The sequence below is a fragment of the Eschrichtius robustus genome, chromosome 18 (genome assembly GCF_028021215.1).
Source record: "Eschrichtius robustus isolate mEscRob2 chromosome 18, mEscRob2.pri, whole genome shotgun sequence".
Lineage (NCBI taxonomy): Eukaryota > Metazoa > Chordata > Mammalia > Artiodactyla > Eschrichtiidae > Eschrichtius > Eschrichtius robustus.
The window spans coordinates 69,022,934-69,084,823 of NC_090841.1; the positions used below are offsets into that span (position 1 = coordinate 69,022,934).

At 38.9% G+C, this 61,890-nt stretch overlaps 1 protein-coding gene across 2 annotated transcripts; it reads left to right on the forward strand.

Annotated features, from left to right (window-relative positions):
* The first annotated feature begins 281 nt into the window (after positions 1-281).
* Positions 282-41,847, forward strand: RAP2A (RAP2A, member of RAS oncogene family). Of its 2 annotated transcripts, none has more exons than XM_068526766.1 (2): positions 282-685; positions 38,098-41,847. In XM_068526766.1, exons 1-2 carry the CDS (start codon positions 372-374, stop codon positions 38,333-38,335), a joined length of 552 nt encoding a protein of 183 aa, XP_068382867.1. In that variant the 5' UTR covers positions 282-371; the 3' UTR covers positions 38,336-41,847. The 2 variants fall into 2 exon arrangements, with proteins under 2 accessions (XP_068382867.1, XP_068382868.1); XM_068526767.1 differs by lacking the exon at positions 38,098-41,847 and adding an exon at positions 15,828-17,443.
* The last annotated feature ends 20,043 nt before the right edge of the window (positions 41,848-61,890 follow it).

Genomic DNA, 61,890 nt, shown 5'->3' on the forward strand with positions numbered 1-61,890 from the left:
TCGGGCGCGCGCTTCGGCGCCGGGAAGAGCGGCGGCGGCGGCGGGCGGGGAGCTGGGCGTGGAGGCGCGAGGGGCGGGGCCGCCGGCACTGCGGGCCCGCGGTTCGGGTGGCTCCGTCGGCTCCTTGGCTCACACTCCTTGCTCGCCCTCAGTGCCTGCCGGCGCCCGCGGTGCCGCGTTGCCGCCCGGCTCGGCCCATGCCCAGGGCTGCTGCTCCCTCCGCCGGCGCCCGGGGGGCCGCGGCGGCCGTGAGGTGGGGGCGGCCGCGGGAGGCGGCGGGATCGGTCGCCGGCGCAGGGTCCGGGCGCGCAGCGCGGCGGGCGTAGGTCTATGTCGCGGGCAGCGGCGGCGGCGGCGGCCGCGGAGGGACGATGCGCGAGTACAAAGTGGTGGTGCTGGGCTCGGGCGGGGTCGGCAAATCCGCCCTGACCGTGCAGTTCGTGACCGGCACCTTCATCGAGAAATACGACCCCACCATCGAGGACTTCTACCGCAAGGAGATCGAGGTGGACTCGTCGCCGTCGGTGCTGGAGATCCTGGACACGGCGGGCACCGAGCAGTTCGCGTCCATGCGGGACCTGTACATCAAGAACGGCCAGGGCTTCATCCTCGTCTACAGCCTCGTCAACCAGCAGAGCTTCCAGGACATCAAGCCCATGCGGGACCAGATCATCCGAGTGAAGCGGTGAGAGGGCCGGGGGCGCGGGCAGGGGGCTTCGCGGTGCGGCCGGCAGCCCCTGTCCCGGGGCCAGAACTCCCTCCCGCGCGCTCTGGGGTGGCCGTGGGCAGGAGGAGCTGTCTAGGGAGATGGCTCTGCGATCTTACGCTTTATGATTTTTTTTTTTTTTTCTTACCAGCATCCTCCTCCTTCTCATCTTGAATCTCAAATTTGCGTGCTTTGTTTCACAACTCAAATTTGGCATCCCGTGAACCCACAGCACAGCTCTTTGTCTCTTGGATATTACTAGTAGCGCTTGTGCAGAACCCCAAAGGAAACAAAGTTTAAAACTTGCAGGGGGGTGGGGGAGAGGGGCGGGTAGGTTTCTGCTGGGAAGAGGGCAGCTGTGCAAGTATAGTGGAGACATTTTCAGATTGAACAACAACAAAAAACCTACCTTTGCAGTATTTGACAGCAGAAATTGCCCACACGTACATGGTTAAAAATGTCAAGTCCAAAGGAAAGAGACCTTTCTCGTTTCATAAAAGATTGAATGGTGCCAGGGCGTTTTACAAAAATGAACTCTCCAATTAAGATGAAACTTTAAAGACAGATTATCAAATTATTTGAAGACATGGCTCAGTGGGATTGAGATAGTGTATAGGAGCGCAAGTATACCATTCACATTAAAGAATGCGACTTCACTTTTGTTTTCTTTTTAGTCTAGCTGCCTTACTCCCCTCAAAAACAAAAAAAAGAAAGAAAGAAAAGGGAGGGAAAAAGGCATTCCTGGAAATAAAACAAGTTTCTTCAAAGGTGTGGCTCAGATATTAGCTAATTTAAAGTTAATGCAAATAAGCTCTTTCCTGATATGAACTCTTTTTTCTAAAGTGTGCATTTAGGAAATATGGCTGGTAGCATAAATGGCTTATGATGTTTGTTTTCTCTTAAGTTGACTGAGTATATTTTTTCCTATAATTTCAAGCATCAGAAGTGTAATATCTCAGTTCAGAGTTTTAGCAAATTTTTCTAATTACTGTTTACGTGTTACTGCTTTGTCTGATTCTTATTATTAGTTAATAATTGCTAATAATTTTGATTCAGTGTAATTTTGCTTTTCTTACCCAATTCTACCTATAACCCTAAATTTGTAGACATTTGCTGAAAACTAGTTGTAAGTGTACTGTAGACGTAGTCTCATTTTTAGTCAGTTTGAGTCTACTCACTTTGAAAGAGCAAATACCAAGTCACATATACTCAGGGGTTGCTCAAAAATTCATTAGAAGAAGCATATTTTTAATGCCACGTATGAGATCAAAGGGGAGGCCCTCTCCTGAAGCTCTCCCCACTTAATTCACTGAATATGCACTTTAATAGCTAAACTAAAATTTGGTATGTTACTTCTTCCATTAAATTTCAAACTAGAATAAAGTGGATATTTTTATAGCCTCTCATGGTGTTCTGAGATCTGTGAATCTGATAGCTTCTTACTTCTTCAGTCTCATTTTCTTGAAAGTTAATTGTTATAGTTAACATAGGAGCACTTTTGGTGTTAAATTTACTGAGTATCTGATATTTAAGAGGCTACATTCAGGTGACTCAAATCTTTAATTCCCCCTTCATACTACTTAAAAAAAAAAACATACAAAACAGGGCAATCTAACACATTGTCACATGTCAATCTTAGGCCATATACATACATCAAATAATAAAGTAAATGCCCCAACTCCTCCACCCTTTATATTTAAACATATGCAGATAATACGTGCATTGACATGCCCAGGGTGAATTTCTTGACACAAGCCTAGGGGACAGAATATGGTAAAATGTCATTGGATAGTGTAGTCCATATGATTTTGTAGTTTCTTATGATTTAGTAGAGACTACTAATAATGAGTTAGTCTAAACGTAGTGTATTGGAACAATTTATTTGTTTGCACTGTGACCCAGGAAGAAAATAAAAGAGTAAAGTTCTATTTGCCCAGATGTCATTTACTCACTAGTCTCAGTTCCTGATGTAAAAGTTGAAAAGACCAGCTGAAGTGTAGTTCATAAACTCTTTCACTGGAATTCATCCATTGTGTCCTTAAGAACCACTTGGGCCCTTCTGTGTCCTGATATTTTTTACTTCACCTTAATCTCATCATCTGGCCTCCCAGCCTATAGCATATTATAAACAACGTTGAAAGAAAGAAGGAGGGCTTCCCTGGTGGCGCAGTGGTTGAGAATCTTCTTGCCAATGCAGGGGACACGGGTTCGAGCCCTGGTCTGGGAGGATCCCACATGCCGCGGAGCAACTAGGCCCGTGAGCCACAACTACTGAGCCTGCGCGTCTGGAGCTTGTGCTCCGCAGCAGGAGAGGCCGCGATAGTGAGAGGCCCCGCGCACCGCGATGAAGAGTGGCCCCCGCTTGCCGCAACTAGAGAAGACCCTTGCACAGAAACGAGGACCCAACACAGACAAAAATAAAATAAATAAATAAATAAATAATAAAAATAAAGGAATTCCTTAAAAAAAAAAAAAAAAGAAAGAAGGAATCTGTGTATACTATTTTACAATACAGTATATATTATGCACATATTATGCTAAAGCAGGCATTCAGTGTGTTGGTTCTTTAACTTTCCCACTTAAAGAGAATAAAATGTGATTTTCAAATAAGTGAATTTTCTACTCTTTTTGGGAATCAGTTTTTAAATTAATCAGTTGCTGTAGGAGGTATTCGTAGTTGTTCCCTCCCCTCTGCCAGTTACTGCTTTGCATATTATATGCAACAGTTGTTTGGGGATATTTAATATCACCATAATGCAGATGACATAAGTGAAGTGCAGAGAGGGTTGATATTTTGCCCAAAACTAGTCATTGGTGGAGAGGAGATTTAAACCAAGATCTGCATGAATCCACGTACTCTTCTTTTCTTCTATACCACGCTGACTTTGACCTTGATGTTTATTGGCAAATTCAGCAATCCAGCCTTTGGTCTAGGGTAGCGCTCTTCAATTCAAATATAGTTGTGGGCCATGTGTGTAATTTTGAAATGTCTACTAGCTGATTTCTTTTAAAAACTGTGAAACAGGTAAAATTAATTTTAATAATGTATTTTATTTAACCTACTCTATCTAAAATAGTCATTTCAATGTGTAATCAGTATTCAAAAATTGAGATATTTTAATAGTTTTTCATACTAAATTTTCAAACTCTGGTGTTCAGTTTACACTTACTGCACATCTCAGTTCAGACTAGCTGTATTTCAGTTGCTCAACAGCCGCATGTGGCTCCAGGCTACCATATTGGACAGTGTAGGTCTAAGGTATATATATTTTTGGGAAATGCTTGCTTCTCTGAGCTCCATCTTCCTTGTCTGTGAATTAAGAGTATAGCATGCACCTCTCAAGAGTCTTTGTTAGGATAAAATGAGATAATATATTTTAAGGTGTCCAACACAATACCTTGAACACAAAAATTGCTTCAAAACCCCAGCTGTTCTTTAACTTTGTCACCCTGTCTGCTTAAAATTTTATCCTTGATATAAATGTAATTTGAGAGGAAATAAATTTGATTGCATTTTGAAAGTCATTACCTAGTATAGACAAGATGATACTAAAAAAGCAGTGGTGACTAAAACAATCCTTGGAAAAATTTTGTTGGTATTCTCTTAAAATATTTTCTCTTATTAAAGATCTTATGGGAAAGGGCAAGAGAATGAACATTTAACTTTAACTGTAGCACCAGTGCACGGCTGACAGTGAAATGGAGCTTTTCGCTGGATTGTTCCTGTATGGAATGTTTTGCTTATAAAAGGTATAAAACAGGTCCCTACTCCCTTAAGTGTCTGTAGGTTCACGGACATCCATATACAGGTTCCCCCCTGCTATCTGAGAGTAGAGAGTTCCTATGAAACCTTTCCTAAGCCAAAATGGCATAAAGTGAGGAAGCAATTACTTTAGGACGTATCTTGCTTACAGATGCGCAAAAAAAAAAAAAAAAAATCTAGGTAAAGCGCAGATGCTCACAGACACAGTTCAAAGCTATGGCAGCTTAATGCTGAGGTGCTGAGTGTGGGTCCTGGGGAAGGAACTTGGAGGTGCCTCTCTCCCTGATGGGGTACGTGCCGCCTCTCAACTGCTCACAGCAAACCAAGAGCTGGATGCTATTTTCACTTTTTGCCTTTTTTCATAAAAGCGAAAATCATCTTCTGATTTCTTTTGGTTATCAAAAACAGGTACTAACGTAGGTCTTTCCTAAAAGTGAAGTGTCACGAAGCAACTTTTGAAAAGCACAGGATACCTGTACATACACAAGCTCCTGTCCAAGCCAAGCAGGCTAGCTAAAATGGTGGTTTTTATAAATTCATATGCTTTCTTTTTTTAAATTGAGTTTGGATGAGATCAGACACATAGGGAAGAGAGACAAGGATATAGAAAATGTTTCAATTGAAATAAAACTCAAATTCTTTCTAATTTCATAGTTGCTTCTCCCATTCCTCCCAGGGTAAGCTGTGGTCCTGACTTGAAGTACCTTGGAACATGCAACCCAATGCCTATTCTTAGGATAAAGCCCAGAAATCTTCAACATGACCTTCCCAGGCCCAGCAATGCTCTTATCCCTCCCTGCCTTTCCACCTTCACCTCTGGCAACCTTCCTCGCCCCTTGGATTCAGCACCCAGACCTTCTTTTAGTTCCATGAAAGTGCCTGTCTCTGGGCTTTCCTTCTACATGCAGAAATCACCCACCTTTTGCAGAGTTAATTCCTACTTTCTGGCCCCTGCTTAGAAGATTTCCTCCTCAGGGAAGCCTTCCCCGTCTTCCCACACTGACTTTACTCCATCCTGTCTTCCCACACTGTATTAACCTCATGCCTCACCCCTTCCCTCAGCCACTCATGTTTCAGACCTCAGTGGCACCCTGTGCTTCCCCTCCTCTGGTACTGCTCATCAGAGTGTAGTTATTTGGGTGATAATTTAAGTACAATCCGTCTTTCTTATTAAACTGTAATCCCATGTGGCTAGAATGGCTCCTGGCACGTAGGAATCAATCAAGAAAAATGTGTTGAAAAAAATTAGTGTTCAAAGAGAAAATTATTTTAGTGGCCTCAGTTTCCCCAAGCACTTGAATTTTACAGATGGAGGAGGTTACTCTTTAAAGCCCATTCTGCAGCTGGAGTAGACGATCTCCCTTCCACTCTAACATTCTGTGAGAGTACTTCTATCTACTAGGGGCGACCAGGGAAGAGGTAAAGTTTAATAGCAAACTTTAAGAATCAGAAGCATGGTGTCTTCCAGATGGAGGACATGGCATGGGAAATGCATAGGGTAGGTTCATTGGCTGTTAAATAGACCAGGTTGGCCAAACCAGGAATTTATATAGAAGTATGAGAAGAGGTAAAATACATAAAGCTAAATTACGGAAGGTTAAAGACTTTGGACTTGCTCTTGCAGTCAAGGACCACGATCAGAATTGTTATAAAAATAGTAATATGGTGGTGATATGATAGATGGCTTAGTGGTAATAGACCAGAGTCAGAAGAAAGAGTTGTATTGTCATAATCTCATTTCTACATGAAGTATAAAGATTCTGCATTAGCATGGAAAGAATGGATGCAAATAATGTCGTAAAGAATGAATTAATCAGACTTAGTGGACGAAGGAGAGGGAAAGGTCAAAAGTAACCTCGACATTTTGAACATGCGTGAATAGGATTAGAGAGGAATAGCTGGGGGAGATTATTTTGGCTTTGGAGATGGTAATCATCCAGGTAGATGCACCTAATAAGCAATTAGAATACTGGAGTAAAGCCTGAAAGTTCAGTTTATGTATGAGTGTAAAGACTCGAAATCATCTATATAATTCACATTTGGAGAGTAGATGAACCCTGCTGGGTAGTGTATAGAGTGGTAGAAGTGAATGGCCAGGAATAGAAATCAGAAATGAATATGGCCAAGGATAGAACTTGAGATGTGTAAGGTACCTAGAGGAGACTTTATACATTGCATTAGGCTAGAAGGCATGGTGCGTTTTATTTTTATTTTTTTAATTCTTTTATTTTTTCATTATTTCAAAGCCACCTTTTATTATTAATCACAGAGCAACAAAAGGCAAACAAGCAACAACAGCAGAAAAAACTATTTACAAAACTACTTCTAAAATACTCTTAAACACTTGTGACTTACTAATTATCTATGAAGAAGTTCTGCATCAGAAAAAGCATTGAAAACTTTAATACCTTAATCATTTAAAACCACCTTCGTTATCCAGGCTTTAGGAGCCAGTGTCCTTTAATGGACAACAGACTCTTGAATAGTCCTTTATTGGACGTTTTAAGAGTTATACAACAATAAATATTTTGGCTTCACAGACCCTGCACCATATCCACCTCATTAGCCTACCTTTGGGTCCTTTCTGATCTGGCATTTCTTTTCCCGCAACGTTCAGAAATACTGCACTAGATGGCCTTTTCATTTCGGGATAGCCATTTCATGACTTATTTTTATGTGGCATGGTGCATTTTAAGACTGAGAAGAAAAATGGGGAAAGGGTGGTTATTTGTACTACCCGAAGTGAATAAGTTATTATTATTATTTTATTACTATTATTATTTCATATTTCTGTATCATTTAAGCGATCACTTTCAAGAGACCCAGCTGATCGTTTGCACATCTTCTCCTCACAGTAAGTTGCCCTAAAAGCCCAATCTAAGGTAGAGGTAGATTGCCAATTGCTAACACATAGATCATGACCCACAACAGATTGGCACTGTGGAGCTGAAACCAGGAAATACATCCAATGATGTTTGTCCCAATAAGTGATGTCTGGAGTCTGCCACCAATTCCTTCTTCCCCAAACACCTCCTTCCCCAGTTTGATACCTTCAGAGACCATAATTGTAATTGAAAGCTCCTCCAAGGTACAGAGCCTAATAGCTGTGAGCCACTTTTTATAGCCCAGAGTTTTTTCCTGAAAAGGAAACTTGGTTTTGCTGCATTGTAAAGTTAGAGTATTACAGTAGAGTCATTTCCTTTTTACCATCCCAGGATTAGAATTTTTTAAGTTCAGTTTGTAGATGGAGTAGATGATCTCCCACCAGCCCTACATTCTGAGAATACTTCCATCTCATTGGCACAATAAGGGAAAAAGTAGTTTAGTATGAACCTTAAAGAATCAGCAGCCTGTGACCTGCCAATCTTATCTATTTAGGGGTTTGTGATAATTGTATCAATAAAATCTCTAATCAGAGGAATCATTACAATGTTGTTTTTTTTAAAAAGGTAGAGGGGCAGAAAGGATTTAAATAGCCAGCCAACAATTCCACTGCACACAGACAAAAGATACCAGCTATCCCTGAATATTGATAAATCCTCTGACAAATGGAACAGATGGATGATTTGAAAGGTGATTTGACTGGCCACTGAATGAGAAGTATTCAGGCCCCAGGCAGGTGGATGACATTGACTTTCTAACTCTCCTTCAGGAAAAAGTCAGATAATTAACAGATAAACACTAAGAAGGAGGAACTAATAAAATATGTCTGGATGACACAACCAACAGGAAGAGCCAACAAAGTTGGAATCTTTTTATTTGTTAAAATTTTCCAGTAACAGTACACTTGAGTGATTTAATTCTGTATGCCATCTTTTCAGAAATTATATATGGCACATTAAAATGCATAGATTATATATTTACACGTTTCTAAGCAGTGACCTTTACATAAAACTGTACACCATACACAATCTGTGATTTTAGACATCTGCATTTCAGTAAAGTATATAAGTAAAATATAAGTATATTGATAAAGTTTAAGTTTATCAAAATATATTAAAAGAGCATATTTCTAGTTGCTAAGATTTTGACATGGTATATACTAAATACTGTTTATGTACTTCTAAAAGATTGGAACCTCTTTGGAAATGTCGGGCCTAATATTTCAACTATTCACCTTTTATTCTTGTAGGAAAATTCTACTAAAAAACACATCATATTAGCCTGATTTTTAATAAATTTCAGTTTAAATTAAAGGTCACTGCTATGAAATAAGATTTTTTTCCAGCATGTGAGTCAGAATAAGGTTATTGGGTATCCGAATCAAATGTCAGCAGCATATTATATCGAAGGCATGGTTTGGGAAATCCAGTAATAAAGCAGCATTGGAATTCTTTGGAGTTTGATGCATTTTATTACTTAATGTTGGAAATGTACTTATCACACGCTAAAAGCTCTATCTGAATAAGCTATTTAAAATAGAGTACAGCATGTGAATAAAGTATACTTGTAAATTATACATTCTTTTTAATCAAACTACTGAAATATATTCACTGGTGGAATTGGATAGATTGTTGGTTTTCTTTTGTTCTTTTGTTTTGAAAACAAACCAAATTGATATTTTATGGAGAAATGTGGTGATTAATTATTTTGTGGGTTTTTAAAGTGCATTTTTATTGAGATGTAAGTGACATATAACATTGTAATAGTTTTACGGTTTTTTCACTCAGTAAAATTACGCAAGACAAACATTGTAAACCTTTACTTAAAACATTTAGGAGTTATTTCCCATAAAACATAATGATTTGATATAGGCATATATTGCAAAATGGTCACCACAGTAAGTTTAGTTAACGTCTGTCACCACACACATTTACAGTTGTGTGTGTGTGTGTGTGTGTGTGTGTGATGTCAGCGTTTATGACTTACTCCCTTGGCAGGTTTCCGACATCCAATACTGTATTGTTACCTGTAGGCGCCGTGCTGTACACCAGCCCCAGGACTTACTTATCATTTATCTTATAACTGGCAGTTGGTACCTTTTTACTGCCTTCACCCATTTCACCCCCCGCCCCATCTGTTCTCTGTATCTGTGAGTTCAGTTTTGTGGTTTGTTTGTTTTAAGGTTCCGTATATAAGTGAAATTATACAGTATTTGTCTTTTTTCTGTCTGACTTATTTCACTTAGCATAATGCCCTTAAGGTCCATCCAAATTGTCTCAAATGACAGGATTTCCTTTTTTTTTTTTATGGTTTAATAATATTCTGATCTATATATATATATAATATTTTCTTTATCAGTTCATCCATCAGCAGACACTTAGGTTGTTTCCATGTCCTGACTATTGCAAATAATGCCGCAGTGAACTTGAGGGTGCAGATATCTCTTCGAGATAGTGATTTTGTTTTCTTTGGGTAAATACAGAAGTGGCATTGCTAGATGTTCTATTTTTAATATTTTGAGGAACCTCCATACTGTTTTCCATGGTGGCTGCACCAATTTACATCCCTACCCACTGTGCACAGGGGTTTTCTTTTCTCCACATTCTCACCAACACTTGTTTATTTTTTGTCTTTTTGGTGATAGTCATTCTAACAGGTGATATCTCATTATGATTTTGATATGCATTTCCCTGATTATCAGTGTTGAGCACCTTTTCATGTACTTTTTGGCCACCTGTATGTCTCCTTTGGAAAAATGTCTGTTCAGATCCTCTGCCCATTTTTTAATTGGATTTTTTTTCTATTGAGTTGTATGAGTCCTTTTTATATTTCAGGTATTGATCCCTTATAAGATATATGATTTGCAAATATTTTCTTCCATTCTGTAGATTGCCTTTTCATTTGGTTGATGGTTTCCTTTGTTGTAGAGGAGTTTTTTAGTTTGATGTAGTCCCATTTGTTTTTATTGGCTTTTGTTGCCTTTGCTCTTTGTGTCAAATCCAAAAAATTATTACCAAGACCAGTGTCAAGGAACTTACTCCCTATGTTTTCTTCTAGGAGTTTTATGGTTTCAGGTCTTGTGTTCAAAGCTTTAGATCCATTTTGAGTTGATTTTTGTGTGTGGTATAAGGTAATATTCCAGTTCCATTTTTCTACATATGGCTGTTCAGTTTTCCCAGCACCAGTTACTGAAGAAACTATCCTTTCCCCATTGCATATGCTTGGCTCCTTTGTGGTAAATTAGTTGACCATATATGTATGGGCTTATTTCTGAGTTCTCTAGTCTGTTCCGTTGACCTGTGTGTCTGTTTTTTTGTTAATACCATACTGTTTTGATTGGTATAGATTTGTAATATAGTTTGAAATCAGGAAGTGTGATGCCTCCAGCTTGGTTCTTCTTTCTTAAGATTCCTTTGGCTATTTGAGGTCTTTTGTGATTCCATACAATATTAGGATTGTTTGTTATATTTATGTGAAAAACGCCATTGGAATTTTGATGGGGATTGCATTGAATCTGTAGATTGCTATGGGCAGTATGGACATTTTAACAATATTCTTCTAGCCCGTGAGTACGGAAGAGCCTTAGATTAATTTGTGTCTTCTTCAGTTTCTTTCATCAATGTCTTATCATTTTTTAAAATTGTTATTATCTGTCAAAAAACAAAATATTAAAAACAATAACTCTACTTCTTTGTATTCACTCAGCAGTGGCTTTTACATTTTCTTAATCATGGCTCTCAGGAATACATTTTGCAGTGTACATACAGGCATAAATACGTATAACTGAAACCAAAATTTTGTGAAACAACAGTTACACTTGGTATGTTGCTGGTATTATCTTTTCTGTTTTATTCTTTTCTGTTTTATTTCATTGTTTTTAAGTGTTCCTCTTGATCCGCTAAATTGATCTCATCACACACAATCTGAAAACTGCTATCCTGGAACATTTTACTCTAAGAAAAATAAATGGAACTATCTCTTTCATAGTTTGAAACAACTTTTATCTTCTCTTCCTGCTTTTCCATTTTCCAACAATGCTATATAAATGCTCCGAAAGTGAAATGAATTTCCCAACAAGAGTTAGTAAATGTTACCTCTGTCACAGAGAAAGATAACATTTAGTCAAGGAACAAAGAGATTCATAAAGTGTATCTTTTGAGGAAGCATTTATTACTGTTTGTTGGGCATATTACAAATATGAGGACATATTTCTCTTGTCATTTTGTTTGTTCTGGTAAGGCAGGATAGCTCCTGCCTTGTGAGATTTAGAACAGAGAAAGGGATGTTGCAGTAGGATCCCAACCAGAATGTGTTCATTACTACAGCAGGTTGCTGTGGGGACTTGGGAGACTGATCTTTATGAGAGGTTTGCTGCATCTGTCTAGGATGATGTTGATTCAGCTCTGCCTTTAAGACAGTAAAAATAGATGAAGACGACCATAATTACAGCTATCTTAAAATTACTTAGTAAAATTACCCCAGAGAAACATTATAAACCTTTACTTAAAATATTTAGGAGTGTTGTTTTTCATGCTTTTCTAGGAGCAGCCCTTAAAAATTAGTAATTCGAATGTGGAAGTCCTACACCATATTAATAATTCAGTACATCTTAATGTTTTCATCTTACCAGATGTCTTTACATCTTTCTGCAAATGAAATCTTAGAGGGTTTTTCTCTGGTTTTGGATGGAAAATTTTGTTTTGTTCTTAATTCTAAGTACATGCATCCTTAGGTTTACAATGAACATAACAAATACTGTATATGTTATAATTGCTCTCAGTCAGTACTTAATTTTATTGGGCATACTGATCTTATCTATGAAGACCATTAATTGTTAATCTGGTTAAAGCTGAGCTTCAGTACTTACTAGTCATATGATTTAGGAGCAAGTTAGCGTTCTCTGCATCTCACCTTCCTCATCTGGAATATGGGTATAATATAATAACTAATGAGGTAATGAATGTAAAGTTTCTTTACATAGTAACTAGCTCTAAAATACCAACAATAAAGTTTCACCAAAAATCACAGAAATAGAAAGGAGAGCCAAGCATTTTTTGACTGTATAAATCAGTATACTGCCACATGATTTCTTAGGCATTAGACTCACTTGCCTTCCCATATCTAGAAGAATTATATATTAGCTAATCTAGTATTGCATTTCCATTTTTCCATTGCTTTCTTGCCCGTGTCTGAAGTGCTCGTACAGTGTGTGTATTACAGAACTTACAGAATAGACCCTGAGCACTTTGTGTCTTTGCCTTCCACAGGAGACTCTCTTGCCTATAAATGGTGACGATATGATTTTGTGACTCAGAAAGAATTGTGATTTTTTTTTTAGTACATGTATTTAAAATATAAAAAATATAGGAAGTGATCAGGCATATAATAAGTATTTGTTAAGTAACACTTTTATTTTTTAAAAAGTTTATAATGGGGCTTCCCTGGTGGCGCAGTGGTTGAGAGTCTGCCTGCTAATGCAGGGGACACGGGTTCGAGCCCTGGTCTGGGAAGATCCCACATGCCGCAGAGCAACTGGGCCCGTGAGCCACAACTACTGAGCCTGCGCGTCTGGAGCCTGTGCTCCGCAACAAGAGCGGCCACGATAGTGAGAGGCCCGCGCACCGCGATGAAGAGTGGCCCCCGCTTGCCACAACTAGAGAAAGCCCTAGCACGGAAACGAAGACCCAACATAGCAATCAGTCAATAAATATTTTTAAAAAAAAAAGAAGTTTATAATGATAATAGACCTTTTATGAATACCAAAACTGTACATGGGGTGAAGAAAATTTTAATAGTGTTTATGGCTAATTACATATATATGTGTATATATGTATATGGGGGGCAATGGAGGGAAATGTGTTGACAGAGCTTTTTAATAAATTGATTCTAGAAGTTCTGTCTTTGTATAAAAGTCATCACTGTCAACATCAAATACTATGGTTTAAACCACTTTATTTGCATAACACTGCCCTGAGCATTATGCAGAATAAGTACAAGATATACTATCTTTGTCCATCTGGCACGCCAAAATGTACTACAAATGAATATATATTTGACAGTGTTTGAGTTTATTATATATGGAGAGAGGGACAGAATACATTTTTTGAAACAATTTGATTTCTAAGTTTTAAAGTAGTATTCCACCAAAAACATTGCTTTTGCTAGGCCACTTGTTTTAAGGAATTTTTTTTTTTTTTGGCACAACTTTTTTTTCTCTTCCTATTTTATTGAGATATAATTCACGTACAGCGCTACATAGGTTTAAGGTATACAGCATAATGATTTGACTTACATACATCATGAAATGATGACCATGGGAAGTTTAGTGACCATCCATCATCTCATACAGACAGAACATTAAAGAATAGGAAAAAAGTTTTTTTTCCTTGCAATAGAACTCTTAGGATTTACTCTCTTAACTTTCATGTATAACATACAGCAGTGTTCATTGTATTTATCATGTACTTATAACTGGAAGTTTGTACATTTTGACTACCTTCATCCAATTCCTCCCCCAACCCCCAGACACCCCTGCCTTTGGTAGCCACAAATCGTTCTGTTTCGCTGTGAGTTACTTTGTTTTTGAAGCATAATTGGCCTACGACACTATGTGAGTTCCTGGTGCACAACATAGTGATTCGGTATTTGTGTATTGGGTTGGCCAAAGAGTGCCGTCAGTTTTTAAGTAAAAATAAAAGACACATTTTTCATTTTCACCAAGAACTTTATTGAACAACATATTCACCCTTTTGTTCCACTACCTTCTGCCATTTCTCAGGCAACTTCATAATTCCATCTTCCCAAAACTTTTTATCTTTTTGAGCAAAGAACTGTTCCAGGTGCCTTTTACAGTCTTCCAGGGAACTGAAATTTTTTCCATTAAGAGAATTTTGTAAAGACCGAAATAAATGGAAATCTGAAGGTGCAATGTCTGGTGAGTACGGTGGATGAATCAGAACTTCCCAGCCAAGCTGTAACAGGTTTTGCCTGGTCATCAAAGAAACATGCGGTTTTGCGTTATCCTGACGGAAGATTATGTGTTTTCTGTTGACTAATTCTGGATGCTTTTCATCGAGTGCTGCTTTCAGTTGGTCTGATTGGGAGCAGTACTTGTTGGAATTAGTCATTTGGTTTTCCAGAAGGAGCTCATAATAGAGGACTCCCAATCCCACCGTATACACAGCATCACCTTCTTTGGATGAAGACCGGCCTTCAGTGTGGTTGGTGGCGGTTCATTTCGCTTGCCCCACGACCTCTTCCGTTCCACGTTGTTGTACAGTATCCACTTTTCATCGCCTGTCACAATTTGCTTTAAAAACAACGTTTTCATTACATTTAAGTAGAGAATCGCATGTGAAAATGTGGTCAAGAAGGTTTTTTTCACTTAACTTCTGTGGAACCCAAACATAAAAGCGATGACCATAACCAAGCTGGTGCAAATGATTTTCAACGCTTGATTTGGATATTTTGAGTATGTCAGCTGTCTCTCGCGTGGTATAACATTGATCGTTGTCAATTACTGTCTCGATTTGATCGCTGTCAACGTCAACTGGTCTACCCGACCGTGGAGCATCGTCCAGCGAGAAATCTCCAGCACAAAACTTCGCAAACCACTTTTGACACGTTTGATCAGTCACAGCACCTTCTCCATATACTGCACACATCTTTTTTGGCATTTCGGTTGCGTTTTTACCTTTCTTGAAATAATAAAGCATGATATGCCAAAAATGTTGCTTTTTTTCCCTCCATCTTCAACGTTGAAATGGCTACACAAAAATTCACCAATTTTGATGTCTTTTTTAAAATGCACGCTGATATGATAGCTGTCACACACAGTCTAACAAAGCTGTTTCGAATGAAGTTAAAGACAACTAAGTGCTCCTGGGCCCATCTTACGGAAAAATATGAACGAATCTTTTGGCCAACCCAATACGTTACAGAATGATCACCATGATAAGTCTAGTTACCATCTGTCATTATACAAAGATATTGCATTATTATTGCCTATATTCCCCTGTACAAATGTATACTGTATATTTCATACCTCTGAATCATTTATTTTGGAACTGGAAGTTTGTACTTCTTAATCCCCCTCACCTGTTTCTCTCACCTTTTCTGAAGGTTTTTTGATGCATTCTAACTCATTATAGAAGGTCAAAATTTGTAAGACTAATGCCAACAATTGTATATTTGCTTCGTTATATTTAGTACATTTAGATCCTCCCTGGAAATGAAATCTTACTTTGTATTTGGTTGTTGAATGGTTTGAGCAGAATTGTTATCTTAGAAAGCATTAAAAAAGTAAAATGATTTATGGATAATTGAGAGAAAACAGCGTAGATTAGCTAGTACCCAGGGAAGATAGCTGGGAGATTGTCTAAAGATAAAAGTTCGTTATCAGGGATAGTTTAATATAGATTAAGAAACAAAGAATAAGCTTTATCTTAATATCAGTTTTTTTGTCTTTGCATTTAGTGAAGCTGAAATATCCAAATATGGTACATATAAAACTATACTATCCAGGACTTCCCTGGTGGCGCAGTGGCTAAGAATCCGCCTGCCAATGCAGGGGACACGGGTTCGAGCCCTGGTCCGGGAAAATCCCACATGCCGCGGAGCAACTAAGCCCGTGCACCACAACTACTGAGCCCGCGTGCCACAACTACTGAAGCCCACGCACCTAGAGCCCGTGCTCCGCAACAAGAGAAGCCACTGCGATGAGAAGCCTGTGCACCACAACAAAGAGTAGCCCCTGCTCGCCACAACTAGAGAAAGCCTACGCACAGCAACGAAGACCCTACGCAGCCAAAAATAAATAAATTAATTAATTTTTTAAAAAAAACTATGCTATCCAAAATATAATCCCTCCCAACCCCACCCAGATGACCCACATACACTCGGACTGTTTTCTGCTTCGTGAACCAGCACTCCAAACAAACTTTGTCCATCAGTCATAGTCATGTTGGCATAGTGAGGAGGTGGGTGCTCGTTGTAAGACAAGTGCGTATATATATGAACACTAACTAGAAAGTTAAGACAATTTTTGAGTTTATTTTAGAAGAGTTGGAGATGAGAAAATAACTTTTCAATGATTAATCAGTTTACACATAATACTGATGGCATGAAACTTTTTTCAGTGGTCTTGCATTAAAGAGCTTAACGTTTGCATAAACTACTTGTCCTTGCTCTCAAATAGCCATCAACCAGTGTCGGCGTACTGCCCCTTTCAGGGAGGAAGGATATAAACAGAGTGTTGGGTGGTTGGAGGCCTCCCAGAGGTACAGCCATTTGAAAAGGCCACTCTTGATGACATTGTTCATTCCTCAGGCTACCCTGAGCACATCATCTGGTTTTACTGAAAGAAATACTTGGACATTTATGGAGGAAGGGACTATTTAGGGGAAGAAGATTTGTTCTGTTGCTCTCATCAGCACATCCTGTTAAAATCATAAGTACTGAAGCTTTTCTAGATCGTACTGACTAGCTTCTAACAATCCCATAAATATTTCCTTTGAATAAGTACCACTGCTTTGATCTGTTCCCTTTTCTCCAAAGATGGCTGTGCGTCTCTTTACCCGGGACAGTTCAGGTTTACACCTTTTGCCTTGGTACATTTATTTACAGTGCCCCTTTCCATCTCAAAAGTGTCTCTTGGCAAAACTTACATGGTCCCTCTAGGCGCTTACCTTAAGTTCCCTGTTTTTAGAATTATGTCAATTTCAATCCCATTTTTACTGGTATTTTTGTGATATCCAGTCTGTATAAACAGTCCCTTTGACTTGGCCAACATCCTTCTGTATTACATTTCTGAATTTGGGGCAGCAGATCCTCATGAACTGGAAATTTTATTCAGTTTAAAAGATGACATCTATACAATGGAATATTACTCAGCCATAAAAAAGAAATGAAATGGAGGTATTTGTAATGAGGTGGATGGAGTTAGACTCTGTCATACAGAGTGAAGTAAGTCAGAAAGAGAAAAACAAATACAGTATGCTAACACATATATATGGAATCTAAGGGAAAAAAAAGGTCATGAAGAACCTAGTGGCAAGATGGGAATAAAGACACAGACCTACTAAAGAATGGACTTGAGGATATGGGGAGGGGGAGGGGTGAGATGTGACAGGGTGAGAGAGTGTCATGGACATATATACACTACCAAATGTAAAATAGATAGCTAGTGGGAAGCAGCCGCATAGCACAGGGAGATCAGCTCAGTGCTTTGTGACCGCCTGGGGGGGGTGGGATGGGGAGGGTGGGAGGGAGGGAGATGCAGGAGGGAGGAGATATGGGAACCTGTGTATATGTGTGGCTGATTCACTTTGTTATAAAGCAGAAACTAACACACCATTGTGAAGCAATTATACTTCAATAAAGATGTTTAAAAAAAAAAAAAAAAAAGACATCTTTTGGACTTCCCTGGTGGTGCAGTGGTTAAGAATCTGCCTGCCATTGCAGGGGACACGGGTTCGATCCCTGGCCCAGGAAGATGCCACATGCCACGGAGCAACTAAGCCCGTGCGCCACAACTACTGAGCCTACGCCACAGCTACTGAACCCTGCGTGCCTAGAGCCCGTGCTCTGCAACAAGAGAAGCCACCACAATGAGAAGCCCATGCACCGCAACTAGAGAAAGCCTGTGCACTGCAAGGAAGACCCAACGCAGCCAAAAATTAATTAATTAATTATTTTTTTTTAAAAAAAATGTGACATCTTTTTTACTAAACATGCTAGACTAAAGATGGCTGTGGATTGTTTGACATGACTCCCAGAGAGAGGTGGGATCTATTTCCCCTCCCCTTGAATGTGGGCCGACCTGCAACTACTTTGACCAGGAGAGTATGGTGGAAGTGATGCTAAGCAAGTTTTGGGCCTAGTCTCTAAGAGGACAAAGCACCTTCCACCGTGGTCTTTCGGAGCCCTGAGCTGCCATGTGAGCAGTCCAGCTACCCTCCTGGAGAACACATGAAAAGGCCCTGAGACTGTGTGGAGAGAGAGACGGAGGTACCCTTCCAGCTGTGGCCACCAGCGGGCCAGGCCTGAGGTGAAGCCGGCTTTGAGACTCCTCCCAGGCCAGCCCTAGCTGAACACCACTGAGTGAGCCCAGCCGGTGCCACGTGCAGCAGAAGGATCGGCCGCCTGAGCTCTGCCCAGGTTCCCGACGCACACCACCACGAAACAGAATCAAATGGTTATGTTAAGCCATTAGTTTGGGGGTCGTTTTTCGTGCAGTAATAGTTATCTGGAACAATAAAACATTTTTAGGTGAACATGTTGATATTTTAGAAATTATTTTGATAAGAGTACTATTGATCCTTTGAATTTCTCTGTTAAGATCTTTAAAGAATGTGTAATGAGGATGAGTTACAAGTGAGTGAAAGGATGTATTTTAGCTCTTAAAAGGTGGCAGATTGACGCAGGCATCTACCAACTGCCTTCACACTGTATCTGTCCCGTGTCATTTTACGGTTCACACCCACATGTGATTAACTGCACTTTGAAGATCATATTTAATTTTATTAGAATATAACATATTAAAGTTTAGTTTCAGCAGAAAAATCTGCGTATGTGTATACACTTTGCAACTGCTTGTAATAGTAGTCTGTACTGCCCATCCCCATTCACTCTACCCACAATGTATATTCTTTCTAAAAGTAGTTGACGTGTACCATCTAATTTATGTTAACAAGGAAAGCTTCTTCCATATATGTATTTGGTGGTAGTCTGCTTCAGTTTTGATATCCAGCACCTGGCACAAAGAAAGCATCCAGTAAATGTTTGTTGAATTAGGAATAAAGGTCCCTTCAGTTCATTACCTTATGGATTTTGACCATTTTCTTTCCGAATATCTGGAGACGCCTTATATTGCAAATCAATTTAAGCATTTCGGCATCTAATGGAAAGCATGATAAAGAATAAAAAATAAAGCATTCTAGATGGTGTACATCCAAAATGCTTTTTTAGCCTGGTGACCATGGATATGTTTGCATTGTTCCTGTGACATTTTCACTATGGGCTACATACAAAATCTGTCATATTTGAAGATAATCACTTCATTGACTCATTCTATTTTGTATGGCTGTAAGCGTCAAGAATTGATTCCAGCACCAGAGGTACAGCTACATAAAAAAACATTCATGGCCCTTGCCTTCCTGAGGTCCCAGATCTAACTTTAAAGGTGGCACAGCTGTTTTAAAGCAGAAGCAAGACTTTATCTCAGAACACCTAATTCTCTTCAGTTTTGTTTCCATTTTCTTTTTTATTATCCCACATTGTTTTATAGGACGTCAGAGCCATGGTTCATATCTAGTAACTTGACTTAGCAGTGCTTGGAGCAAGAAGATGAATAGAGTAAGGAAAGATACTTCTGTTCAGAGAAGATGGTAAATTGTCAGCTTCTGATACCAGAGGCAATAGTATCTATCCTGTTTTCCTTACATTGTTCCCATAAGAACTAATGGTCTTTAGAGTAGAAAGCTAGGTTTGGCCATCCAGCCAGGGAATGGAAGCTGGAGATAGGAAATAAGATAACTATATAACAGTTTTTGTTACCATGTAACAATAGTATTTTACAGTATCCATAACACTTCAATGGATAATTCATGTAAACTGCTTAGTGCAGTGTCTGGCACCTCCTAAGCCCTCTATAGATATAGATTATTAGTAAAGTCATCACCGTCATCTTACATAACATAATACCTCAGGATCAGTAATGTTTGTTTCACAGATAAGGAACATGAGGCTCAGAGAGGTCACATGACATATCTGAGGGAGCACAGCCAGACTTTTTCCAGGTCCACTAAATCGACATCCAGTTCTCTCCCCCTTGTGGTGCAGTCCGTCATGATTTTAGCCAGTGACCACATTGTGGTTGACCTTGACTGTTAACGTAGAGATAGCCTTTATCAAGTGGTTGTAGAGCCATCACATATTTTTCTTAGGTAGTGGTTTGGGGAGATGGGGAGAGAACCGTGTGCAGGGCTTTAAGGTAACTACTGTGGAAGTGGCATATAGGACAGAATAGAGGGGTGAGAACTTGGAGGTGGGGCCAGTTAGGAGACTGTTGCATAGCTCAGGTATGACTTGTTTTGCAAATGAAAGGGGTTTTGTAGTGGGAATGAAAATGAAGCGACAGATTTTCTCACATCCAATAATTCTCACCCTGCCTGTCCCCTGTAATCACTACTGTTCCAGACCTATTGTTACAGTCTCTCATCCCAAACCTGATTACTTTAGAGCCTAGTGAAGACTTTTGCTTACCACCCTTTCTCCCTCACTCTCACAGTGACTTCTTATAACTGTTTCTAACTTCTTTTAATTCGCTGTTGACTTGAATCCTGTCAAAATATCGGTAGCTCATCATTCTCCATTGGCTGCTGTTGGGCACCATAATCTCTGCCAATAATGATAGTTTCCAGCTCCTTTCTTCATTGTGCATTTGTTTTGTTTTGCCTTTGCCATCTGTCACCTGTTACTTCTCCCACTTCAAATGAAAAAAAACCTTTTTATTAGACATCCCCAGTCAAACTTATGCCGGTTGAACCAACCAGTTACAACCTGTCATGCATAATTGATATGCTCGTCCCCTGAGCTGCTTGTTGCTGGAGAGAAGAAAAGCTAATTCTGCTGGTCTGATAACCTGCATTTTCTAGAGATTCAGTGTGTTTTTGTGTTTTTAGTTTTGTTTGGTGCTGTTTGCATTTAGTGATTTGGAAATAAATATTTTAAGATCTTACTACAACAGTAGGAAAATACCCCAGGAAAAATACTCTTCTGTTCATAATTTAAAAGTTTCTAAGAAGCCTTAGCTCTTTCTAGCTTTGATGCATCTTTAAATCTTCTTCAGTCAGAGGTAACTTTTAAGAAGTACTTGTAACTGAACTTTAACTGTGTATCAGATATATATGAATTTTCATTCATCAACATTTTTGCCAAGAATTTGAAATGAGGGGATGCTGAGAAGATATATCCTATAGTTTGATATAAATTTCAATAACAGTTCAAATAACTTGCGTTTTCCTGAGCAATTGACTCAATTTAGTCTTTTCAAGTACAATAGTTGGACCTGTTTTTTAATGCAGAGGTTTTTAGATTTTGACTCTCACTAAAGATAAAAAGCATGTTTTATGTCTGAAGACCTTTGTTCCTTAGGTAGATGAAAGCTATGTGTTTTTCGAATAGGTGTCCAAACTTGAATTTTCCCTGCTATTTAAATTATGTAAGAAGATGCATACTTTGTTGACAGATTATTTGATGACTGAATATACATTAAAATGCAGATTGAAATTTAACTACACGTTAAAAAGTATCAAATGTGGACCAACAACTGCTTTCCTCTGCCTTATTTTGGATATCTTGGATATTGTGCTTTAAAAAAAAAAAAAAAGGGGGAATCAACTGGTTTATTCAGATATTTTTGCAGTTAGTTTCTAAATAACAAGGTTTAAGGCTTCCAGTTGCAAACACTTCCTCACATATGACACATTACTGGGGCAGATTATCTTCATTTCTAATAAATAAAAAGCCAGATTGAATGTGGTCGTGATTATATTTTCTGTTTCTAACATGGATATTTGAAGTTCTCTGGCATACTGTGGCATCTTGATACGCCTGAAAAGAATTGTGGTCAGATGGATGCAATTTATAGATCTGATGGTGAAGAAAATGTTCAGAGTTATTATCGTTTTTGTTTCCAAAAACATATACTTTAGTATAGTACTCCTTATGCTTTCAGTCTTTAGCCAGTTTTGAATATAAAATAAACAGCGTAGGACGTGGACAGAAATTTAAAATGGATTAGCAGTATTCAGCTGAATAATATGCTAACTGATCGACTTTACAGTGCACTTTGTGTGACTTGCACCCCATAACCAACACGCATGCTCACTCAGTTTGTCTTGAAGGTTATTTTACCATTCCTATTTCAATGAGGAAATCATTTAGATAATTATCTCATTTATTGATTTTTTTTCTGTTTCAATTTATTTTTTTATTGATGTATAACTTTTATGTAGTGAAATACACAAATTAAGATTAGACAGCTAGATGCGTACTCCAGGTAGCCAAGTCCCGGATGAAGATGTGGGACAAACATTTCAAGCAACACAGCAGGTTCCCTCATGTTTCATCCCTGTCACTTCCATGCTCAAAGACCAGCACAGATTAGTTTTGTCTGTTATTAAGCTTCTGGCCTTTATCATTCAACATCCTCTTTGTCAGATTCATCCATGTTGCTTGTAGCAGTAGCTGATTCTTCACTGAGGTACAGTAGTCCCCTTGTATGTAGTCCTCTTGTATGATTTCATTATTTATTCTGTTGATAAGTATTTGGGTAGTTTCTAGATCAGGGCTATCATGAGTAACACTACTGTGAACATTCTAGTACATATCTTTTGGTGCATATATGTACACTGTCCCTTGGTGTATACCTCGGAGTAGAATTATTGGGTCATAAATGCATAGGCTCAGCATTAGTAAATACAGTTGACCCTTGAACAACATGGATTTGAACTGTGCAGGTTCACTTATATGCAGGTATTTTTCAAAAGTAAATACTGCAGTGCTACACAGTCCATGGTTTGTTGAAGCCCTAGTTAGTTGTGGAGGAACCATGGATACGGAGGGCCAACTGTAAGCTATATGCAGATTAACCCCCAAGTTGTTAAAGGGTCAACTGTACTGCCAAATGATTTTCCAAAGTAGTTGTACTGATTTACTCTTCCCCCAATAAGAGTTTCAGTTGTTCCACATCCTGGTCAACATTTGATATAGTCAGTCTTTTAAAAGTTTAGCTTATCTGATAAGATTTTAGTGGTACCTCATTTTGATTTTAGTTTTTATTTCCCTGGTGTATAATGATGAACACCTCTTTGTATGCTTAATGACTATTTGCATATCTTCTTTTAAAAAAATACCTGCTCAAGTGTTTTGTCCACTTAAAAATTGTATTGTCTTCTTACATTTTGTAGAAATTCTTTATACATTTTGGATAGAAGTCCTTTGTCAGATATATGTATTGCAGATACCTTTTCCCAATCTTGCCTTACCTTTTGACTTGCTTAATAGTTTCTTTTAATGAGCATAAATTCTTAATTTTAATGAAGTCTACTTTATTAATCTTTTATGGTTCTTTTTTGTGTCCTAATTAATATATCTTTGTCCACTCTAAGGTTATGAAGATTCATCCTCCGTATTTCTTTCTAGAAGGTATACTGACTTTCATTCTATGATTCATCTGTAATTTGTGTTAGTGGTGTGAGATGGGGGGGGTGGTTCAAGGTTTTTTCGGTTTTTGGTTTTTGGTTTTTATCCACATATGGCTATCCAGTTGACCTAGTGCTATTTATTTAAAAGACCGTTTCCCCAATGAATTGTAGATGCACCTTTGTCATAAATCAGGCAAATCTATATGTGTAGGTCTGTTTCTAGACCCTCTATTCTGTTCCATTTTTCTATTTCTTCTTATGTGTAAACCACACTGTCTTAATTATTATAGCTTTATAAGTCTTGATATCTGGTATCTAATACTCAAGCTTTGTTTTACTTCTACAGATTTGCTTTGGCTATTCTAGTTATTTTGCTTTTCCATAGAATTCTTTGCATTTCCAAAAATCATCTGTCAGTTACCCCACATGCACAAAATTATCAAAAACCTGCTGTCATTTTGATTGGGTTTACATGGAATCCATAAATCAATTTGTGGAGAATTGATGTGTTAATGTTGAGTCTTCCAATCAGTGAATAGTACATTCCTCCATTTATTTAGGTCTTCTTTAATTTCTCTAAGCACTGTTTTGTAATTTTCATTGTAAAAGTCTTTTAAATCTTTGATTAGATTTATTTCTGGTATTTGATAATTTTTCAACAAAAAGCTGGAGCAGTTAGGCATGTATAACCTAAACCTCACATCTTAACAAAAACTAACTTAAAATTGATCTGGCTTAAACGTAAAATACAAAACTATAAAGCTTTTAGAGAAAATCTTCATGATCTAGGGCGAGACAAAGAGTTCTTCACTTGACACTAAAACCATATTGCATAGGATAATAATTGATAAATTGGTATTTAAATGATCTATTTCATATGAGATGAGTTGTGATAGTTTGTACTTTTCAAGGAATTGGTTGAGTCATCTTCAATTGCCTTTGGACAAATTGGGTACCATTCACCTTTTCCCTAGTTGAGGCCAGAACAATGACTGCTTTTACCAGTTCGCCCTCCTCTTCCCTTTTGCCCCACCCCGTGAAACAGTAGAATTTTCCAGACTTAATTTTTTTAATGGTCTGAGGAGAGCATAATGCTGAAAAGGCCATATGGAGAAGTTTAACTTTTTCTTTCTTAGGAGGGCCTAAGAAGAGGGGACAGTGTTGGAGTTTTTATTTATTTATACTGTCCCTCCAATCAAAAAAGTATGTGAAGCTTCTTGTTGATTGACGTAATATTTTTCTAAGATTTTGAAAGACTTGATTAAAGTAATAATTCAGAAAGAGCTAAAAATACATCTGTAGTGTTGGGTAATTATCATTCACAAACTTTTAGAAATAATCAGAATATCCAAGTGTATGGTAGAAGTAGAAGGCAGAAATCTTACTCTTTTTCTTTTTTTTTTTTTTTAAACATCTTTATTGAAGTATAATTGCCTCACAATGGTGTGTTAGCTTCTGCCCTATAACAAAGTGAATCAGCTACACATATACAATATGTTCCCATATCTCTTCCCTATTGCATCTCCCTCCCTCCCACCCTCCACATCCCACCCCTCTAGGTGGTCACAAAGCACCGAGCTGATCTCCCTGTGCTATGCGGCTGCTTCCCACTAGCTATCTATTTTACACTTGGTAGTGTATATATGTCCATGACACTCTCTCACCCTGTCACATCTCACCCCACCCCCTCCCCATATCCTCAAGTCCATTCTCTAGTAGGTCTGTGTCTTTATTCCCATCTTGCCACTAGGTTCTTCATGGCCCTTTTTTTTTTTTCCTTAGATTCCGTATATATGTGTTAGCATACTGTATTTGTTTTTCTCTTTCTGACTTATTTCACTCTGTATGACAGACTCTAACTCCATCCACCTCATTACAAATACCTCCATTTCATTTCTTTTTATGGCTGCTACTCTTTTTCTATTGGTAGTAATTTGAGAGTATGTAGAAAGACCTTCAACAAGGTGAAATTTGAGTGGCAAATGATTTTTATCTTACATAGTAAAAGTAAAGTTCGTATCTGGAAACAACATACATCTTTAAAAAGACTCCCAGGTAATCAGTAAAGGATAGGTAGAAATCCTGGAATAATATTAAGGTAAACATGAAGTGAGTAGGATATTTAGAAAATTAAACTTATATAGGAAAAGGAAGTAGCCACTTCTACAGGAAAATCATCATCGAATTTAAAGCTAAGAGGGGATTGTTTTTAATATTTATTAAGAACTCCATGGTATACTAAAAGTTTCTTTGTAAGAAGTAGTGACTTGATAACCAAGATAATTTTAAACATGATCACAGTACAAGTGTATTAGAAACAGGGTGATAGGAGGCATATGGTAGTTCCCCTTGGGGTCTTAGGTTCTTAGTCATGAGATAAAACTATACTTGTAAAAGCAATAGTTTACCTATGAATCTTACTGATTTCTTTTTTTTTGTCAGACCACTACCTGCTGTCTTCTTCAACCAGTCCATTATCATGTCTTTGTTGGTGCTGCCTCCGAAATATATTTTAAGTTTCATTTCTTAATACTGTCATTGCCATCATCCCAATTCAAGTCATTGTTGACTTTTGCCTGGAACGGTACAGTCATCTCCTGTCTTCCTGCTACTATTGTGCCCCTAAAGAACATTTTCTGTACATTAACCACACTGATCTCTTAACACATAGACCACCTAATTTTTTTTGTTAAAAGACCTTCAGTGACTTTCTCTTATTCTTACAATAGTGGCCATAGGTCCTTCTTCAATCATCCCTCATGCTTTTCTTCCCCCTTGCTCTTGACGCTGTAATCGTTCCAGTCTCCTTTTTGTTCCCTGAATAAGCCTAGCACTCTTCTACAACCTATCCTTTATATTTTCTTCTGGCTAAAATGTTTGATTCCTGGTTTTCTCCCATGGCTGACTCAACGCTCAGTCTTCAAGTTTCTGCTTAGAATTCATCTCCCAGAGATGCCTTCTTTGATCACCTCATGTAATATTGGCCTGCCCAAGTTACTGTACATTTATCAATATTGATTTCCTTTGAAACAGTTATCACAGTCTTTAGTTACATTGGTTGTTTGTTTATAGTGTTACCTTCAACTTGAGCGTAAACTCCAAGGATTTTATTTGTCTTATATCTCCAGTCCTTCACACAATGCCTAGTAGATACTCAAGAAATAAATTAATGAAAATCTATGAACCCCAAATTCTTAATGATATAAAATATAAATAAGAGTTCAGACAAATGAGCTATTTATAAAAGGAAGATTTTAAAAGAGATGAAATTTGACCTAAATTTCGAATGGTAGTTAGAATTGTGATTGGTAGGGACTTCTATCGTTAGAGGACCATCATGAACAAGGAAACAGAATTTAGAACAGAAGATTCTCTTTGGAAAGTTGTAGGAGATGAAGTTGAATTAGATATGAAGGGCTAGAGTTTGGAAACCTGAAGAAGCTAAACAGAGGGGTTTAGGTATAATATGATCAGTAGTAGAGAGCTGTTGTCACCCCCTGAGAAGAGGAGCATGAATGACATCATATAAGTCAATTTTTTCAAGGAATTGGTGCATTCCATCTAAGTTTTTATTTCAGGAGCATATTCTCTTTCATGTCTATAGGGTGTGTAGTAAGTTTCCCCTTTCTGATATTGTTAATTTGTGTCATCTTTTTTTCTTGATCAATCTGGCTAGAAGTTTATCAGTTTTATTGGTCTTTTCAGAGAACTAGATTTATAATTTTTGTTGATTTTCTATATCGTTTTTCTGTTTTAAATTTCTTTTATTTTTGTTCTTTATTATTTCATCCTTCTGCTTAATTTGGATTTATTTTGTGCTTTTTCTAGTTTCTTAAGGTGGTAGCACAGATCATTGATTTAAGACCTTTCTTCTTTTCAAATATAAACATTTAATGCTATAATTTCTCTCTGTGCTGTGCTTTAACTACATCCCACATATTTTGATATGTTCTATTTTCATTTTCATTCAAATAAGTGTTTTCTTATTTTTTAATGATGTCTTCTTTGACCCATGGATTATTTTGAAGTATATGGTTCAGTTTCTAAATATCTGGAGATTTTTCTTGATATCTTTTTGTTACTGATTTCTAGTTTAATTCCACTATGGTCCGAGAATATATTTTGTATCATTTCAGCTCTTTTACATTTGTTACAGTTTTTATAGCCAAAAATATGGTCTGTCTTAGTGAATATTGCAGGGGCACTTGACAAGAATATGTATTCTGCTTTTATGGTGTAGAGTGTTCTATAAATATTAATTAGATAAAGTTGGTTGATATCCTTCTGCATTGCTACACAGTTCTCACAGTTGAGGTCATCTTCCTAGCATAGTGGGCAGAGAAAAAAGAAGGAAAAAAACTAAAGATTTTTCTCATTCTCTTTGGACCTTAAGGAGCCCTTTTTTCAGTTGCTCTAACCAGAAATTTTTAATGAAGTCTTAGCTGTTGGCATTGCCCACTACCCCAGCTCTGCTAGGGGCCCACTGTAGGTGAGTTGTGAAAGGAAAAACAAGAAAAAAGGGAGGTTTCGGCTTCCCTGGTGGCTCAGTGGTTAAGAATCCGCCTGCCAATGCAGGGGACACAGGTTTGAGCCCTGGTCCAGGAAGATCCCACATGCCGCGGAGCAACTAAGCCCGAGCACCACTACTGAGCCTGCGCTCTAGAGCCCGCGAGCCACAACTACTGAGCCTGTGAGCCACAACTACTGAGCCCGTGTGCCACAACGACTGAAGCCCGCACGCCTAGAGCCCATGCTCTGTAACAAAGAGAAGCCACCGCAATGAGAAGCATGCACACTGCAATGAAGAGTAGCCCCTACTCGCCACAGCTAGAGAAAGCCTGCGTGCAACAATGAAGACCCAACGCAACCAAAAATAAAATAAATAAATTTATTTTTAAAAAAAACCCTTAAAAAAAAAAAGGAAAAGAAAAAAGGGAGGTTTTCCCACCCACACGCATACTCCAGCTCACAGAGATCCCTTTACCCTAATCTTCTGGGTAGAAAGACAGAATTTCTCCCAGAGTTCTGGCTGTGTGCATACCACTGAGTGCCCGCCCTCAGCTCAAGGCCACAAAAGAAAAGAGGAAAAACTAGGAAATTCAACCTCCGTAAGGGTCTTCTCTCTAAGAATTGGCCCTCCTCCCCAATCTGCCTGCTTTTCTTTACTTTTCAGAGTTGTTTCGTAGTTGCTGTTTGTATTTTGTCCTGAGTTTTTACCTGTGATTAGTGGGATATAAAGACTTCAGTGGACTTAAGCCAACTTGGCTACCCTAGTCCTCAAGTAGCTCTTTTTAAAAGACTTTATTTCTTGGACTTCCCTGGTAACGCAGTGGTTAAGAATCCGCCTGCCAATGCAGGCGACACGGGTTCGATCCCTGCTCCGGGAAGATCCCACATGCCGTGGAGCAGCTAAGCCCGTGCGCCGCAACTACTGAGCCTACGCTCTAGAGCCCACGTGCCACAACTACTGAGCCCATGTGCTGCAACTACTGAAGCCCGCAAGCCTAGAGCCCACACTCCGCAACAAGAGAAGCCACCGCAGTGAGAAGCCCACGCACTGCAACAAAGAGTAACCCCCACTCGCCGCAACCAGAGAAAAGCCCACGTGCCGCAACAAAGACCCAACGCAGCCAAAAAAATAAATAAATAAAAAATAAAATACCAGAATAAAAAAAGAAGACTATTTCTTCAGAGTAGTTTAAGGTTCACAGCAAAATCGAGGTGATGCGGAGATTTCCTGTATAGCCCCTGAGCCTACCCGTGCATAGCCTCTCCCATAAGCAATATCCCCCACCAGACTGGTACATTGGTTAAACTGATGAACCTACATCGACACATCATAATCATCCAATCATTGTGTGGATTTGGGCAAATGTTTAATAGCATGTATTCATCATGGTGGTATCATAAAGAGTATTTTCACTGCCCTGAAGATCCTCTGTGCTCCACCTCTTCACCCCTTCCTCCCCACCCCCACCAACTCCTGGCAACCACTGATCTTTTAACTGTCTCCATAGTTTTGCCTTTTCCAAAATGTCATATAATTGAAACCATACAATATGTAGCCATTTCAGATTGCTTTCCTTCACTTAATGTGCCTTTAAGTTTCCTACCTGTCTTTTCATGGCTTGATAGGTCATTTCTTGTTAACACTGAATGATATTTCATTGTCTGGATGTACCATAGTTTATCCATTCACCTACTGAAGGATATCTTGGTTGCTTCCAAGTTTTGGCAATTATGAATAAAGCTGCTAGGTACATCCATATGCAGGTTTTATATATTCATAATTATTCACTTTTGGGGGTAAATACCAAGGATTGCTGGATTGTATGCTAAGAGTATGTGTAGTTTTCTAAGAAACCACTCAACTGTCCTCCAAGTGGCTGTACCATTTTGCATTCCCACCAGGAATGAATGAGAGTTCCTGTTGCTCCTATCTATCATTTGGTGTTGTCAGTGTTCTAGATTTTGTCCATTCTAGTAGGTGTATAGTGGTATCTCTGTTTTAATTTGAATTTCTCTGACAAAATATGATGTGCAGCATCTTTTCACATGCTTATTTGCCATCTGTATATCTTCTTCATTGAGATGTCTATTAAGGTCTTTTGCCCATTTTTTTAATTGGGTTGTTTGTTTCTTGTTGAGTTTTAAGACTTCTTTGTATATTTTGGATAACAATCCTTTATCAGATGTCTTTTGCAAATATTTTCTCCCTCAAATGGTTTTTTAATACAACATTCAAAATGCCTGAGTTGCATTGTCATGATCAATTGGTCCCTCACCATCAAACTGTTCTTCTGATACAGTGTCAGCTCTTAATTTCTATTGAAACAGATTATTTTTATCTACATCGGTTTGGTGTATCCGTGATAGCTTTGAGTATCTTTTTAGTGTTATTTCGCTCCTAACTTAATTTTTACATCACATTTACAAATTTCTCTCTGTTCTTCAGTATGCAGTCTGAAACCAAGAGAAAGTTGCAGCATAGAATTGTGGTTTCCTTTCATTACTCGAGCTAAATTACCAGAAGTGCTCTTTTAAGATGAAATATTTAGTCACCTCAAAACAAATCAGTTTAGAGGAAGACGGAAGCCTTATTTAGCTTATGTTTTCCATCCTTACGAGAAGTATTGATGTTTTATGCTGGCAGGCTGTGGTAGGAGCCTTCAACTCCTAGCCAAAAATCATTCTCTTTCTCCAGAACTGCCATAATACTTTACTGAAAGATTAAAAATATCAATCCCAAGGGTGGGGAAACAGGCACTCTTAAGCACTGTTGGTTGTAGTATAAATTTCTGGATGTCAGTTGAGATTGCATGTATGTGTGCACGGCAATCTGGTTATCTATCTAGAAATGTGATTTTTCTGGTTTAAATGGTACGCCATACACACACACACACACACACACACACACACACATTATGCATACCTTTGAGAAAGAAGTTATACCTCTAGGTGTAGTTCATCAGATTGCTGTTTGTTAGTGAAAAAACTGAGTAGCGGGGAACTCTCCATGCACAAATGGAGAAGGAGTCATTAAATTATGGTATGTTTATTGTAGAGACTCTATAAAATGGAATACTGTTTAGCCATTAATATGATGTATATCACTTATTGATACACAAAGTCCATGATAAGTGAAAATCGAAGCTGGTATAATCTCCTTTCATAAAAATTTACATTTATATAGATATGTATAGGAAAATAGTGAAACGATATACACCAAAATAGTTATAGCAATTATTCTTATGGAGGTGAGATTAAGAATGTTTTTCAGTTTCATCTTTACCTATTTAAATATTGCCATGGGTTTTTTTAAATCATTATGTGTTACTTATTTGACCAGGGAGATGGAGAAGAAAAGCTATTTTCATTTTGGAGAAAAGATTTCTATGTTCTCAAGCGTAAAAGGAGGGACAAGGTGTTACAGATCACAGCTCATTAGATAGGGATAAACTTTTTAGCACTGACTTTTTAACACTAACATTTAACAGAACTGACAGGAAGGACAAAATGGGTTGCCTGAGATATGATTTCCACATCACTAAAGATGTTGAAATATAACCATTTGGTAAGGTTGTCATGGAAATGATTAAAGCATCAGGTGTTCTGACATTTTGCCTTGAGACCTTCTTGGTAAGTGAGATTTTTAACAACGGGTGGAAGGTTGAACAAGGGGACCTTGTAAGTAAAAATCTTTCCAATTCTCATTTCTGAAAAAGTGACTGAGAAGACAGCAGCCTGGTAAAATTCATGTGAAGCATAGCCTTCTTTTAATATGCTACAATGCAACACCCTCAAAAGGAAGTTAAAGGAACTGAGTGTAGTGGTATCTGTCTACAACTTATCATTGGTGAATAAATGCAGGGAAGAAGGAATTGATCCTGGACTTGCCACAGTATAAAACCATGAACTATACACATACAGTATTGTTTGGGGGTCACAACGTAGTAGATCAGGTCTGTGATTCCTAAACCCTGCTGAACCTCACAATAGTCTTCAGAACTTATAGATAGGTATTTTTTAATAGGGTCTTGAGTCCTGATCACACAAATTCCGATTCAGTAGCTCTGGAGTTGGGCCTGGGAATCAGTATTTTTAATTCTCAAGCTATTTTGGTGATCAGCCAAGTTTAGACACAACCAGAATAAAATATACATACACATATACCCATATCAAGACAGTTACATAAAGACTGTTGACAAACATCAAATGCTTTGAACTATTCATATCTACAAAGCTGCCTTCACTGAGAAGCCATCAACATTCTACAGCTAAGTGATACTCAAGCTAGTATTTCTGATGTTTCATTCAATGCATTAAGCAGAGCTGCTCAAAAGAACTAATTTTATTTATGAATATATTATGTAATCATGCTCATGATACAGTAAACAACACGAACATTCATGTTAATAAAACAAGAGTTCTGGGCTTCCCTGGTGGTGTAGTGGTTGAGAATCTGCCTGCCAATGCAGGGGACACGGGTTCAAGCCCTGGTCTGGGAAGATCCCACATGCTGCGGAGCAACTGGGCCCGTGAACCACAACTACTGAGCCTGCGCATCTGGAGCCTGTGCTCCGCAACAAGAGAGGCCGCGACAGTGAGAGGCCCGTGCACCGCGATGAAGAGTGACCCCCCACTTGCCACAACTAGAGAAAGCCCTCGCACAGAAACGAAGACCCAACACAGCCAAAAAATAATAATAATAATAATAATAAATAAATAAATAAATAAAATTTATTTTAAAAAAAAAACAACAACAAGAGTTCTCAGAATATAAACAAAAATAACAGTGAGATGCAGAAGCCACTGTATGATCCTGCTGTCAAAGGAAACATCAAGGAAGTTATGCTGAAGTTGGTGAGAAACAAGCTGATGTTGAAGATGTGAACAGGGTGGTACTCTGCTCTTAATAATGTTAACAACAATACATAAATATTTTCGGAATTTTGCATCTTCACCTTTGTTCCCAAGTGATGTGTTTAGAAAAGGGAAAAAATGAAGACAACTCACAAAACTGTTAATAAATATAGAGCATGAAATGAAAGTACTGCCGTCACCTGCCAACCAAGTACCTAGTCTTCCTAGATAATCTAGTTGGCCCTGTCATAGATGTCACGTGTTTGTCTTCTGAGGCCACTTTTGCCACCCAGGTTCCAAAGTTCTGTTTAGCCTGAAATGAACAGGTTTCCTATGCTGCAGGGTTTGTGGCTGCAGGAGTGGCAGGAGGCTATACAGATGGGCCCCCAGCCATCACACACACTCCCACCAGCTTTCACACTGGCTGGCCTGTGTCCTACCTGGCATGCTCTTCCCCAGATACCTGCTTGGCAAACTCCCTTACACCTTTGCTCACATGCCACCATCCCAACAAGGCCTATCCTGCTCATCTGGTTTAAAGTAGCACCTGTGCTCCCAGCCCCCACCCTGTTCTGCAGTTTTTTTCCATTGCACTTAACACCATTTAGTAAACCAATAATTTACGTATTTACTTAGGTGTATTATCGATGACCGTCTCCTCTGCTAGACTCTAGGGCAGAGCTCTTTGTTTTATTCACTGATGTATCATAAGTGCCTAGAATAGTATCTAGCGCATAGTAGGCCCTTATCAAATAAACGTGTTAAATGGATGAATAAATATACAACACATTGATTGTTTATCACTAGTTATTTATGCAGCGGCAGGCAGTTTTCCGTAGAGCCTTCAGCACTTGCATAGCTAAAAGCATCCCACGTTTCTGTGTTTGAACAGTGTTGTCAGTGAGATGGCGCTGCCGGGGCCCCGGGTGCATCTCCAGCTTCCTGGCAGGCGGAGTGCACTGAACACCCGCTCCACTCGCCAAGTCGGAGAGCTCTGCTGCCTGGGGACTTTGCCCCACTGAACCTGACGAGGTTACCCCTGCATGCTGGGCTTACTCCTGAGGCGTCCATCCGCATCTCTTGTGAAGCTCAGCCTGCTGGGTGCTGTTCTTAGAGCAGTGCTGGGCTCTCAGCAGTCACTCAGTAAGTGATACGTGTTGTCTTGGGAGTGACCTGCTGTGTCTGTGCTGACTTTCAACTTCAGGGCTTAAGAACCCCTTAGAAATTAGCTAGTCCAGCTCATTTTATAGTCCAAGAAACCACGGAACATAGAGATGAAGTTAATTTTCTAAATTCACAGCACTGGCGAGGGGCAGTTCTGGAACTGGAGTCCTGGTCTGGGTGTTTTGGGTTTGTTTGTTTCTTAATATACCGTGTAGCCACAGTGGAGAGCAGGACCAGTTTCCTCACACCCTCACTGTATTCTGTCAGCCTCATCCTTTGCTGCTTTCCCTTTTCTTTCTCACTCATCTTCCTGAAAGAGGATCCAGGTTTCTCCAGATCTTCCCTCCACACAGAGAACCAATTCTGTCATCCCAAGCCAGCGCCGTTTCAGATTCCCTTCCCCGCAGGTACCCACATTTGGAGAAGGCTCTTCCGCTTGTCCTGTTGCCTGTTGTTATGATGCTCAGCCTAGGGAGGGCGCGGGGTAGAACAGAAAAGGCCGCTGTCAGGGGGCTGCTTTATCCCTGTGACTCCAGGCCTGCCTCTGCCCCTCGTCCTCACCTTCCAGATTGGTGCGCCCTCCCTCCCACTCCTCGCCCCTCCCACTCCTCGCCCCCCTCCATCAGTTCCCCCTCCTTCTTCACACTTCCTGAGGCCGTGGTCTCATATCAGCAGGCAGGAGGGGAAAGAACACCACCCTTCATTTATCCGGCGCTTGGTTTTTTTTTTTTTTTTTTTTAATATTTATTTATTTATGGCTGTGTTGGGTCTTCGTTTCTGTGCGAGGGCTTTCTCTAGTTGTGGCAAGCGGGGGCCACTCTTCATCGCGGTGCGCGGGCCCCTCACTATCGCGGCCCCTCTTGTTGCGGAGCACAGGCTCCAGACGCGCAGGCTCAGTAGTTGTGGCTCACGGGCCTAGTTGCTCCGCGGCATGTGGGATCTTCCCAGACCAGGGCTCGAACCCGTGTCCCCTGCATTGGCAGGCAGATTCTCAACCACTGCGCCACCAGGGAAGCCCCGGCACTTGGTTTTTTCTAGATTCTCTCATGTGACCGTTACAGCAACCTTGTGTGTTAAGTGGGAACAGATATTGTTACTCCTGCTTTACTGATGAGTAAATGAAATATAGGCGAGTAGAGTAACTGATTTGCTCAGTCTTGCAGCCTCTCAGTGGCCCGACTGGAAGCTGAGCCTCCAAATCCTGTCTCTCATATTCATGTTAACTGAAAGAGCCACAAAATTGATCACCGTCTGGTGTTCTGAAATGTACATAATACCTTTTTTTCTTAAACATCTTATTCAGTCTTTTAAACTCTTCTGAGAATATTAAGCTGGATTTCTCTAGCATCTTTAGCATCTTGGTTTTAGGAAAGACCACTGAATTCAGTGTGTGATGTAATGGACAAGGTCTCTGATACTGACTAAGTGCACATTTTGGTTTAACAATCATTAAATACTGTTGCATGTGGACCTGTGTTTGCAGTGTTCTAGTTATTACCCTTTTGAGAACCTGTTAGATTTATTCAGATTCTTGATTCAGTGTATCATACAATGGTTAATGATTTGGTTTTTTTACACGTTTTGAAAATCCACATATTTGTAGTTTTTAATTAAAAGTGTAAGAAATATTTCTTTATGTATAAAGCATGATATTATGCTGTGTATTTAAACTAAAAAGTATTCCTTAAAATAGTTATCACTTGATTAATAATAGAAAGGGATGCCTTATCACTTTCCTTTTTATTAAGTATTGTAAACAGAGATTGAAATTAATTTTAACTTTAATCAATAAATTTTACTTAATTTTATTAATGTTTATGTTACTTCACTTCTAGACAGAGTGTTTTAAACACACAGTGATGTATAGCCTCTTACAAGAAAAACAAAATGCAGTTATACCTTTGCAAGTAAAACAGATTAGGAACTGACCTTGTCCTGACAGGACTGGCCATGCCAGCTCCTTGCCAAGCTTCTCTGTACAGCAGGCCAAGAGGGCTTGTACGCAAAGCAGCTGATTTATAGTGTTTGTAATGCAGCTTCATTCTCACTGCCATTGTCCTCCCAGAGGCCAAGGGGTACACGTAATTGTTTGTATGTGAGGGTCCTAGAAGATGTGAAAAACTCCTGTGTCATATGTTCAAAGCTCTCAGTATGATCTGAGATCAGAAAGCCTAGGCACCGCTGAAATACAGTAAATGCATGGAAAGTCCTTTGATAAAAATTGGAATTGTCCAGATCCATTTCCTGCAAAATGATAATATCCAAATCTTAGATTTACCTTTGATATTGTTATCCCCACTATCCCCACTCATTTTTAAGTTGCTTGTGTGTTTCAGATTTCTAAGGGGCACACTGCCTGGAGTGTGACCTCTTGTTGAGACCATTCTCAGTTTGATCTTGTGCCAAAGAAAAAAAGAGAGACTCTGTTGGGAATATAGTTTGCTTTATAAATTAGGGTGAGTAGAGATGAACCATCTTGCCAGGATGATGAAGTTGTGGAAGTGCTGTCACTAACATTAGCTGCCAGCCTGTTACTCAGTTTCCTGAATGATAAAAATGCTGTACAAATCCTGCCTTAGTAAATCCTGACTATGTGTAGCTTTCTCTTCTAACTGATTAGCTGTATCTAGTCACATTTGTTATCACTTGTGTGCAGGTTTGCAGTTTGCTTCCTTTATAAATTAGAGATGCATTCTGCTTGGGGGTAAGTACAAACACACAGACACAGGTATTGATTTATCCTAAAATCACAAAAAGCTTTTTAAATGATGTATAAAGTACAAATGTATTAGCAACATTGCTTAGAACAAACATAAACACAAATAGTAAATAAATATACACAGTAGCACCATGTATTTTTACACCATGAATAACCATTGTAGAGAGAATCATCTTTAGTACCAAAACGATTTAGAACCTCTTTGTTCTTTTCATATTATCTGTTGTCTATTAGTTTAGCTTTTTCCAAACATCTTTACTTATAGACGCCTTACCTGAGTCCATCTGACTCCTGTAACAAAAATACAATAGACTGCATGGCTTAAACAACAGAAATTTATTCCTCCCAGTTCTGGAGGCTGGGGAGTCCAAGATCAAGGCTCTGGAAGGTTCAGTGTCTGGTGTGGGCCCACTTCCCTAGTTCATACACTGTCATCTTTTCACTATGTCTTTACTTGGCTGTAGGGGCAAAGGACCTCTCTGGGGTCTCTTTTATAAGGGCACAAATTCCATTCATGATCTAATCACTTCCCAAAGGCCCGACCTAAATACCATCACCATCACTTTGGGGATTAGGTTTCAACATATGAATTTTGGTGGGACACACATTTAGTCTGTAGCACACTGATTCTAGTTAGGAAGGAAAAGAAGTGGTAACATCAAATAAAGCTAATGATTGGAATGTTTAAGTCCTTGTCAGGCCGGAAAGAACCGTGATTGTCTTTCAACAGGCTAATCTATAACAGTTTGTGTAAAGGGATAGAGTGTAGTTGTGTTTGGTGGGTTTCATCCTAATGAGTTCTACTAGTGTTTTCTTATTTAGGAACTATTAGAACATGATCAGTTTTGTATACTTCTAGAACATAGTAAAATGCTGAAATTATATAAAATTATAAATTATTCGTTTAGTCACAAGAGCTATTACCTCATTGTCTGAATTTTTGTAAGCATCTCTTATAATGAAAAAAGTTTAAATTAATCTGTATAAAGGGATTTATTCTGAGATTCTGAGAATAATTTTCCAAGTGTATCTGGAAAGGTACATTGATTTTAGAAGATGTATAATTGATTAATTTAAAACATCATTTTGAAAAACCCATTTATGACCTACCATGAGAGCTGCTTCTAAATGCCTTCTGGCAAATGTCAGACCAACTGGAGCAAATAATTTTTCATGTAACTAAAAAGAATATTTGTAGTAGAATATAGTGAAAAAAGAGAAAATACACTTTACCTGTTTAACTTCGTGCTAACTTCTCCAACATCTGTGTGTTTTGTTTATTCTCTCGTAGGTATGAGAAAGTGCCAGTCATCTTGGTCGGGAACAAAGTAGACCTGGAAAGTGAGAGAGAAGTGTCCTCCAATGAAGGCAGAGCCCTTGCAGAAGAGTGGGCCTGCCCCTTCATGGAGACGTCTGCCAAGAGTAAAACAATGGTGGACGAACTCTTTGCAGAAATTGTGAGGCAAATGAACTATGCCGCTCAGCCCGACAAGGATGACCCGTGCTGTTCCGCGTGTAACATCCAGTAGCGTTCACATGTGGCTGCCCTGAATTGTAGGCGATACCAGCCTCATCTGCTCGACGGTGGAGCTTGCAGGATGTGTGGTGTGACTCTCCAGTGAAATGGCAGTCCTTGTTCAGAGTGGAGCAGTGATGGTCAGTTGATGTCTCTGAGTAACATGTGGGTTCAGTAACTCCAGTCTTCACCGTTGTCCTCAGTCTTCTCTAGGCACCTGCAGCTTCAGGCATAGCCAAGTCGATCTACAGGGTGTTCTCCTTTGAAAGCTGTCATGGCATTGTCACTGAGTTGACAGAAGCAACTATGGTGTATGTTGGAAATAATCATGGGCAAGAAACCAGAAGAATTCCTGTGACCACTTACAATTAAAATATTTTGTCTTCTGTTAAAAAAAAAAAAAATTAAGTAAAGGAGAAATATTTTCCTACAAGAGTACTGAATTTCAGGAACTGCTATAGTGCTTCTAACCAATGTATCACGTCAAGTAAGATAACAACAGCTGACCTGCCAACAGCATTACAGGGAAAGATTCTTTGCTCAGCTGACATATTTGTTTTTCAAAATCGATGCTTAATTGTAGATGTTATCCTAATTTGTGACACGGAACTAACTCACACATCAGTCCTTGATAGAGCAAAAGTCACAACAGGTTGTGTAAAAATACAGCCTAGTGTTAGACTGTGTCATCACCTGCTTTGCCCAGAAAGTGGAGACTCTTACAAGGGTTTGAGCCGAATTAAAACCCCAAACCCACCCTCTGTTAACTAAGCAGGGATGGTCTTTATTACTTTGCTGAACAAGAAGGAAGCAGCTGTGACGGAAAGAGATTGTGTAGCCTTACTAACGAGAAGTGTTCTAGTAGATTAACTAGTACCATCATGTAAGGAAAACGAAGCCATGTTGCATCCACACGTTCCCGTTTGCAGAAACCTCACAGGACAGTACAGATCTCTTGCATTTTTACGTTCGTTAAAGCAGCAAATTCCTTCTTGCCTTTAAGGGCTATGGTTGTGGTGTGATTCTTGGCTAACCTGCTTTCGAAATCAAGTTTTCTATAGCAGAGCTTTATCGCAGGCATTTAAAAAATTGAATAAACATGTGAAATAATTTGGGCTTAAAAGTAGAACATAAATTATAGAGTGGAAGGTAAGAGACACACACAAAAAAAAAAAAAAAAACCCTTTAATTTTCCTGGAGAATTATATAAAGATTTTCTTATAACAATTTTGCCCTGATTACTGAAGTGGCAAATAAAGCTAGAGTGAATATTTTGTTTTGAAAAGGTGCTCAAGTTCTGACATTTTTGGTTTTCATAGCCGTAAAGTATTTATCATTTGCATGACTAAAGGCACATGAAAAACCTATTCATAAGTTTTACAATCAAGTGCAGAAGGGTTTTCAACTAACTTCAGAGTTATAAATGCTGAAGACAGTATCTTGAGCTGATCCTCTGGAGATAAATTTGGCCTTCAGAACTGCAGTATCACTGAGCCTGTGATCTACATACCGCCCGACATTTTGTTGGTTTCACACTCTTGTGCAAGTAAGCTCGGGTCTTATGCGTGTAACTGAGCGAAGAGTGTATGTTTGCGTGTGCATGTGTGTTTATTGTTCCTACGAATTTGGCACAAGTCAGAGATAATTGCCTATAATGAGAATCTGTACTGCAGAATATAGTGTATCAAAACCATTTTTTTCTTTTAAATTATCTGTTTTTATACATTATTGAAATCATAGGTAGCCCCCCAAGTGTTTAGTAACCTGACATTAAGGTTAGAGGAGAGAAAAAAGGTGGATAGTCCTTTTCATAGATGAGAAAACAGAGATCTGTGGGTAAAACCAGGCCGTGGTTGTCAGAAGTCTTTGAATTGTGAATATTTGCATTCTTCAATATAGTTTTTTTTTTATGATCCCCAATTATGAAGCACCTTGTTGATAGGACAGAAAGTTCTAACCAGTTTTATTGAAATAAATTTCATCACGTAAAAGGTGATTTGACTCAATCACGTAGAGAAATCAAAGATTCAAGAAGTATGATTTTATCAACTGAATTAGAAATATTTGTTAGTGCACTGTTTGAGTTTTGAAGCCTGTAACTTCTAAGAAGGATTCTGTTTTTTAGAATTCCATATTTGGTAGCAATTTATGGCAACAGATTACATATTAAAAACATCTATAAAGATTCTACAGTTTTACATTGTGGATTGCTATGCAGACAAGAAAAATAAGTTAAATAATATGAAAGGTATGGCAAGATATAAGGTGGAAAAGGTTATCTAAAAATTGGGGTTTTAGTTAGACGTGTTTTTCAGACAATAAGGTGGTTTTTTACTGTAAAGTTGTTAATAACTGATTTGGCTGCCTGATCAGTGTTTCCACACAGCCCTGAATATTTAGTGACAAAGCATCAAAGATATGCAGAAATGTGGAAACGCTTGTGTGCTCTTACTGTTGGTATTTCATCTGGTATGGATATAACTCAGCTTGAATGAATGTGTTTGTTGAGATGTTAATACAAAGCTTAAGAACAGGAAGATGAAATTTGTTGGCACATGAAATAATAGTGGCTACAAGTTGGTGACCTTGGGTCACTATTTATTTTATGCCCTGATCAGACTAGCAACTAGATAAGTGAAAGTTTTTCTAACATGCCTTAAAAATGTTATGGTTTGATCCAAAGACCCACTTTTTCTTTAGCTACTATGATAAGGTTTTCTTTTTTTTTCTGTTTCATCTCGTTTTACTTTTATACAAAGGCAGCATTTTTTAAGTTTTTTCGTTCTATATTGCAACTTTTTTTTTTTGGTTCTTTTAAGCTGTGATAGTGATGGTAACTGATGCCTTTCATTTTGTTCAAGATATACAAAACAAGCCAGCATCTGATCAAAAGTATTACATAAAATCTTCCTTAAACTATTGAAAGGTGCTTTGATGATTTTCTCCTTTGGTTTGTAGAATTAGGACTGAAATTTTGACTCTGATTGCTACAGTTGCCCAGTTGCCATCACTTTTCTGTGGTAAAACTACTGATATTTACTCTTCTGTATAAAGAAATGTTGCCTAAGGGTGTCTGCTGTTTGTTTTCAGGAGTTGCCCACTGGGGGTATTGTCTATATGTATGAATATGAAAGTGCTTATTTTGCTTGTTGCCATTGGTTTTTTGTTTGTTTTGTAGTTTTTTGTTCTCAGTAGCCTTGTGTTAGCACTTGGGTAAGCTTTAATTGTCTCCTTAGCCAATCAAATGTTAAAGACTATGGGGGTCTTTTTTTTTTTTTTTTTTTTAACATGTCATTGTGCATCTCTTAAATCTTGATCAGGGTTTCAAGAATGACTGCAGTGGGTTTTGGAAACAGACTTATCCTTATTGATTTGGGATTTCCCAGAGATAAATATAGTTCACAGTTAACTGTTGAGCTCTAATACAACTGACCATTTAAAATTGAACCACAGTTTATTGTTTTGTAACAATGTCAGTTGTTAAACCTTGACATTTCAATTAAAACATGAATTGTAGTTACAACTCAATGCAAATTCAACAGTTGTATTTGGAGTTAAATTATTTTAACAAATAAATTTATTTAATGAAATTTCCTCTGGGTTTGGGTTTTTTTTGGTTCTTGTTGTTTTGTACATGTTCATGAGTGAAACGTATTTAATGTATTTTTTTCAAAAAAAACCCTAAAAATTGCCATAGAATGAATTTAATACTCTTCTTACAGAAATAGTCAAGCTGAATTAAATTGAATTAAATTCATCATGTAAAAAGGGACTTAGTAGATCATTTTCACACCATTTAAAAATTAAAATAACATGAGAAAGATTTTTAAATCAGTAATTTCAAATATAAAGTTATCTTCATAAATGGTATTTTATATTTTTTGATGATAGCTGGCTAATTTGAAATCTCAATGCTCTTGGTTCACAGAATTGTTCTAGATAATTAACATTAATTAGCTGTTGCTTTGTAGCCCTGCTAGTATCACTAAAATGTATCAGTGTCCTTCTAGTCATGGCTTGGGGCTGTCTTTTTGTTTAGGTCTTGTGGATTTTAAGGTACCAGAAGCTGGAGGTTGCTGTTTAGTAGGGCTGTAGGGCCTGCTTATTCTATATAGGGCCCTGTTAATGTTGACAGATGCTGTTAATTATATACAGCCTTCAGCTGCTCTGATAAGGAGCCCATTCATTCCCTAAGCCAATTTAAACTGTGCCTTTTGGTCATGTTGCCTTCAAACTCTGTTGAAATTTCCTGGCAACATTCCACCAGTTTAGAAGCCTCATTGTTTTGGAATATAAGAATAATTTGAATGAATATAACAGAGGCACTGTAGACAGAATCTCAAATATTTAAAGGAAAACATGCCTATATTTTAGTAAAATAAATATCTACTGGTTGGCTTCATAATCTCATTTGAAGCATTTGTAAAGTATTTAAGCCTATCAAATTCTAATTTCAATTGGGAGAATTTCTTTGCAGCTGGAAAATAGTATTTTGAAATTCTCACAAGTTGTACCATTTACATTTGATTGTTAGAGGTTCATGAATAAAAATATAAATAGCTGAAGGAATAAACTGCCACCAGTTGGGAACCCATCTGACCTCTGGGACCTGTGAAGCAGAGAAAATTGTCACAAACTCCCTTAAAAAGCTGCTAACCTCTTATTTGTTTTTTAATGCAAAATATCTATGTTTCCATGTAACTAGGAATAAAACATAGTGGCACTTCATTTGTTAAATGGATAATTTAAACTGGTTTTACATTTTTCCATATTAACTTTTTTCCCCTGCTTTTTGTTTTTGTTTTTCCCTTTGAAGTATTAGGCTTTAAAAGATCTGCTGCTCTTCCAGGTAAGGTGGTTTGTTATTTCTTTCAATATTTTCTTAAAACAGTAGTCTTCATATTACCTTCTAAAGATTCCTCCAAGATTAATGGAGAAAAAGGTAGAAGACTGTCTGCTGGAAAGATTAAATATGAAGACCTATTTATACACACAAGTTAGGAAAAAAGAAACTGAAGGAATGCTACTTGGTTGGATTTATGGGAATTTTTATAAGACTCTCCCATTTCAAAAACTCAAAAATATGAAAGATTTCATTTTATCATATGATTACAATTTTATATTGACAGTATTTGGGGTATGCTTTACACTTTTACCTTTAAAAAGATAAAATATTAGTGAAAAGCACAAAATATAAAGGGAAAAGCCACCCAATTTCCAAATTCCCTAAACAACCATGTTAACATTTGATGTAAACCATTCTAGACATATTTCTCTGCATATACAGATACACATACACAGGTAGTGAGAAGGATAAATAATTCTATGTTGCTTATAGGAAAACTGGCTCTAAGTACTAAAAATGAATCACCCATGGTCACTCAACTAATAAAAGTGGCAGAGTTGAGATGCAGACTCTTCTAACTTTAAATCACCTTTTCCCCACCGTTATGTCTTTGTATAAATGGTATCCACTCGTTCCAGGCTCATTCACCTGTTACTCCTTGAGGATTACTCACATCTGGCATGGTGCAGCCATACAGATAGGCACATACACATAATCCCTGATAAAAAAGACAATTTAATTATCCTGCTTCCTTTAAGCTGCTATGACAAAATACCATCGACTGGGTGGCTTATACAACAAACAACTATTTCTCACACTTCTGGAGACCTCAGAGTCCAAGACCAAGGCTCTGGCAGATTTGATGTCTGGAGCGGGCCCTCTTCCAGGTTGCAGACGGCTGACTTCTCCGTGTCCTCACTTGGCAGAAGGGAGAAGGCATCCCTCTGAGGTCTCATTCATCAGGGCACTAACCCTGTTCATGAGCAGCCCACCCTCATGACCTAATCACCTCCCAAAGACCTCCCCACCTAATACCATCACGTTAAGGATTAGGTTTCAACATAATGAACTTTGAGGGGACATAAACATTCAGCCTCTAGCAATAGTCCTCTCCTTGCCTTTCCGTTTACCTCAAGGCAGATAAGAATTAGCCTACTGGCAAGAATTAAGTAATCTATACCTTTCCTACTCTTACATGCCCATGCTCAGTAAGCCAAGAGGAGCCAAAGTCCTGGGCACACAGCCCACAGAGACTGCAGCTGGCGCCGTTCTTTGTTTCTAAAGCCAGTGCAACAGACCTTAGCTGTTTCATCCTGGGAATTTGAGGAGTCTCTGTGGTGGGTGGGGATGGATGGCAGTACAGCAGGGCTCTGGGACTCTGCTATTAGAGCAAGTGTCTACTTCCCAAGGAAGCGTTCAGGCTAACTGCAGGGTCTGCAAGAGCCATGCCCCTGGAGGGTGGGAAGTGGGGGCACTGAGCTAATTCAGGGCCATCGCAAAACTAAGGGGGGCAGAGGGATGTATAGATCAGACACAACACAGAAGCGTCAATGCTAGGTCTATGGCTACAGTTAAATATTAGACACTTTTAGGTTTTAGTGACATTTATGATTAAAAACGTCAGGATTAGAAAGTTATTTTCTAAGACGCTTCAACAAAATGAGTGATTCACATATACTTAAAGCGATTGAAAGAAATCATTGTTTAGTGGGAAACTACTAACACCAAGAAATGCTCTACTATTAGTGAAAAGGCAATAGCATTTCTGTGAAGATAGTCACAAAATCTGAGTTAGGAAATAAAAAAGTGTGAAAGCAACCAGGGGCTTCATTTATTTAGTCCTTCGTCACATCTGTGTGGTAAGAAAGTGAAAAAGTCATAGCCTAGACTCTGAGTCCAGGTTCCAGGGGGAGATCTGCCAATGAGATGTTATGGCACAATGGGCATCACTTATTTCTTTGGGTACTTTTTACCCAAGAGCTCTGAGGCAGTCTTATACCATGAGATATTTTGTAGGAAATGATTCTAGAATCAAGTAAGTTTGGAAAACTCTGCATAATAGATCTCACTTCTTGGAAAAGGCTCAGAAAAATTCTGCTGGTGTTTCTAAATCTAACCTGACTGCAGGATACTTTCTTCATATAATATCTGGAGCAAAATTTGGGAAATACTACTATTAGATATTTACCTTATAAACCCTGCTGTGGGGACTCTGTCCAGGTGAGGGGCCTGGATCAATTGTGAAGCTGGCAAGTCTAGTCTTGAGAGAGAGAAGAGGCACTGTGGTCTCTGTGTATTTTGCTTAGACCCATAGTTAACCTTGGCCCTCAGAGCTTACCTTTTTGAGAGAGCTAAGAAGAAGGCAGAAAGATAAAACCAAAGAAAAATGTCTAAACTAGTGACAGTTTTCTCCTTAAAGCCTCTGCTGGCCAGTGTATATGTCTACTCCTAGGCTGACTCACAGCAGCCTGGACCCTGCTCCCCACATCATAGTACCCACCCCATTGCATTGTGACGCACAGTCTCCTTGACTTGGGTCCATATCCGAAAATGATGAGTTGGGGTACCATTAAGAAAGCATTGGCCAAAACATCCAGGAATCCCTGAATCCATGTCATCCCTGAGGGAGGTATAAGCTCATGTGTACCCACCCTCACACAATCTCTCTCTCTCTCTCACACACACACACACACACACACACAGACACACACACACCCTAAAATATCAGAGCGAGAGAATGGCAATTACTTGCTGGAGCTTTCATTTTAAAGCTGCAGTGCAAAACACTAGTGTACTGATTGCACCCCACCAGACTCAGGTTGCCAGAGGAGCCTAGAATGAGAAGCAATCCAAAGACCTCTGTCTACTTCTGTCTTGGAGCCTGAATCCAGATCCTGAGCCTTGCCTCTGCAATGCAAAGAAAGACCAGAGCACCTCAGCTGGTGTGAAGAACCAAAAGAGAAGAAGCAAGTTTGATCTGGAGTCTGGCAAGGTGCTCCCCTAGGCCATCTCCCCAGTCCTGGTAGCAGAATGGGGGAAGGCTCACCGGCAGAGGACCCTCCTGGGGGAGCTGCCTCCAGTCTCATCTCATTTCACAAGGGAGAAGAAAGAAGGGCAGGGAGACCCTGGCCTTTCTCCTGCAGGGGGCCATCTGGGAAGCCAGCTATTGTGGCCAAAGTGAGCTTAATCCACCCATCCTCCAGCAGCTGGCCTCGTCCTGGGAGAGGAATGGAGATGGAAGTGAGTACAAATACAGGTGGGAGGACAGCCTTTCCTCCACCAGAGTCCACAGCACCTTTCTTTCTTTCTTTTTTTTCTTTAATTTATTTATTTGGTTGCACTGGGTCTTAGTTGCGGCAGGTGGGCTCCTTAGTTGCGGCTCACGTGCCCGTTTGTTGTGGCTCGCTGACTCCTTAGTTGTGGCACATGTGCTCCTTAGTTGCAGCTAGCAGTCTCCTTTGTTGCAACTTGCTGCCTCCTTAGTTGCGGTATGTGTGCTCCTTAGTTGCAGCCAGCGGGCTCCCTAGTTGCAGCACATGAATTCTTAGTTGCTTCACGCATGTGGGATCTAGTTCCCTGACCAGGGATCGAACCCGGGCCCCCTGCATTGGGAGTATGGAGTCTTAACCACTGTGCCACCAGGGAAGTCCCCCAACACCTTTCTGTAAGTAGAGTTTGAATACCTTTTCCCTCAGTTTATTTTGTTTGCATCATCACTCACTACCTTTCAGTTCATTTACACACTCTGTATTAGTTATCTATTGCTTGTAACAAATGACCCCAAAAGTTAGAGGCTTAAAGCAGCAAATATTTATTATCTCACAGTTTCTGTGGGTCAAGAATCCAAGCATGACTCTGGTCACTCACTAGGCTGCAATCAAGCTGTGGGGCTGGGCTTTCAGTCATCTTAAGGGTAGACTCGAGGTAGACTCACTCCCAAGCTCCCTCAGTAGTTGTTGGCAGGATTCAGTTTCTCTAGGGCTATCAGACTGAGGACCTCGCTTCCTTGCTGGCTGGGCCGAAGGCTGCACACATGGGCCTTGGCATAGAGCAGCTCACAACGTGGCAACTGACTTCATCCTAGCAGGCAAGTGAGAAAGCAAGAGTGGAGTGTAAGCAAGACGGAAGTTACGGTCCTGTATTTTAATCCCAGAAGTGATACATCTCCACTTTTGCCTTGTTCTTAGTTAAAAGCAAATCACTAGGTTCAGCCTACGCTCAAGAGGAGGAAATTTACCAAGAGTTTTGTGTCGACTTGACTGGGCCATGGGTGCCCAGATATTTGGCCAAACATTATTCTGGGTGCTTCTGTGAGTGTATTTTTGGATGAGATCAACATTTACACGGAAAGATTGAATAAAGCAAGATGGCCCTCCCTAATGTGGGTGGGCCTCCTCTAATGCATTGAAGACCTGAATAGTACAAAAAAGCTGACCTTTCTCCAAGTAAGAGTGAATTCTCGCCTAACAGCCCTTGAACTAGAACATTAGCCTTTTCCGGCATTCAGACTCAGACTGAGACATTGGCTCTTCCTGGACCTGGAGTCTGCCAGCCTTCAGACTGGAACTCTATCACTGGCACGCCTGGTTCTCGAGCCTCAGACTGGCCCTACATTATTGGCTCTTCTGGGTCTCCAGATTGCTGACTCACCCTGCAGGTCTTGGGACTTGCCAGCCTCCATAATCTCATGAGCCAATTCCATATAATAAATCTCCCTCCAAATATAAATAGGTGACAGAAAGAGAGATAGGTGGATAGGTAGGTAGGTAGGTAGATAGATAGAGAGATAGATAGATAGATAGATAGATAGATAGATAGATAGATAGATAGATCCCATTGGTCTGTTTCTCTGGAGAACCCTGACTAATACAGGGTTGAATACCAGGAAGCAGGGATCATTGGGTGCCATCTTAGAAGTCTGCCTACCACACAATATTGTGGACTTTATTACATACTATCTCCCTATTTAGAGAATTATAATTTACAGTCTAAGGATTTCACTATATACCCTTTTTCCCCCATTTATCTTGACTTTAATCCCTCCCTTACAATCATGTATACCACTGTATCTAGAAAAAAATGTCCAGTGTGCCACAGACATGTAGGAAGTCCTTATTAACTACAGTGTTAACTAAAAAGGCAAGGGCTAATTATGTTTAAGTATTAAACATTAAATAGGCATAAATTAAATTCAGTTTCCCTGATCAAAGCAAATATCCATCTAGCACCAGTACAGTATTCAAAGGAAATTGATTGGCCTTCATTAGATGATAAACTAGCATTTCAACAGAATATGCTTCCATTGGTGGATCCTGGAAGTTACTCTGCTGTTCGCAGTGAGAGGTGGGAAGGTTACGTCTTTAAGTTGCCTCTTTTTTTAAAAAATAAATTTATTTATTTATTTATTTTTGGCTGCGTTGGGTCTTCGTTGCTGTGTGCGGGCTTTCTCTAGTTGTGGCGAGTGGGGGCTACTCTTCATTGCGGTGCTCGGGCTTCTCATTGTGGTGGCTTCTCTTGTTACTGAGCACGGGCTCTAGGCGTGCGGGCTTCAGTAGTTGTGGCTCACGGGCTCTAGAGCACAGGCTCGGTAGTTGTGGCGCACAGGCTTAGTTGCTCCACAGCGTGTGGGATCTTCCCGGACCAGGGCTCGAACCTGTGTCCCCTGCATTGGCAGGCGGACTGTTAACCACTGCGCCACCAGGGAAGTCCTTTAAGTTACCTCTTTAACCTCTCTTGGTCAAGGCTAATGAAGACATATTAATGAAATTAATTTAAAAATAGCAAATACCTGATTCCTTTTTTCTTCTTTGTAAAATTGGTTCAATAACAAAGCAGTTTAAATGTCCAGTGATGGTTGATTTATTGTCAATTACTGGATTTACCTGGCTGCAGGTTAACTGGTTTGGTTTGCGGACTATCCTAACAGCCCATGAAAAGAGATTATTTTCCTCCCTAGGGAGATTTTCTCCCAGAGAGCCTTGGTGATTAAGAGACAGCTGATAAGATCTGGTGGTAGATATCTGAGTGGGAGGAGCTGTCGATTAAATCAGGAACATGAAACCTGGAGCGTTCCTCTCCTCCCCCATCAGATCACCAAGCCCTAAAGCTTGGCTCTTCCTGCTGCAGAAGAGTCAATGCACTAATCAGGACGACCTTATTACTAAACCCACTCCAGCCAACCTTCCCTAGAAAGTGACACTATCACAGGTGACTGTAGCACCTTAACCAGATTTAGTCTACAAACCAGTTAATCTACATTGGATTAATAAGGAATTTACTACAGTTTGAGGTTGCTTTTTTTTTTTTTTTTAACTGACTTATAACACACATATAGTAAAATGCCCAAAACTAAGTGTTTTATACCTCAGGGAACTTTTACATATGTAGCCACCAACCACATCAAGATATAGACCTTTTCTGTCGCTCCAGAGGGCTGCTCAATGCTCCTTCTCAATACCCACACCCCACAAGGAACCCCACAAGGAACCACCGTTCTCACATCCATCACCATGGGTTAGTTTCGCCAGTTCCTGAGCTTCATATAAATTAAACCATACAGTATGCGCTCCCTTGTGTCTAGATGCTTTTGCTCTGCATTATATCTGTGAGGTTCAGCCATGCTGTTACGTATAACAGTAGCTTGTTCTTTCTTATCACTATACAGCATTCCTGTGCATGAACATACTTCAATTATTTACACAATCTACAGTTGATGGACATTTGCATGGTTCCCACTTTGAATCTATTATGAAAAAAAGCTGCTATGGACATTCCCGTCGATGGCTTTTGGTGGTGGACAGACACAGGGCTCATTTCTCCCAGGTAAATACCTAGAAGTAGGATTGCGAGGTCTCAGGAGACAGTTTTCTCAAGTGGTTGTACCAGTTCACACCAGGACAAGCAAGTTGCACACGTCACAGGATGGGCTACTTGGTCAGCAGACTCTGCAACAGAGCTTAGTGTGCAGGATGTTTATTACAGACTGCCCTTGGGACCAACTGCTGTGGAAGGGAGCGGTAGGAAGTAAGATTGGACAAAGGGAGAGTGAAATTGAGCTGCAGTGCAGGGCCAATAACAACCTGGGGTCGGGGGTGTTAGAAATGGCCCCTCAGAATGATCCTGAGTTGGGCAAGTGGGCTAGCCCTTTGTGCCCTCCATCAGTCATGGTGACTTTGGATGAGATGCAGTTGAGGCAATCGCAGAAGGATTGGAGATGGAGGCTGTCAGCACTCTTAAGCATCCGGGGCGAGAATCATCTCATTGAAAGGAGATCCGGGCAGTGCCTCACAGTGTCTACCTACTCCACACACCCACATGCATACCTAGTGCCGTCAGCGTTTTTCATTTTAGTCATTCTGGTGGGTGTGTAGTGGTATGCCATTGTGGATTTCACTTTGCATTTCTCTAAGGTCAATAACATTCATATGCTTATTGGCCATTGGTTATCCTCTTCTGTGATGTACCTGTTCATGTCTTTTCCCCATTGTTTAAACTGGTTGTTTGTCTTTTTCTTGTATATAAATATTAGTGCTTTATATTTTCTGGATGTATATTTGTAAATATACTATCCCAGTACAAGGTTGGCCTTCTCACACTCGTTGGAGTCTTTCGATAAACAGAACGCTTTAATTTTAATGAAGTCAATGTACCAATCTTCTCTTTTATGATTAATTTTTTTGTATTCTTTTAAAGAAAACTTTCCTTACTTCAGGGTTGTTCTTGACCGCCAGGCCCTCAATGGTAGGCTGATTTGACCTTAACGTAGAATAGTTACTTTAAGCATACAGAAATTGTTGAGCCAAGAGAAATACAGCTACTGTTATTAGTTAGTCTTTGTTTCACATTATTATTGAAACATTTAATTGACAAGTTTGGCTCTTGGCCAGTGTTTCCCTAAATGTATGTCACCAAGCACTATGTCTGTGTTGAAAAAATAAAAAGGGATTCCGTGATCAAATAAGTTTGAGAAACGCCTGGTTAAACAGAGTTAAGCAGGTTCTTTACTGTAGAACTCCTTGTGTTCTTCAATATCCTAATATACATTAGATAACTTCAAGAGAGATGGTGGATACTTTCTATACCCAAATTATTTGACCACAGAATGCTTTATCCCCAGAGCATTTCACAGGACTGGTGTTCCACAGGTGACTGGTTTAGTAAATATCTCTCAAGACAAAAGGTATGACGTCCAACAAAAAAGAAGTCAAAAAAATCTGAATCCAGGAGTCCATAGTGATATTTTAAAATACCTCTAAAAATCAGGGGGGAAGGGGACTAGCCATTTTTTATAGAAGGATACTAGTTAATGAATGTAGAAAGACATAGAATCAGGAAATCATCATTTTGCAATCCCCCGTGTAAAAGTAGATTCAGGCAAAGATCATCAATCAATGCTAAGACCATTGGGTAAAAAGGTTATGGGGAAATGAAATTTTCTCATGGTCTCAATACAGCATTCCACAAATTACTTCTTAATTGCTAAGTGGAAGACGTAGCTTTTCAGTGGAAAGATCTGGCTGACACCAACTGAACCAGGTGATCAAACTTAGTACCACCCACAATGAGACTCAAGTCCATAATGGTTCTCTGCTGTGACACAGGAGAAGCACCCCATGTGCTTCACCTCTGTGGTATCCTTGCCAAAAACATCTACCCTGCCTCTAATCATGGGGAAGAAATCAGACAAATCCACATCACAGGCATTCCACAAAAATAACTTTGAATGCTGCAAAAAGGTTTGTCTCAAAAGACAGAAATGGGGAGAGGGGAGTTTTCTAGATTTAAGGAAACTAAAGAGACATTTTTAAGAGTGGAAATATTTTTTTCCACTCTTTGCACGTGGGAAAGCCTCCTCGTCTTTCCCATGTGCAATGTGGTTCCACAGACAAAATTGTATTGCCTATGGAATGCCTCAGAAGAAGGAAAATGGGGTCCCACCCGTAAGGGAGTACATCAAAATCGATGTTTTGGGCTCTGTAGAAAAAGCCAGTCTTTCCCCTGATCTGGAAGTTCAGGAACCTCCTTCCACTGTGGATCGTACCCCACTCCTTTCCTGCTGAGAATCAGTGAATTAGTTAAGGTTTTTCCATTAACATAAGTGATACTCTTAATACTTGCTGCCCAAAGAGCTGGACTTCTGGGGGGGGTTTTTGGGGTTTTTTTCCCCACCTTTATGGCTGAACAATACAAACTAAAGAAAACCCAGGGTACTGTTGCCCTGTGGCCAAACGAGAGCATGTAAGTAATTTTGGAGTTTACCTGGGAAACCAGAGTGGAAGATTTAGGAGAGACATCAGTTGTCCCCTTTAAACCAGCTCAGAACTTCATCACATGCTTCCTTCCTTCCTTCATTCTTTCCTTCGGCCTCATTTGTCACCATATCTTCCATGCCCTGTGTGGCTGGATTTTCTCCACATCCTAAACACAGTTGCTATTTAAAGCATTCACATTATTTCCTTTTGAGAATGATTTTGGTCTGGTGGTTGCTCTTGTTGTTTTTTCTAGCAATAAATTATCTCACTTCAGCAATTTCCGGTGTTTTCATTCCCCAATCAGGGACCTGTGATTTGTAACTAAAACAAAACAAAGATACAAGAAACTCTTCTCATTCACTCATACCTCTAGTATTCATTGTGTAATTTTTTTTTTAATTAAAAACTTCTTTTTCCCCTCAATCATACATAACAAAACTGATTTCTCAACATTTACTTTAAAGCAGGACAATAGTGATTGTGACCTCTAGGACCTCCCAAAGCCACCCATGGCCATGGCCTGGGGCCAGGTGGGAAGGACAGGAAAGAAGCCCCAGGGCCAGGGGCAGGATTGGCTGGGATACTGGAACCAGTGGGGGGATCAAGGACACATGCTTCTTGGGACTCAAGGGAGAGTCTTTTCAAGGGTAAGTCCTGGCAGGAGTCCGAGATGGAGAAATATGATAGTAAGAAGTGGAAAACCCTAAAATAATGGCTGGCCCTCTCGTTCTTACTTGAAGGAATTCCAAAGAGGAGCAAAAGAACACATCTTTTCTTTTTGTTTTATTCTATCTGCAGAGTTCCTTCAAGATGACTGCGTCCTCTTTTTTTCTTCCTACAAAGCTTTGTCAGCCTCAGTCCTGAACAAATATCGTCTGACATATTAGCACATCAGTAGCTTAGAAAAGTATAAAGGTAAAATGTACTAGAACTGAATGATACAGATACCCTAGTCATTCACTTTTAATTACATTTGGATAGATTTTTCGTTGCCATGGAAACTCTCTATCCTTAGGAAATTTGAGAGGCAGGGATCTCCTCCAAATTTCACAGTTCTGTATCTTAAAGAAATTTCTTGTTCTATTTATGAGTTTAGAAGATATTCTGCAACTTTCCATTAGGATAACAGGCAAACTTATCTGTTGTCAGTGGCTGCTCAGAGCAGTTAACATAAAAGGCATTGTTTGCTTTTCATTGTTACAAATTGTTACAGATTTCATTGCTACAAAAATTGCTATAAATTCTATATGGAACTATTTTCTTTATTGTCTGTAGGTTGGTTTATTCATTAAACTTGTATGTCCAAAATGACAGCCACTAGCCACATTCACATGTAGCTATTTAAATTTATGTTAGATAAAATTAAATATTCAATAAAATTGAAATATAATTCTTCAGTGGTATTACTAGAATTTCAAGTCCCACTAGCCACATTTTAAGTGCTCAATAGCCTTAGGTAGTTAGTGGCTATGTATTAGCATAGATATAGACCATTTCAATCATCACAGAAATTTCTATTCAATAGCACTACATTAGAATAAAAATTGCTTGCATTAGATCTATTCAATTTTCTTTGCTCAGAAACAACAAGAGACTTAAAACATGTGCAAAGCTAGTTTATGGGTGTGCAAACTGTGTCGTCATAAACAGCCTTGCACTTAAGGAGGACCCCATGTATGGCTTAATGCTCTGTTCTCACAATCTTGAAGTTAATAATTTTAATGACTTTGACTGAGGGACTTCACATTTAGGCACTGGACTCCTCTCAAATTATATAGCCAGTCCTGCACATAAGAGATGGCGCTTGGATTTTGAGTTCTTGGTTTCCCTTCCCTTGTAACAGGTTTTTCTCAACCTCCTTTCCTATAATCTTTAGAGACTGAGGAAAAACATTTGGCACATGGGATAAAATTTAGGTGCCTGGAATCCTTTAGGCCATCTCATCAGAGACCCTCATCAGGGATTCAGTTTAAATAATGTCTGTTCCCAGGAATTCCAGAAGCCTACAGCTGTGTCCTGGCACCTTCACTATTAAGGGAAAATTGAGTTCTCTTTTGAACAGGTGTTTTCTAACAAGGATTCTGAGTTGCCCACAGTGGAATTCCTTTCCATTCAACAGCCTTGCCAGGGCTCATGTTTAAGCTTTAGCCTGATTGGTTTTATTCACCATTCTTTCATTCCTTTATTCTCACTGTCATTCATTCAGCAAACACGAAGCATCTATTATATACAGGACACCGTTACAGGTCTGAATAAAAAAATTATATGGCACAAACCTACTGTTACCATCTGGTAAATTAAATGCTGCAATTAACCCAACATTAATGATAGATTCAGGAGGACAGTAAAATCAAAAGCAGCCTGAGTATCATCAAGGGTTTATTAGCTACCATCCATGTTTCCATGGTCACATTAAAACAAGAACAATAAAAAGAGAGTAATGTAGCAACAATTCTGACTGAGTCCTGTATTGTGTTATGAAGGGGAAAGTTTTCTTCCAAACCAAATTTTGGTTAAAATTTTTTTCAAAATAGGTACAGTGTACCTGCCAAAAAAAGAAAAAAATAGCACAGATAAAAGCAGTGTTAGTCTGTTGGTGGGAATGTAAATTGATACAGCCACTATGGAGAACAGTATGGAGGTTCCTTAAAAAACTACAAATAGAACTACCATACGACCCAGCAATCCCACTACTGGGCATATACCCTGAGAAAACCATAGGTCAAAAAGAGTCATGTACCAAAATGTTCATTGCAGCTCTATTTACAATAGCCAGGACATGGAAGCAACCTAAATGTCCATCGACAGATGAATGGATAAAGAAGATGTGGCACATATATACAATGGAAGATTACTCAGCCATAAAAAGAAATGAAATGGAGGTATTTGTAATGAGGTGGATGGAGTTAGAGTCTGTCATACAGAGTGAAGTAAGTCAGAAAGAGAAAAACAAATACAGTATGCTAACACATATATACGGAATCTAAGGAAAAAAAAAAAAAAAGGCCATGAAGAACCTAGTGGCAAGACGGGAATAAAGACACAGACCTACTAGAGAATGGACTTGAGGATATGGGGAGGGGGTGGGGTGAGATGTGACAGGGTAAGAGAGTGTCATGGACATATATACTCTACCAAATGTAAAATAGATAGCTAGTGGGAAGCAGCCGCATAGCACAGGGAGATCAGCTCGGTGCTTTGTGACCACCTAGAGGGGTGGGATGGGGAGGTTGGGAGGGAGGGAGATGCAAGAGGGAAGAGAAATGGGAACATATTGTATATGTATAACTGATTCACTTTGTTATAAAGCAGAAGCTAACACACCATTGTAAGGCAATTATACTTCAATAAAGATGTTTAAAAAAAAAAAAGCAGTGTTAGTAATAACAATACAGTAAATACTAAAGTCATTTTCACTTACTTTGGGAATTCATTGCATGAGGTGCTTTTCTGAAAATTTTGATTGCTTATTATGTTTGAATTAAGCTAACATTCATATTGATGTTGCATTCTGTGAGCTTATGTGATTCAAGTGTGTACCAAATGGCAGAGAGAAGGCAGTTATGTGATTAAACTGGCCAACAAAAATTTGCAAAGCCAGAAACACTCATACTGAGAATTGAACTGTCATTAAAAGTATTTTTCTCTCCTTTCTATACCTTGGAAAATCGTACCACAAAATTGACTAGGAAATAAGGGAAAACAGAATACAAAGTAGAAAAATTAGAAAAAAAAAAAGGGGGGGGTGAAGTTATTATTCACAATGTATGCCAGATGGTCCTGTACTTCTGAAAGCTGAGCTCTTCCTACCTGATTCTGAGTTCAGGATATGAGAACAGCCAGAACCAAGTGCTTTTGGTCCTCAGCAGAAATCACTGGGTTCTAGGGCACTGAAGTGGGATGGATGGTAGACTTTCATCTCAAGGAATTTTTTCCTTATTGACTCCAAGTTTGACTTTCTCTAGTCCTAGTCTGGAAAACTATACATTCTAGTGGGAGGTGAAAAGAACACGTATAATGGAAAATAATGGCGTGTGGGATAAATCTTATTAGGAAAAGCTGATTATAATCTTACCTCAGAAGACTGAGATGCTTAAGGAAATGAATCAAATTTTAAAGTTAACTAGGGGGGGCTTCCCTGGTGGCACAGTTGTTAAGAATCCGCCTGCCAATACAGGGGACGCGGGTTCGAGCCCTGGTGGTCCGCGAAGATTCCACATGCCGCAGAGCAACTAAGCCCATGCGCCACAACTACTGAGCGCGCTCTCTAGGGCCCGCAAGCCACAACTACTGAGCCTGTGTACCACAACTACTGAAGCCCACGTGCCTAGAGCCCGTGCTCTGCAACAAGAGAAGCCACCACAATGAGAAGCCTGCGCACCATAAAGGCAAAGTACTAGAAATAATTTCAGTATTGTAAAGGACAAAAGTGATGTTCCATATGATTACCATGTCATCAATACTTAACACTGTTCTAGAAGTTTTGCCTAATTCATTGAAACAAGGAAAAGATAGAGATAAGAAATAGAAATTAAGAAATTAAGAGAAGAAAATATTGCAGATACACAATTGTTTATTTGGAAAACCTTAGAAAATCAAATAGAAAACTATTATAACTAAAAAGGAACACAAATAAATGTACACAAATCAGTGCTAACTACACTCAATTAAAATATAGTAAAGGAAAGCTGCTGTTCATTTTGGGGAAAAAAAAAAGCAAACAAGCAAATGAAAACACCTTAACAAGAGAGGTGAAGAAGCTACTTTGGAGGGAACCACAAAATTAAATAAGACACCTAAGGACATGATGCTACTGGAAGATCCAGTACTATTAAGATGCTATTTTTCTTGAATTTACTGTATACCCTTAATTCAACATCAGTCAAACTGCCAATTTTGAGGGAACTGATAAAATGATTGCATATAGTTCATCTGAAAAATAAATGGAAAGGAAGAGATCAGAACATTTTAATAATGTAGAGAAATGTTGGTGGGGTGGATCTTGGGTGCCTGATCTTAAAGTGTGTGATGAAAAATAAATAAATAAAATTTTATATACGCTTCAGAGTCAGACCTGATTGAAGCTGTACAAACTACTACTAGCTGGGTTATCTTAGGCAAGGGGCTAAACTTTTCTTTTCTTTTCTTTTCTTTTCTTTTCTTTTCTTTTCTTTTCTTCCTGACTGCCCACTTGGCATGTGGGATCTTAGTTCCCCAACCAGGGATCGAACCCACGCCCCCTGCAGTGGAAGTGCAGAGTCTTAACCCCTAGACCGCCAGGGAAGTCCCAAGGGGCTAAACTTTTCTAAGACAGACAATTTCTTCATCTAGAAAATCATTATAGTTATATATATAATTTATTTATGTATAAATATATAGTCATTATATAATATATTATATATTACATTATATAGTCTATATTTATATATAATTTATATTTAATATAAATATATATTATTATATAAAGTGTGATTAGAATTAAGAGATAATTTTACCTCTTAGCACAATACCTGCTCCATTTTTACTGTTATTATATAGACAACAGAACCTTTAGGGAAATGTGTTCCATGAATCAAAAGAGGGTCATTTTTCAAACCTGATAAAGCAAATAATTAGAATGAAACCATATTGCGAATCTTTACGGGCTATAGTAATACCCACTGCTGGTACTGGCGTGATAAGGTGGGTCCTGGAGTGAAAAATGGTGTGAAGTTATTGGAGAGTAATCTAACAATACTTCTCAAGAGCTTCAAACATGTTTCTACCCTTTGACCCAATAATTGTATTTCTAGGAATCTAACACAAATATATTAATTACCTCATCATAAATAACAATTCAAATATTCAACGGAGAAACTATAAAGTAATATAGGATATACTCATATGAGAATATTTTAGGTTATGTATATTTATGCAAGTAAAGATTACAAATGACATGGTAAAATGCTCACAGCAGAATAAAGAATGCATATGTTGAATTTCTTTATGTTTTTCTGTGTTTTCTAAATATTCTACAATAAGCACTTAGAAATACGTGTCACTTTTAAACAATTTTTATTTTATGTTGGAGTATAGTTGATTAACAATGTTGTGTTAGTTTCAGGTGTACAGCAAAGTGATTCAGTTACACATACACATGTTATCTATTCATTTTCAAGTTCTTTTCCCATTTCGGTTATTACAGAATATTGAGCAGAGTTCAATATACAGTAGGTCCTTGTTATCTATTTTGAATATAGCAGTGTGTATATGTCAATCCCCCAAAAAGCATATCTAAGAGAACAGTTAAGCTGCTGTAAATCAAGAAATTAAAGTGTAAGATTTAAACTTTCTTTAAATGGAATAAAATGTGTAAGTCTACTTCCCTGTGTTAGTATTGTTTAATTAACAATTAATATTTTGGCATTGATTTGAGTTATTTAAAAACCTTGGAGTTATCTCTGAAAACATTAATCATTCTATAATATTTATAATATTAAAGAGTAGAATATTAGACCTCATGTTTTTTTTGTTTTGTTTTGTTTTTTTAATATTTTTTTTTTATTTTGGCTGCATCAGGTCTTAGCTGCAGCACATGGGATCTTCGCTGCGGCATGTGAGATTTTTTTTTTTAGTTGCAGCATGCACACTTCTTAGTTGCAGTATGCGGACTTCTTAGTTGCAGCATGCAGACCCTTAGTTGCAGCATGCATGCAGGATCTAGTTCCCCAACCAGGGATCGAACCCAGGTCCCCTGCATTGGGAGCATGGAGTCTTACACATTGGACAACCAGGGAAGTCCCTAGACACCTCATATGTTTTAGGAGAAGTACAGAATACTCCCTGGAATTGTATATATATATATGCTTATATTTTAATTGCTATTAATAGAGTTACCCTTCTTGCAATTTTTCTCTTTCTCTTAAAAAAGAAATTCAATTTAAAAAATGAGGATCACAGGTATTTGGATTCTTGTTAATGGAGATTCTCTATATAATGAAAATTACAGAGTACCTATATTCTGTACTACTAAGGAAATGAACACAGCCCTTGGAACATGGCAAATCTTGGTGAAAATTCTAATTTACTCACTTGCTATCTGTAGGTCTTGACTTTGTCCAAATTATTTCACCTCTACCAGCTTCAGTAATCGAAACTAAACAATGGGGACAGTTTTAAAAGTTGTTCTGAGATAATTCCTGACACACCTGTGGCTAGGATTAAAAATCCAGGCTCTGCCCCAGAGAACTAAAGTTAGGGGACAAAATTTTAAATAAAAAATAGAAAACAATGTGCAATTTTAAAATGTGTTGTATTTAGAAGATAAGAGCATACTCTTATAGCAGCACAGAAAAAACTAAGTTTAGGACAGAGTTAGCAGAAACAAATGGCTAAAATTGGAATAACAGACCAGAGGGTGTGTTTGAAGCTAGATTCGCTAGTTTGGTTTCTTGGGGGGACAGCCCCACCCTACCTTGCTCCTCCCCTTTTCTCCTTTATATCAAGGAGAGTTAGAAATTGCTTTTTGTTTTTTGTGTTTTTTTTAATTTAATTTAATTTATTTATTTATACGGCAGGTTCTTATTAGTCATCAATTTTATACAGATCAGTGCATACATGTCAATCCCAATCTCCCAATTCATCCCACCACCACCACCCTCCCCCTGCCACTTTCCCCCCTTGGTGTCCATATGTTTGTTCTCTAACAAATTGAATTTTCTGGTAATTTGAATATTCTGATTCACTGATATTACAATAAGTACCAAAGACAGCTTACACATTCCCTAATAACTACAACATTTTAATAAAATACACTTCATCTGAAACTGCTCTGAACATAATCATAGACTGGGAATCATAGATGTATCTGAATCTCTGTAGATTCAAACCTTAGCTCAAGATCTTACAGTGCCTCAGGTTGTCCATTTAAACATCATTTATATAGACAGTAAATAAAAGCCTGATTATTTTCACTTTACGGCTTTCTGTCTACTTTTTACGTACTCTTTGAATAGGAGTTTGTGACAACAAGTGTTATAATTATAGCTATGGAAAAAGATAAATTACAATACATTGGGAGTCTCTTGTATTGCACCAGGAGCAAATTGGGGCAGATTTTGTGTGGATATACATAGAGGACTTAGATATTAAAAATGGCTATGTTTAGAGAGTTGGCTCGGAAAATGAATAAAAATTAAATACTCTGGCATTTCTATTTTGGTTATTAGTATTGTAAATGTACACATTGACCTTTTGAAAGTCAGAAATTACCAGGGCCTAGACAAATAAATGGAACATAGCAGAACATATTTTAAATCCAACCCCATTGTCTTTAAAGTATTTGAAAAAAATAAAAAGCAGCTAGAGAGAGAACGCAAGAGGAAATAAAAGAAAATAATTAATACAAATAAAATATTCAAAAGTCTATAAAGAAATTAATTTTAAGCAGGAGATTCAATATGAAAAGCACATTTTGGGGTTTCCCTGGTGGCGCAGTGGTTAAGAACCCGCCTGCCAACACAGGGGACACAGGTTCAAGCCCTGGTCCGGGAAGATCCCACATGCCGTGGAGCAACTAAGCCCATGCGCCACAACTACTGAGCCTGCGCTCTAGAGCCCGCGAGCCACGACTACTGAGCCCACGTGCTACAACTACTGAAGCCCGTGTGCCTAGAGCCTGTGCTCTGAAACAAGAGAAGTCACTGCAATGAGAAGCCTGCGCACTGCAAGGAAGAGTAGCACCCACTTGCTGCAACTACAGAAAGCCCGTGTGCAGCAACAAAGATCCAACACAGCCAAAAATAAATAAATAAAATTTATTTTTTTTTAAATTAAAAATTAAAAAAATTAAAGAAAAAAAGAAAGAAAAGCACATTTCTGTTTGGCACTCATCTTTCTGACTCTTTTGGCCCTGGGCAGAGGGACAATGTTGATAGAAGAGAAGCTAAAGCATTGACTGCTGGCATGTGGATGTATGTTTTTGTCCAAGGTTGTGTGAGTTAATCATATTGGGAGAAGAAAAGAGATAGCATTTGGTTCTGTCAGAAAGAGCTGTTGAGTTTGCAAAACAGTGGGGCTGGACAATGAAAACATTGGCTCAGTGGTAGAAGGTGGTGACCATAAAACCAAAACATCCAAGTGTTGAACGAGATTTGAGAGACCTTGTTTATTAGAGTGAAACTGAGCAGGACTCTGCGGGGCTTTCCCAATGACAGATGCCTTGATGTCCCCCGCTTATTGTTGATTGGGAAAAGAGGCTATGGAAATAAACTGTAGCCACCTAGGTCTTCCCTGAGTTCCAAAGAGCAAGTTTAATCACAGAAGTGAGAAGATGTAGAAACAAAGGAAAGCAGTCAAGCAAGACAAAATAATCATAGTTTAGCTATAAAACAAGGTCAAGGACTTTTAGTTCCTCCTCAAGGGCTATAGATAATATCCTGAGCCATATCCTTGCGTTATTTTGCAGATACTAAAGTCCACACCAGGTGGAAG

What these genes read in the sequence shown, in the direction of transcription:
- RAP2A (XM_068526766.1), top strand. Translation starts at nt 372, where the DNA reads ATGCGCGAGTACAAAGTGGTGGTGCTGGGCTCGGGCGGGGTCGGCAAA. An exon ending in CAGATCATCCGAGTGAAGCG is followed by an intron (nt 686 to 38,097) that starts GTGAGAGGGCCG and finishes ATTCTCTCGTAG; the next exon opens with GTATGAGAAAGTGCCAGTCA.